At 37.4% G+C, this 72,089-nt stretch overlaps 2 protein-coding genes and 1 long non-coding RNA gene across 4 annotated transcripts; 1 reads left to right on the forward strand and 2 right to left on the reverse strand.

Annotated features, from left to right (window-relative positions):
• Positions 1-21,586: 21,586 nt before the first annotated feature.
• LOC125787058 (uncharacterized) lies at positions 21,587-26,178 on the forward strand. The gene is made up of 4 exons (XM_049470838.1): positions 21,587-21,669; positions 21,809-21,923; positions 24,865-25,116; positions 25,312-26,178. Exons 1-4 carry the CDS (start codon positions 21,587-21,589, stop codon positions 26,098-26,100), a joined length of 1,239 nt encoding a protein of 412 aa, XP_049326795.1. The 3' UTR covers positions 26,101-26,178.
• Positions 22,002-24,466, reverse strand: LOC125786760 (uncharacterized). Its single transcript, XR_007428808.1, has 2 exons — positions 23,842-24,466; positions 22,002-22,240 (listed from the first exon to the last, which is right to left on the reverse strand). It is a non-coding gene; the product is annotated as an uncharacterized LOC125786760 (long non-coding RNA).
• A 15,554-nt stretch (positions 26,179-41,732) lies between the features above and the next one.
• Positions 41,733-57,253, reverse strand: LOC111189644 (deoxynucleoside triphosphate triphosphohydrolase SAMHD1). Of its 2 annotated transcripts, XM_049470231.1 has the most exons (22): positions 57,153-57,211; positions 56,611-56,694; positions 54,855-55,015; positions 54,633-54,751; positions 54,421-54,482; positions 54,015-54,173; positions 51,675-51,775; positions 51,450-51,558; positions 51,274-51,365; positions 50,045-50,130; positions 49,268-49,434; positions 49,011-49,094; positions 48,010-48,114; positions 47,791-47,900; positions 47,623-47,684; positions 47,201-47,340; positions 46,699-46,782; positions 45,985-46,070; positions 43,146-43,177; positions 42,701-42,846; positions 42,186-42,269; positions 41,733-42,049 (listed from the first exon to the last, which is right to left on the reverse strand). In XM_049470231.1, exons 2-22 carry the CDS (start codon positions 56,671-56,673, stop codon positions 41,903-41,905), a joined length of 2,199 nt encoding a protein of 732 aa, XP_049326188.1. In that variant the 5' UTR covers positions 56,674-56,694; positions 57,153-57,211; the 3' UTR covers positions 41,733-41,902. The 2 variants fall into 2 exon arrangements, with proteins under 2 accessions (XP_049326188.1, XP_049326187.1); XM_049470230.1 differs by lacking the exon at positions 48,010-48,114 and having other exon boundaries at positions 41,734-42,049; positions 57,153-57,253.
• Positions 57,254-72,089: the final 14,836 nt, after the last annotated feature.

Consider the following 72,089-nt stretch of genomic DNA (forward strand, 5'->3'; position numbering starts at 1 on the left):
AGAGAAAGACTGTTTATTAAATCAAGAGGATGATTTAATATATTTAAGTAAACATATTAATTACAAGAATTTATTTATTACATTAAGTTAACAATATTTGAAATTATGGACAAATTAAGAGAATGATTTACTACATTAAGGAAAATAATGTATTATATTTAAATAAACCCATTTATTGTAATATGAAATAATTATGTTAAATAATTGTACTTAAAAATAGTTATAAAAGTTTTTAATGTTTAGGAATTGTGTAGAGAGGCTGAACCCTTGTTTCTGTATGTGCCGTATTTGCAAAACGCCCAGCAGCGACAGCTCGTTCTGAGTGAGACACGCCCCCAAGCGACTCATCGCCTGTTGGACAGGCGACACAGAGCGTTTTTTTCGCGTTCGGTGTGAACGTACAGTTACAAGTAAACTGACCTCCCAGCATAGTGGCTCAGACCGGTCGTATTTTACAGCCCAGCTGATCCAACTAATGAACTAATGCTGCTCCATCAGTGCTACCAGGGGTTAGCAACAAGCTACAGGCTGATAATACTCACCTTAGAACGGCTAAAGAGCTAATGCTGCTGTTAGTAGCTAATGCTAATGCTACTCCAGCCTCGGTGCAGCCTGGAGAACTTAACTAAAGGTACCGGGCAAAGGAAAGAAAAAAGAGTTGAGCTAAAGGGAAATAAATGCTGCAGTAAAATCAGTTTGAACTGGGATAGATACACCCTGCACTGAAAAAAATGATGAGAAAAAAAGCATTTGCTTTTTTAAAATAATTTAATTTCAGATAAAATTCAACTTCAACTCGGTTTCAAAACTTAAATGTTACATAGAGTAAATAAGTGAACTGAACTTCAGTCATTGCTTTCTTTTAGTAAACTTTACTTCATCATTTCTGCATTCAATATTACCTAATTACAATTACCTAATTTATACAGTATTACTCAAATAATGTATGATACATAATATATTATAATTCCTGAAATTTAAATATTTTTAGTTAAAACACACATTCAAATATTTACATAATCTTAAAGATTTATTACATGCTATCTATGTGTTGAGAGTGGTGAGACCTGGTCTGTTTACAAAATAAATATTTGAGATTTATTTAAATGAAAGGATTGATTCAGCAAAAATAAATGAAGTAAAGGTTACTAAAAGAAAGGATTGACTTAAGTTCAGTTCATTTATTTACATTTAAGTCTTGAAACTGAGTTGAAGTTATTTAAATTTATCTGAAATTAAAATTTACTTAAAAAAAACAAATGCAGAAAGTTGCGAAACTTTTTTAAAGTAAATTTTACTCATAATTTTTTTTCAGTGCCGTGGCAATAAAGTATATTTAATTGTTAAACACAAACAGACCTTGTGGACTATCCCTGCACACACCCAGAACCTGTACAGAATGATCACAATGTTTGATCAATGTGTCAGTGATGCATGCTGAATGGCTGGTAAGAATCCAGTATCAGCTGTGTTTTGAAATGTGTTTAACTGGTCGCTGAAGGTTAAACTGGTGTTTAAGGAGCACACACACAGCTAACCGCAAATACTTTAATAACGCAAAACCAAAAGTGAAATTACAGCACTTCGATGTGCTTTACTCTGCAAGTTCCCACTAGTATGCAAATAAAAAATATTTACAACACAAAGTAAAATAAAACAGAAAATATACAATTAACTTAAACAATGTACACTAGACAGCTGTATTGCACTGTGGATGGAACTGAACATATATAAATATATATATAATTTTATTTTAAAGAAATGGTTGACTGTATGTTCAAATAATTGATATTTATGACAATAAAATACCTTTATATGGATGCACATTTTTCTAAAATATGCAGTCATTTTTAATTTATCAAGAAAACCCAAAGCTGAAATTGATCAAAAATTATCATGTATTTGAACAAATTGATAAAAGATGAACCAAACAGAATTGGAAAAAATGTTTTACACTAACTAATATGCACACTAATTAATCAGTAAACCAGGGTACAATACCTGTTACTAGAACAGAAGATAGATTGTGGTGATGTATTTTAAATAATCAAAGAACTTTCACACAGATCTTTTTGATTATAAATGCACACATCCTTTATTTCATCACTAACAAAGCAACCTGTATAAAAGTATAACAATGCTGTTATGTTAGCTCTAATGCGTCAGTGCTTGTAAATGCAAATATTTTAAAGTGAAACTGGTTATTTAATGTGCGTTCCCTCGGTATGATTTTCTGAATCACTTTTTCTCTTTTTTAAATTACTTTTAATCAGTTAAATGTGATAGTGGGATCTGTTTGTTTATGCGCCATTATGCTTTAAACAAATCTCTTTTTTTAGTAAAATAAATGTCATGCTAATTTCCAGTTGAGACCTAAAAGATCTTCAGCTCTTGGGACCCAATCTCTATAGGTGAAAGATGCATCTATTCTTGAGTAATTACAGCTAATATGAACTAGTATAAACACTGCTTATAGGATTTTAAATATAGTTGATATTCAGTCAGTACTGCATGATCCACAATCAGCTCACCTTGTAGACTTGTTCCCTTCTGCTCCTCTGGTTTGATACTGGTAATTATAGTATTCTTTAGTTGTTGGCCTCCATGAGGATAATTGGTTCTGCCAGTATGAATCACAGTAATGTGTCACTCAATTGTCAAAGTAATTATATGTCATACAATTATGTATGTCAAACAGACATTATTTTTGTGTTGACTTTTTCAAATTTAGAAGCTGAAGAGTTTAGTTTTGTTTCTTTTTTAATTTTCTTTTGTAATTAACAGTCTATATGTGGCCACCCCAAAATCCAGTTAAATAATTTTCAATGTGCCATTGTCCCAATTTTAGGTTGATGTGTATGGAGTGAATTTTAAACAAAAAATTAAATACACAATCAAAATGTTAAGAATCAGGAAAATTGTATGTTGTAAATTTTACTTGGTTAATATATTATCCTTTGCAGTTATTTTAAATTTGTTTCAGTTTAGATTTTGCCAGTCTTTGCTTTTATTTGTGTGTTTTTGTAAATTTTCGGGGATTTTTTGGGGATTTTTCTGCTAAAGTCTTTTGCTTCTGAGTTTTGGCACAGTTTTTATGGGTGGGCGGGGCTTAGAAGAAGAATTTCTTCTTGAATCTCCATTGGTCAGCTGGTTCTGGACTGACTGCTGGGCTGTATTCGAAATGGCATACTTCTATACTGCATACTGCACTAGTATGTACTGCATACTACACACAGCCCAGTATGTAGTAAGCAGTACAGCAACACCTTTGAGCGTAGCACCCTACACGGTCACGTGATGTAACACACCACAGTCAGTGCTCCGTAGTACAATGCTGCAGTAAAACCAGTTTGAACTGGGATAGATACACCCTGGTGACAATTAAGGGTATTTAATTGTTAAACACAAACAGATCTTGTTGACTATCCCTGCACACACCCATCATTCCTCATCTTATTAAAGAACCTGTACAGAATGATCACAATGTTTGATCAATGTGTCAGTGATGCATGCTGAATGGCTGGTAAGAATCCAGTATCAGCTGTGTTTTGAAATGTGTTTAACTGGTCGCTGAAGGTTAAACTGGTGTTTAAGGAGCACACACACAGCTAACCGCAAATACTTTAATAAGGCGTAACCAAAAGTGAAATTACAGCACTTCGATGTGCTTTACTCTGCAAGTTCCCACTAGTATGCAAATAAAAAATATTTACAAAATATAGTAAAATAAAACATAAAATATACAATTAACTTAAACAATGTACACTAGACAGCTGTATTGCACTGTGGATGGAACTGAACATATATAAATATATATATAATTTTATTTTAAAGAAATGGTTGACTGTATGTTCAAATAATTGATATTTATGACAATAAAATACCTATATTTGCATGCACATTGTATTTTTCTAAAATATGCAAAGTCATTTTTAATTTATCAAGAAAACCCAAAGCTGAAATTGATCAAAAAATTATCATGTATTTGAACAAATGGATAAAAGATGAACCAAACAGAATTGGAAAAAATGTTTTACACTAACTAATATGCACACTTAATCAGTAAACCAGGGTACAATACCTGTTACTAGAACAGAAGATAGATTGTGGTGATGTATTTTAAATAATCAAAGAACTTTCACACAGATCTTTTTGATTATAAATGCACACATCCTTTATTTCATCACTAACAAAGCAACCTGTATAAAAGTATAACAATGCTGTTATGTTAGCTCTAATGCGTCAGTGCTTGTAAATGCAAATAGTTTAAAGTGAAACTGGTTATTTAATGTGCGTTCCCTCGGTATGATTTTCTGAACTGAAAGCTCCGCGTAGGTTCTAGCGGGAAACTCGAAATCACGCCACTTTTCTCAGCCAATCACCAACTCCCACCTGTCCTTAAAAGACCTCCCTCATACCTGTTCTCCCCTGCTTGCAGACGCTGACATACGTTTTCGGGCGCCGGTCGTTGCCGCGTGGCTTCATGGTGTTTCTGCCGTTTGTCATTGCCTGCTCTCCGTTTGCCGTTTTCGCCCGTCTGCGTGGCTGCTCGTTCGTAGTTGGCTCGATTTCCTGCTCGTAGGATCCATGTTGGTTTGTATTGCTCTCTGTTCTGTCGCTGGCGTTTTGGTTGGATCCTCGCTGTGTTTGCTGTTGGCGGTCTGGGTTCCTGTTTTGCTGGATCACGTGACCGTGTCGCGCTTGCCTTTGAGGCTTGCTGCTCCGATGCTTTGTCTCGGCTCGCAGCCCTGTGCTGAATCGTGCTGGTTGTTTCGGCTCAGTGTCGATTCTGTGGCGTTCTGGTCTAGTGTTGAGGCTTTTCTCGGCGGTGTTCGGATGGTTGCTTGGTGTTTCTGCGTTTTCCACGGCTCTGTCCGGTGCCTGTGGCTGAGTTTGTACGCTTCGCTCGAGAAGTCTGGGCTGGATGGCTGTTTTTAAACCCGCTCCTGCTGGCACCCGATAGTTTTAGCCCCGCGCCCGCCCTCCGTTTTTTTTTACGTTTCTGCCGCTCCGCACGCCTGCTTGTGTTGCTTACGTTTAATGCTCGAAATTAAATTGAACCAGCAATGTGGCGCTGATAGCCTGCTCCCTTCCTACTGTCCACACACACTCGCCCACGCCTCGGTGGGGCTGACCCTTCAGGCACTGCTTGCAAAGTGTTTCGTTCATGCAGCACCAAAACCTGATTTGATCGATGTTAAATAAACTTAGTGTACTTGGTTAATCCTCGTTCGCTGTGATCTCATTCTCGCGACGCTCCTATGGTTCGTTTATCGGTCTTGGGCTTTACTGGTGCTGAATGTTATTGATGTGTCGTTCGCGATCGATCCGGCTCTGGAGCCGACTCTTCGAAGTCACCTATTGGAACCGGCTCTATTATGGGTGCCGTTTTCTCCATTTTATATACCTTCGTATTTTACACATTAATTTTGAAGCACTGTATTTGATATTTGTATTGTGGCGTTTTTTTTGTTTGTTATGGAGCTGCTTTACTACTTTTTCGTATTGGGTGATTGTATTGACTGTTTCATTTGTTTTAAGTTATTTTGTCGAAGTGGCGCTATTTTGTAAATTTCATAATTGGTTGTAATACGTTTTTTGTTATACAGCATTGTTATGCAGCTGTTTTGCTCGTCGCAAGTGCCTATTGCGCTGCTTCTTATCTCGGACCGTACCCGTTCAATTGCTTTTCTGTACTCGCTTCCGTGCTGCTTATTGTCTCGGGCCGTGCCTGCTCTACTTACTGCTTTAATGTCTCGCTTTCTGCGCTGCCTATTATCTCGGGCCGTGCCCGCTCTAATGCTTTAATGACTCGCTGTCCGCGTTGTTTACCTCGGGCCGTGTCCGCTCTAATGCTTTAATGACTCGCTGTCCGCGTTGTTTACCTCGGGCCGTGTCCGCTCTAATGCTTTAATGACTCGCTGTCCGCGTTGTTTACCTCGGGCCGTGCCCGCTCTAATGCTTTAATGACTCGCTGTCCGCGTTGTTTACCTCGGGCCGTGCCCCCTCTAATGCTTTGCTGTACTCGCAGCCCGCGTTGTTTCTTATCTCGGGCCGTGCCCGCTCTAATGGTTTACTGTACTCGCAGTCCGCGTTGTTTATTATCTCGGGCCGTGCCCGCTCTCATGGTTTACTGTACTCGCAGTCAGCGTTGTTTACTATCTCGGGCCGCGCCCGCTCTAATGGTTTACTGTACTCGCAGTCCGCGTTGTTTACTATCTCGGGCTGTGCCCGCTCTAATGCTTTACTGGCTCGCAGTCCGCGTGGTTTATTATCTCGGGCCGTGCCCGCTTTAATGGTTTGCTATACTCGCAGTCCGCATCGTTTATAATCTCGGGCCGTGCCCGCTCTGATGCTTTACTGGCTCGCAGTCCGCGTGGTTTATTATCTCGGGCCGTGCCTGCTCTAATGCTTTACCGTACTCGCAGTCCGCGTGGTTTATTATCTCGGGCCGTGCCCGCTCTAATGCTTTACTGGCTCGCAGTCCGCGTGGTTTATTATCTCGGGCCGTGCCCGCTCTGATGCTTTACTGGCTCGCAGTCCGCGTGGTTTATTATCTCGGGCCGTGCCCGCTCTAATGCTTTACTGTACTCGCTGTCCGCGTTGTTTATTGTCTCAGGCCGTGCCCGCTCCGCTGCTTGATTGGACTCGTGTCCGATGCTGCCTTGTATGTACAGTACTGCACAGGTTCTCGATTACGTGATTCGTGGACTGCACTGACTCCGTACCTGGTCTAATTCTGGTGATTTGCTGCCTTTTATTAGGTTAATTTTGTGTTGCCTGTGCTATGTTTTGTTTCATGATTGGCATGTACATTTCTTGCAGAAATTCTACTTTTACGATTCCGTGGTTTCACATATTACTCAACGCCGTGGGCAGCGGCTGCTATTGCCTTGAAACTTTTTTAGTGGCCGAAGTTTTGCGCATTTACCGATCACGGGTTGCTTCGACGTACTGCTGTGCAAATTCCGTGCCTCAATGTTAAGTATCCGATCCGGTTTGTCGTTGCTTTTTGTCTTATGGTTTGTGCTGATGTTAATTTCCCTGGTCCTTTGGTTTTGGGGGTGTTCTCCAAGGACAGTCTGTCCTTGGTTCTGCATTTGGTGCTTCCTGACATTTGTTTTGACATTAATTTCGCTTCCCCTGTTATATTTGCTTTGTTCGCATCATGACTTATAAGGTGTCTAATAACAATCATCAGTAAAATGTTATAAGTCAATGATAATGGAAAGTTTAATTCTCGGGCCGTGCCCTCCCTAATACCCACTGGACTCGTAGTCCGCGCTGCTGCGATCACGGGCCGTGCTCGCTCTATTAACCCTGGACTCGTAGTCCGCGCTGCTGCGATCGCGGGCCGTGCCCGCTCTAAATACCCACTGGACTCGTAGTCCGCGCTGCTGCGATCACGGGCCGTGCCCGCTCTATTAACCCTGGACTCGTAGTCCGCGCTGCTGCGATCGCGGGCCGTGCCCGCTCTAAATACCCACTGGACTCGTAGTCCGCGCTGCTGCGATCACGGGCCGTGCCCGCTCTATTAACCCTGGACTCGTAGTCCGCGCTGCTGCGATCGCGGGCCGTGCCCGCTCTAAATACCCACTGGACTCGTAGTCCGCGCTGCTGCGATCGCGGGCCGTGCCCGCTCTAAATGCCCACTGGACTCGTAGTCCGCGCTGCTGCGATCGCGGGCCGTGCCCGCTCTATTAACCCTGGACTCGTAGTCCGCGCTGCTGCGATACCCTCACCCATCTTGTTCGGGATACCTGATGTTTGAGTAAGTAATTTATGTACATATATATCTATTTATTTATATATCTATTTAATATATCTATTTAATTGCAAACAACTGGAGGCGGTTGTAAGATTTTTATACAGACATCAAATGAATATACTGTTATAACGTACTGCCACGACAGCTCGCGCTCGCTCAAATATCCTACTCCTTATGCTCCTAGATATCAACACGGGCCGTGCCCGTTCCTATGCTCATAGACTCCTAGTCTGAGTTTTTTCTGCACAGCGGGCCGTGCCCGCTTTTATTCCCTTTGGACTCGTAGTCCGCGTTTTGCTACGACGGCGTCCAAAAGTTGTGCCCCTCAAAGGCTTAATGTATTGTTAGTCCGCAGTGTTTTCTCATGCTGATCACGTCAACGTTACGCTTATCATACGCTTCTAAAATAGCCTCAAGCAGTGTATACAAGTACTTTGTATACAACGAACCTAATAAATGTATGCTATCAAAACATGAGCCAACTACTGTAATACACACGTACTCAGCAAATAACACTTTAATCTTGAACGCCTTATTCAAGCTTGTTTATAACTGTTTTCCTTCCAGAATACGTGAACCAGGTAAAGGATCTTCTTGTGGGTAATTATATCTTTTTATATTTTTGGGGATAGGCTCCGCCCCCGCCGTACAAGTACGGCAGGATCTGCGAGGTTCCAGATGCTGCGGACCTGGGCTTCGACGGGGCTTTCGCCAAAGACTCTATATACACTATATTCACTATTACTAATTGTCATACGTGTTTATTGGGATTAAATCTTTCTTGCTGCACTTTGTTTCTAGAGTTTTCCTGCTAGAACTGAAAGCTCCGCGTAGGTTCTAGCGGGAAACTCGAAATCACGCCACTTTTCTCAGCCAATCACCAACTCCCACCTGTCCTTAAAAGACCTCCCTCATACCTGTTCTCCCCTGCTTGCAGACGCTGACATACGTTTTCACCCTCCTCCTTCCCCACCGCCTCCAGTTCGGTCCCGCCGGTTGCCCAGGGGATAGGCTCCGCCCCCGCCGTACAAGTACGGCAGGATCTGCGAGGTTCCAGACGCTGCGGACCTGGGCTTCGACGGGGCTTTCGCCAAAGACTCTATATACACTATTCACTATTACTAATTGTCATACGTGTTTATTGGGATTAAATCTTTCTTGCTGCACTTTGTTCCTAGAGTTTATCTGCTAGAACCATGAATTCTTCTCTCTACCACAAAATCTTTAAAAACACACACAAAAAAAAAACCTTAAGCAAAGCTTATAATATTAATTTAGGGGCAAATATTTTTTAACATAGGGCCAGGTTGGTTTGGATTGATTTTTTTTCCCTAATAAATGAAATGATCAGTTAAAAATTGCTTTTTATATATTTACTCAGTTATCTTTCTCTGATATTAATATGTTTGTTCATCTGATAAAAAAAAGCACAAGGAATCTGTAGGGGGAAATACTTTTTCACACTGTATATTATAAATTAAATTGAGCAAAAAAGTTTATCAGATAAAACACATGTAACACACCTTGTGCAAATGCTGTCTGCAATCAAATGAAAGTTAAAGTAAATGTAAAAAAACACTCGTTTGTATTTGCAATTTCCATACTGTCCCAACTTTTTTGCATTTGTGGTTTGTTGAAGATGCTATCAGGCATGCGAGCTTCAGCATTCAGGCTTTCAGGCCTAAGGGAGAAAAATTGCAATACCATTTGCATTTCCCTGCAGCCCTTTAAATGAAACCAGGGCTTTAGCTGTAGATTGATTTTCGTAATTTTTGATTTTCAAATGAGAGGCTGTCATCGTGTGGTTAATGTAATGTGTGGTTCTCATAACCACATGACTGTGAAAGGTCTGATAATGCGGTGAATTATTCAGATGTGTTATTAGCACAGCATGTTCCTGTTAGACTGTGTTTTAGGCTGTGAGGCTTCATTTTTTGCACTGGAAATGAAGAATGAAGGGAGATAGTACCTTTTTACACTATAAATAGGAATGTGTTAAGTGGAACTACAAATTTAAAGTGGCCAGTTAGTGGAACTACAAATTTAAAATGGCCAGTAAGTGGAAGTACAAATTTGGGTTTTCTAATAAAGTGGCCAGTGAGTGGAACTACAAATTTGGGGTTTCTAATAAAGTGACCAGTGAGTGGAACTACAAATTTGGAGTTTCTAATAAAGTGGCCAGTTGAGTGCAGGAAGCAGATGGCAGGTGTTTCTAATAAAGTGGCCAGTGAGTGCATGTTGCTTGTAATATCCAGTGTGTACTGTAGGAACTGGAGGAGTTGTCAGAACTGATGCAGTAAGCTGTTTTCTTAGCTCAGGGCTATCCTGGCATATAATCAATATCTCTGACTTGACATTTTCCCTAAATCAGCGTCTATTACGGCATTTTATCATCTAAATTGCAGCCAGTAATTGTTAGAAAGATCTGCATTAATTAATTTGGAATATTTAATGAGTGTCATTAACCCACATGTCACTGAAGCTCATTTGATGGTTTCTGTATTCACTTGTCATCTCTGCCCTCCAGTTCATTTCAGATGAAGTTTAGTGGTTTGTCTTTATCAGGAAGGGCAGATTCTTGAAACAAGCAGAACACAATGGCTGTATTAAACTTTTATAGGTTTTAAGTAGTGAGGATTACATGTAGCCTATACATTCACATTCAGATACCCCTCTGTTATGAGTGTGCACATCTAGAGCTAGGGTGTCCTGATTCTTGATAGGCTGGAGAGGAAGATTAGGGGAAATGTTGGGGCTTTTTGAACCTTTAAATTGAGATTTTTTGAAGAGGAACACTCAAAACAGAAGACTATGAGAATAACAGGCAAGATGGCACAGAAACAAACACAAGCGACCAATTAAACCCACAAATTTGAGTATTTTCCTTGTTCAAAAGTACAATAACCACTTTATTACCATAGGTTAATGTGCAGTTTCAATGTTTTATGGCCATTTCCTTCAGGACAAGCATAATAAATTGCTAGTAATGGTGCAAGAGATGATAGAGGCTGCAATATTTAAGGTGGAACTGATAAAGCAAATTTTTTACGTCACAGAGGAATTAAGAAATGGACAATAATAATCAATTGCTGCACCACCTTCCCCCTTTCTAAAGACATAAGATAAAGTCCTAAAGTTAACTAGTCAAGCAGCAGCAGTTAGGTTGCTGAACTTTAGCGGTCCACTGCTACAACTAGCTCTGTATTGACTTCTTGAAGGGTTTTTCAATTCTTAGAGGCAGGATTTCACCCCTTCCTTTTCTAACTCTGTTCCAAAAGAGAAATGAAATTGGGCTTTAGTGGTTCTCAGTTAAATGGGCAGGGCAGCATGCCTTCAGGACCTGGACTGAAGGCAGTTGTTAATATACACAGTCATAATGAATTACCCAGCTTTGCTTCCCTCTACTGGTGGGTCTCAACACCAACTTTGTGACAAACTAATGCTGCCATCCTGTTGAACTTGGGATGTTGGAATTTCTTAGCCCAAAGTAGGAAAATGTACCTGGAATATCCATCCCTGCAGGAACGTAACAGTATTAAACGTTATCCTGACGTAACATTTTTGACATCGGGCATCATGGCCAACATTCAACCTGAAATTAACGTTTTTTGACGTTGGTGGCCAGCTGCAAATCTGTAAACTTTCGGATTTAAAAATAAGATACATTTTAATTATTATATTATATTCAGTACAGGCCAAAAATTTGGACACAACTTCTCTTTTTCAATGTGTTTTCTTTATTTTCATGACTATTTACATTGTAGTTTCTCACTGAAGCATCAAAACTATGAATGAACACATGTGGAGTTTTATGTACTTTTTTAAGTTTACAGTGTGTCCAAACTTTATGCCTGTACTGTATTTATATATGGTATTTTTATTTTAATGTTATTTTGTTGTGATCAATGGTATTTTCTGCAGTCAGAAGAGGTAGGTATGATACTATACATATGTACATAGTATGTATGAGTGTGTATCTGTCACGTGCTGGCCTTGTCTCATGTCTCTGTGTGTTTTCCCCACGTGACCTGTGCTCCTCTGTGTCTCTTGTCTCAGTAGTTTTCCACCATGTGTCTCATTTGTAGCTCCGCCCCTTCCCCAGGTGTTTCCACTTCTAGTGTGTTTCCTGTTCATATATATATATATATTTCATCTTCGTATATATTCCCTGTTTATTTATTATCATTATCTCTAGTTGGTTTAGTTTATGTTCTCTGGTTGCTCTGGTTTGTTTTGGTTTTTAGTTATTTGTTTATCTAGTTTCAGTTATTTACTTCATTCCCTTGTTTCTTGTATGTATCTCCCTGTTTTATGTTTACGTGTTTACTTGTTCCTTGTTTCTTTGTTTATTTGTTATTTATTTATTAAATATTTCTTTCTTACCTGCATTTACGTCCGCCTCCACGTCTTCCCTGCACCTAACCGTGATGCCGTAATGCCATCTCTCTCTCTCCTTGCATCCATCTATGTTTCTGATTTGTTGTTCCAGGGCAGTTCTCGCAAAGTTAGTGAAATTTTAGGTTGGAGAGGTCCAGGTTGTACAGGAATGTTTTTATTTTATTGTAATATATGACAGAAAATGTACAGAAAAATCCTAATACAGAAGGATGGCAGGAAAAAGGGCTAAAATGAGCGACTTGCCATGTATCAGGTGTGATGGGTCAGATTTCGTTTAATCAATTTGAGAGAGTCTCTCCAAGTTCAGAATCCAATATGGCTGCCCTGCACATTACTACACCTGTAATAGCATTAGTGTTATACAGTTTATTATACATTTTACAATAAACTACTTGCAATACTTGAGTACAAAAACAGTTTAATATTTTGGTGCTTAAACCTAAAGAACACTGCAACTTCTACTTAAGTATGGTATGTTAGTAAATTATAAATGTCTGTGTACATGTATTGATTATTGATTAGTGACAATGGCTTAGTAAGACAGGTTATTACAGTAATCAGATTACCAGGTAAATGTAAAAGCAGTAATTACAAGACCACAAATGTCTTAACTCAGGCGTTATACATAAATAAGTTATTTAAAAAGTTTTTTTTTTAAGTCTTAACAACTGTTAATTGTAAAGTCCCATAGGACATTATAGATTTTTTGCAGTAAAGCATCTTTTAACCCTTGTGTGGTGTTCGGGTCTGTGGGACCCGTTTTCATTTTTCATCAAATGATACAAAAAATATTTTTTATAACACAAACTCATTGGCATTGGCTCATTTTTTGTGAGAAACATATATCAAAACACATTTTCAATAAATACACACTGTACACCCCCCCACACACACACATTTATATTACATACAGTATGTTTGGCCAAGGGCTAATAAACATTGCTTCATTTGTAAATTTGAAACTAAACAAATTTTCCACTCATATCTTGAGTTTAATTCATTTTCTTTTACATTTTATTAAAAAACTAATAAAAAAAGAGTAGCACTTTTTAAAAGAAATGTAACATAAGAAAGGTAAAGGGCAAATATTAACCATGTAAGCTGTTTATATTGCTTGCAATTTAGGTGAAGCAAGCATGTGTAAAGCATTTTAATGTAGAATTGCTTAATTTTGCTGAATTAAATACAAGTAACAAAGTAAACAAGTAACAAAAAAATATGAACACCACACAAGGGTTAATATTAAATACTTGTAAGATCTAAATGAGAAGTGTGACTTTTTGGAAGTGAGAAGTGTTTTAATTTAAAAAGAAAACAGAAATCATTAAAAGGACCAGTGCTTTAAAGGGATAAGTGACCGTTTTTTTTCCCTGATAATTTCAGGAAGTTTCAGCTTTCCAAACCCAGTCATGTCTGTTCCTCTCCTCGGTGTTTGCGACCTCGTCGTTCCATAAGTAAATGCAAATGAAGGTGCCGCGGCGCCTCGGAGGACGGCTGTGGAGCGGCGCGCGGAGTTATGATGAGAGCTGTGGATGTCATTAACACCGGGGTTATTTTCAGGGTGACTGTAACTAATTGCTGCGTTGGAAAGACCAGAGCCGGAGAGATTGAGCGGCTCCACGTTAGGGGCTGGCAGGTGACCCATTTCCCCAGAATACATAATTGGGTCTTTTAGAATGATTACAGCCGGCGACTCTTTACGGGACAGCTGGCCTACAAAAAAAATGGTCCTGGATACTCTGATGAACTTTTAAGTTTAATTTTTTCCGTAAGCGAGGATCGACACGCTCTTCTAGTCGGTGTTGACTCGTCCCCTCATGTTTTCTCCGTTCCAAGGAACTGAACCTTCTACTCGACTTCAGCGAGGCTCAACTTAGATAAATTGCTCTGAAAGAAGAATCCAGAGAGGAAGAAAAAAGCGAAGGCCCTCCCTGCAGCATGGCTGATAGACGATTTATCTTCCCTTGTTCATTGCAGCCCAGCAGATGCTTTTGGAAATGAGAAGCAGGAGAAGGAGGTGAGGAGAATCGCACTTCGTAAACTGTCACTTTGTCACTTTCATTGTGCCGTGTTTACTCGCGTGCGTTCCGCCGGCTGCGCGTTAGCAGCGGCAGATGCACAAACACTGAGGCGATGACAGGGGAATGACCCCTTAATGAAGACAAACGTCCCAAAATCATTTTCCAGATCAATAAAGATTCCGTCTGGGCCCATCATTTGACTCTCTTAATCAGACGTCCTCTGGGGCAATGATTCATTCTCCCTTCTAGGAGTAATGATCCCCTATTGATCTGTGAGTCGACTGTATAATGCGCTCGGTAATCTGTCCTCGTGTCAGTGTTTATAATTTCAGCCTGTGCAATCTGATCTTGTTGTCTGAGTAATAAACAATCTTTTTTTTATTTATTTCACATAAGGGTGGAGTCCTGGATTTCTACAGCCAATCACAATAAGTGCTCCTGCATTGCTGCAACAACTTAACTTTTGAAAAACGATTAAAGTTTTATTCATACATCAATCATAGGTAATTTTTCCCATACAATGCTCCCTTTTTTGGCACCATGTAGCTTGATCAGTGTATGTCAGTGTATCTTTGCTATCATAGCGATGGGAAAACTACACCTTGTCCATCTCGAAATGTGCAAAAGGATGTACTAATTCTCTTAATTGATCATGGATCTGTTTTGGGTGTCACTTGCCATTTCCTTTAAGAGCCAGGTGCCTTCTGACTTTGGCGGATTGCTATTTTAAGGGTGCAGCTACCTAGACGTGTGCAATGCTTCTTAGCAAAGAAAACTGACCTGCTTGTTCACGCTGTGAAGCAAATTTATGGGAACACCAATGTTATTATTTAGTCTTGTAAAAGTTGGGTTTGTGCACTGCTGTGTGTTTCATGGGGGTGTACATGCATTGGCACATCCTGTGCGCCTGTTGGCCAAGGTACATGATCGTGAGCAATGAACATCTGACTGTTGATGTATGACTGGGTTGTATTCAGTCAGTGGTGCACCTGTGTTTCCATTGCCAAGATAGCAATACGTCAGAAATGTACATATGGGCGTAGTTATATTCACAAGCACTGTTGCTATTGAAACTAATGAAATAGCCATTAATGATCAAGTTGCACAATCAATTCCAAGTCTAGGAATGAAACAACAAATTCAAAAACAATATGTATTACAGCACTACAATTAAGCTCACTGCACCTCCAAATAAACCACAGTCTCGACGGTTTTAGTGCACATTTCCACAACTTTCTCTCTGAGGAAATTAGGAAACGCTCACATACTCGACTCCCTATAATCTATAAATCATATAGATATACTTGTGTCTTTGATTAGCATAGGTTGCACACAGCAAGCGAGGGGAAGATAGACCTCTTCCTCCGGAGGACGGAGCTCCATTCTCTTTGATATGCAATATTCCGTTGCGATTTCCACTGGCGGCGATGTGGTGGATGTGCACTTTTGATCTTTTAAGATGAGATGTGACTCACCCAACAAAGTCAATTTCATGAAGAACTGGTCTGCCTTGACAATTACTCTTTACTCAACGTGATCTTACAAAGGTACAGCAGAGGAGTCCCACTGAGGAAGCTTCAGAATTTTAATGATGGGACTGCCAGACAAAGCATGGCGATGACCTGTTCCTGCTTTTTATATAAAAAACTGAAAAGCACAAGTATTATATCACTGAATATTACAGAACTGTACTGACCTACTTTACTCAATAACTACTTTACTAAGAGACTTGTTGACTCAACTTAACTCAGTCAAGTCATTATCATGTTTTGACTCAAATAAGCTGTAAAGACATGGTGTGTTAAGTTTATTTAACTTTATTTAACTAGGTTTGGTTCACACAGCAGGGTTTGGTTTAGTTTATTTGGTTTAACGAATGCGTGATATTGCAATACCTTTACATAAAATTGCTATTTTTTTTTAAACTTATTCAATAACTTATTCAAGGCTCAATTATATAAACAGTTTCAGTTTAGTTATAGAAATAACTGGACTTTTTTATAAAACTATGAAATGTCATTGGTGTGGTGCAGTGGATAACACCACCGCCTGCCAATGAGCTACAATCTGGTAGACTGAATGCTGTGCTACACCAATAAGAAGCCTTGAGCAAGATTCCTGACACTACATTGGCCCAACTCTGCACTGAAAAAAAATAATTTGAGCGTTAGTAAATGTAACGTAATTAAATCTGTTTTATTAACAACAAAAAAATATGTTTCTACCTTTACATGAATATATTTTAATTACTCCACATTGTGTATTTTTTCCTTAATATAATTTATTTATGTAATCCCAACAAATCTTTTTAGGTACACAACAAATCTGCACAACAAACTAAAGTCTTGTTATATTTACTCGGGTTTTAGTTATACACTACCTGTGTCAATGCTCTTTCTACAGTGTTGGTTCATGCAGCTTTCCCATAGGCTCCTGGTACCATATATTTGCATATTGGGTGTGGCCTCTCCATTACTTACCATCTTTGTGTTGTCTGTTGCCCAAAGCTACCTTATCCTGGGCGTGCAGTAATTATAATATACATGTTGATTGGCAGGTCTCAGTGTTGTAGAGCTGTAAGAGCACATTAACGTTATTCTGTGTATTTAGTGATCACAGTATGCTGGCTTTGAGCTACAGAGTTCACTCTTTACCCAGTTTACTCCTGTATTGCTCCATTATTATACTGTCAGTATTGCTAGCTAAATAATATATACTAAATATGTTGAGGATACCCATGATTAACTTAAAATGATAAGTTATGTGAATATTACTAAAGTTTTATTAACCTGAAAGTGTGTGTTAAAATAAAAATGAATTGTTAGTTTATTTGACTAAACAGATCATTTTTAAAAAGGACAAATTAAACACTTAAGTTGAGTTAACTCAGCTTTTTAAGGCAGCAGTGTACAAGAGTAAATTAAGTTGACAATACTTAAATTTCCCATGTAGTGTTAATGAACTCTTTTAAGTTGACACTTCCTGAAAAAGTATGTTAGCCCTACTGGAGAAAATTAAGTAGTAAAATAATGAATTAGTGTCTCAAAATAACGACTCAGCATCTTAAAATAATGGCATAGTATCTCAAAATTAAGAGACATATCTCAGTATGATATCAAATTATGTCAAAATAACAATTTAGTTTCTCAAACTGATGACATACCAATTTATTTAGCAATAGGAAAAAAAATATGTGCTGGAATTTTACAGTGCACAAAAAGTCTTGGGTTTCGACATAAGGTGCTTGGATGCATCACTCTTCTATTAAAAAGAAAGCAGGATGGAGAGAGATTATCAACTCAAAGCGCTGTTTATTTTCTACTGCTTCAGGCACCTGCATTTAGCACTCCAATCTGATGCACTTCCTGTCAACCAACATGTGATTTCTCCCACCAATCACAAAGCAGAACAGATTTTTACAAAAATAAACAAAACGTATAGTTTTTTCCTTTTCTGCTGTACTACTAGGATTTTAACATTGCAACACTACATTATATAATTGTATTAAATTAAACTATTAAAACCTTTTTTACTTTTTAGTATATTATGTCAAATAGAAAGCTTACAGAAGCTGGTCTCTTTTAGTAGCATTGATTTCAGAGGCAGGTGTTCCAGCACTTTTGTCTATGAACAGTAAATGATGTATAGCATTATAATCCACTTACCTTAAAGTATTTAAGGTGCACAATTTTTAAAGCAAACTATAATTTAGATACTTGAAAATTTAAATAAATGTTTTGTTTTGCAGTATTAATTTTTGGGCCAAGTATATGAAGCTAGTGATGAATTTCATGTTTGTTAAAAGCAGTGTTTCATTTTGTTTCCTAGTTGTTTTAAATTATTGTCATCACGACAACAACAACAATCAAGAATGCAGAAGCTTTGTTCATTTCTAAATTCGTTATAATTTATTTACATAGCGAGGCAATACCCCTTGTAAAAATATTCAAATTCTAATATTGAGGTTTTTTTTTCACTTTATTTAACTCATGTATTTTAGTTGTTTTTAATTATTTTAAGTTAACACAATCAAAAAAAGTGAAAAGTACATATTATACAATAAATTGTAAAAATAAAAAATTGACAGACAACAAATAAGGAAATGTCACAAAAAATAAATTCTATGTTTTTATTTTCAGATGATGATTGTCACGCTTTAAGTCATTATGTTATGTCATTATATTGGATGAAGCAATTTATTTATTTTTTTTTATGTATATTTTGACCGCTTACCACTTGGGGGCGCTGTAAGGTGACTGTAAGGTCCTGGCAGGCAGAATGCCAAAGAGTGTAGAAGCCCTAGATGGGAAACTCTGGCTGCGTCCGAAACCGCGTACTTCCATACTAAACAGTATGCAAAAGCAGTATGCGAGATCGGGTAGTGTGTCCGAATGCGCAGTAGGCGAGTTTGAGTACGCGAAAAGTTCCCGGATGACGTACTGCACCGGGAGACATTTTTAAGTATACAAGCCCAGCACACTTCACCCGCTAATATTTCCCACAATCCACCGGGAGCCGCGTTGAGCTGAGTGACCCGTCAGTGAGCGGCAGAGCGGCGGAGGAGAGGAGTGGAGAGAGAGAGAAGTTTATGAGGTGAGGAGATTCAGATATATAAACTGTTTTGGTTGTTTGTGATATCAGGCTGTAAATGAGAGATTTATGAGGGTTAGTTTAAGTTAAAATAGTGAGTTATAGGGGTGTGGGTTTATTATTAATGCTGTTGCAGACAGAACATCTTTATTTTCGTATCTGAACTGCTTTACTGAGCAGTGTTAGCCCTGTGCTACTGAGATCAGTTAGCTTAGATAAGAGTTATCAAACTTATCACAACTCTTTATTAATCTTCTGTTCTACAACACCAGCGTTTACTAACTCACTACAGCCCTGTATGCTGCTGCAGTGCTGAGGAGCTGGGGCAGTTTTAACTTAATACTGATCAGTCTGTATAAACTCATCTGAGGAAAAAGGCTGCTGATATCAGACAGGCTTTTCAACAGACAGACAGACTGGTTGCCAAAAATCACATTAATAAATTATAACCCAAATCTGACCATTTTATTTAGTTTTATTAAATAGCTAGCTAACCAGCCAGGATGGTTAGACTTTTATGTTGTTCAGAATTTATATTATATTTGTTTAATGCCCAAGCTAAACTGTTTTAATCTGTGTGTTTTTCAGATTCAACTATCCTTCCTACTGGAGAGGATGAAGATGAAGAGAGGGAGAAAAATGAACAACGAATAAAAAAAATAAATAAAGCTACTTTAAAGACTTGTCATTCTTGTATTTTGTGGGAAATGTATTTGTGTAAATATGCAAGTGAGGGAAAATTATTAAATAAAATAACTAAAATATTTTTTTAATTTACATTTTATTGCCAAATATGATCCCCAGTTTTCCCGAAACTGACTGGTTCTAGCATATTTTATTTACATCAGTAATGCATATATGTTGCCTTTATGTTTAATGCAGTCAGTAAAAGATAATGTATAACAATAAGGATCATGTGTTTAAATATTTATGCTAGAAAAGGAAATTCTGAGGTGAAATGGAAAGGCAGGAATTAATTAACATTTTGGTATTTATCTTTGAAACTTTTTGATCATTGTTTTGTTGCATAAGCAAGTATTATTAATATACTTCATGAATATTAAACAGTCTGTTCATATTTATTATTAAATATTTCATATTTGAGGAAATATTAATTTTAAGTTTTATTTACAGTCAGTGTTTATTAAATAGGACAGTTTGGGGGTTTATTTATTAATAAGAGCTGATTAATGAGGGGATTTTAATGAAATTAATTAGGGTAAAGCTCTGTAAAGTGTGCCGCTGGTTAGGAGGGGTGAGAGGTGAAAGGGCGTCAGAGGTAAGATGGTGGATGTAGTGCGTCCGAGGCTGCGTGCGTACTGCGGTCTGGCGTACTGAAAAAGCGTACTGCTTTGCTCGACGAGCAGTGCGTACTCACCCCAATCCAGTACGTACTGCTTAAGTACGCGATTTCGGACGCAGCCTCTGTGATGTGAGTAACGGCCTGTAGGAGGCGCTGCGGAGGCGTCCACCTGCACAGCTGATCAATTAATACATTATTAGTGGGGAGGAAAGTTTAATCAGTAGAACTTTTTATTTTGGGAATACTGGGAGTGAAATTTTAGACACATAAAATTAAATAAAATGTGATAATATATGTCACATATATATGTTTTGTTAACTTCTTTAAGAGAACATTGTCACTCACTTGCATAGTTACACATTGTATTTTCCACAGTATCCAAGAAATACAATAAATAAATGTATTTAATTTAATTTTGTTTGTTTCTTCCTTTCTTGTCCTTTTTTTAGCCATCTTCTTGTCCTTTTTGTACTGTGTATTTTCTTTTTTTTTTAACGTGAAAAAGTGGTGAGCACCAGATACCATATTCACTGGTCTGTACATGACTTCACAGACTGCTAAGCTGTGCACATGCTCAATGCTCAATAAATCCTCCATCCAGTTATCAAAATCATATTTATTTAGCTGCCATTTGTGATCTAATGTAGGCTGCTTTTGCAAAGATCTAGCTAGCTAACCTAACGTTAGCTAAGTTAGCTTAGCTTAGAAGGCTTACATTGCTCTGTGTACAATATTAGGTAGGCTTGGGTGAAATTAGCTGCTGTGTGTGTGTGTGTGTGTGTGTGTGTGTGTGTGTGTATGTGTGTGTGTGTGTGTGTGTGTGTGTGTGTGTGTGTGTGTGTGTGTGTCTTAAAAGCTTTTCCCACAAAATGATATCTCCTGACTTGTGCACTTCTAATAAGAGTTAGCTGGCTATCATTATCTCTGGGCTTATAGTTACCTAGCTAAAACATCCCCCACTGAAATAAAATAGTTAACATTGGGTAACCTAGCTAACATTAGCTAAAACATTCTCCACTAATATAAAGTAGTTAACATTAGCTAATGTTAGCTAAAACATTCCCCACTGAAATAAAGTACTTAACATTAGCTAACCTAGCTAACATTAGTTAAAACATTTCACACTTAAATAAAGTTAACATTAGCTAACCTAGCTACCTAAAACTTTCACCACTGAAATAAAGTACTTAACATTAGCTAACCTAGCTAACCTTAGCTAAAACATTCCCCATTGAAATAAAGTAATTAACATTAGCTAACCTAGCTAACATTAGCTAAAACATTTCACACTTAAATAAAGTTAACATTAGCTAACCTAGCTACCTAAAACTTTCACCACTGAAATAAAGTACTTAACATTAGCTAACCTAGCTAACGTTAGCTAAGTGTGTTATCCGCTACAGACGTGCACGTCTGTAGCGGTTTGTGCAAGGACTCTTTGACTCTTTGATCAGCAAATTTTAGTCTTTCAATTTCAAATCAAACAGTAAAACTTAAGATTTGACAATGTGCTTCCAAATTCCTACTCTCATCTCCTGCAACACCCGTAGACACCGGCATCAGGGCAGAAACCGCAATCCTAGCAACCTGTTTTACCCACCTAGTTCATTAAGTTCTCAGGTGTTGGTGCATGGGGGACTCTGGAATTGCCATTCTGCAGTTCTGAAGGCTGACTTCATCACAGCTTTTGCCTCTGCTCAATCTCTGGACTTCCTGGCTCTGACTGAGACTTGGATCACTCCAGAGAACTCTGCAACTCCAGCTGCCCTGTCATCTGCTTTTGCCTTCTCCCACTCTCCACGGCCAACCGGCAGGGGTGGTGGAACTGGCCTGCTTCTGTCTCGTAAGTGGTCCTTCACTGTACTCTCTTTTCTGCATCTTGACATCTCTTCTTTTGAATTTCATGCTGTCACTATCTCTTTTCCTGTTAAACTCCATATCATTGTTCTCTATCGTCCTCCTGGCCCACTGGGCAACTTCATTGATGAACTGGACACTCTCCTGAGTGGGTTACCGGTTGAATCCTCACTTATCCTCCTTGGTGACTTCAACCTCCCCTCAGAGAAACTACAGTCATCCTGTCTTCTTCCACTTCTGTCTTCTTTTTCTCTCTCCCTCAATCTGTCTGCTCCAACTCACAGAGCAGGAAACACTCTAGACCTTGTTAGGGTTGCAACGGTATGAGATTTTCACGGTATGATAACCGTCTCGGAAAATACCGCGGTATCACGGTTATCACGGTATCACAGTTTGTTACATATATTATTTTTTTTTTGTTCAATTAACTATTTATTGTAGAAACTACACCATCAGGTGAAGGAAACCATGTTTTTCCACTACTCTTAAGGGCATTAAGAGTGTATATATAAAAAAAAGTTGGTATATAACCAGATACTGCAGAAAGAGGGGATTTATTTCTGACATGATCCTCACAATAGAGATTTCTATTTTAAGGCTTTCACTACTTAAAACCTTCAACATATGAAAAACAGGCACGTCAGAATTTGAAAATGAACGCATGTAAATGAATGGCGTCTTTCACGTCCAGTCCGGCGAGCACCTTTACACGGACACGTGAATCCATCGTAGCACGCACTTCACGCCTGTACCTGCGTGCCCGAATTTCGGATAACTCAGCGCTTTTGCGGGCGCTTACCGCATGGGTTATGCACGACTACAAAGAGGTTTTATTTAGGTTCAGATTAAAATTATAAACTAAACACATACTTAGCGCTGCACAGCGGGGTGGTGTTCTCGAAGATGGGAGAACAGGTTTGATGTATTTCCTCCTTTAGCTGTGACTTTACGGCCACATTGATTACAAGCTTGTTGATTACAAGATTACAAGTCTGTTTTCAGGCTGTTTGAATGAGCGAAATATGATCAGAATTATGTAAATTAACACTAACATAGAAGCATAGAACTATTATTTAATTAAAATTATTTTTAAGAACAGCTAAACACAGTGCGGAGAAGTTCACGTGCGAGAGAGAGAGAGAGAGAGAGAGAGAGAGAGATTTGCGTGTTCTGATATGAGCTACTCACAGGTAAAGGTTCTCTTTTATCTCCTCGTGCTCATTTTAGTCCAATACATAATTCTGCAGTTTCTCAGTGTTTTCTGTCGTATTTTGCGGCTATCGCGAGCGCTTACAACTAACACCGCGGGCCGCGAGGTGCAGCCGTGCTGCCGCTGTTATGCCGATTCCGACTCCCTGCTCAATCCGACTCCCGCTGCGCGGACAGAATCGGCACAACACCCCCCGCTGTAGAACTGCGGGAGTGAAAACAGCGCTTATAATTAAGTTAGTTAAGTTTCGGTTTTCGTTATTTGGTTCGTTTTCATTAACAATAATAATTGGTTACTTAGCATTAACATAGTGATTATCACACCAGAGCTTTATTTAAAAATAAAATATATAATTAAAAAACAGATGCCTACATCTCAGACTATTTTCTAGAGCCCAACCCGACCCGGCCCGAGGAATGTGGTGGGAAATCTCGGCCCGAACGGACCCGATCTCGGGTCGGGCCTCGGGTCAGGTCTGGTTCGGGCAGAGAATCTAAGCTCTAGTCTGATGCACTTTCTGCCGTTCTCACCGCTGTGTGCTGAGTAGCTGAAGCGGAGCAGAGTTGCGCATGCGCGGGTGACTTTCTCCGCTGGCTTGCGTTTTACCGGTAATAAGCAAACACACACGGTATGATAACCGTGCATTTTAATACCACGGTATACCGTGAAACCGGTTACCGCTGCAACCCTAGACCTTGTCTTTAGCAGACCTGCTCCAGCTCTGGATCTAACTGTGACTCCTCTAGATTTCTCTGACCATCACTTCCTATCCTTCACTCTCTCTCTTCCTGCTCTTCCTACAAACACAACCTCTTCAACTTCCACTACTCATCGCAATCTTCGTGCTATATCTCCCTCCTCTCTTGCCTCAACTATCTTGACCACTCTTCCGAATCCTGACTCCTTCTCTTCCCTCCCTCTGGAAACAGCTACCAACACCTTCCTCTCATCTATCACCTCTTCCATCAACACTCTCTCTCCTCTTACTTCAAGGCCAGCAAAATCCTCTCCAGCCACCCCATGGCTGTCGGATGTTCTACGCAACAACCGTAGAGAGCTAAGGCTAGCCGAGAGGAAGTGGAAAAAATCTCAACAATACTCAGACCTCTGCTCTTACCAATCTCTCCTATCCCGATTTTCAACAGAGGTAACTGCTGCAAAATCCTCTTTCTACAAAAGGAAACTGGAAGAATCAGCATCTGACCCTCGCAAACTCTTCACCATCTTCTCATCTCTTCTAAACCCTCCCACTCCTCAACCTCCCACAACCCTCTCCCCGGATGATTTTGTCAACTCCTTTGAGGAGAAAGTAGCAAATATCCGTCAATCCTTTCCTCCTGCCTCTACCCTTCCCACCAAGCTCTATCTTCCACATTCTACCTCTCTGTCTCAATTCTCTCTGCTTTCCACAGATGAAATCCTTCATCTTCTACATTCTAACAATCCAACCACTTGCCCACTTGACCCTTTACCATCTTCCCTCTTTCAGACAATTGCTCCTGACCTCCTTCCGTTCATCACTCACATCATTAACACATCTCTATCATCTGGTCATGTTCCATCACTTTTTAAGACTGCCAGAGTGGTTCCTATCTTGAAGAAACCAACTCTAGACAGCTTGGACGTTGGCAACTACAGGCCAGTTTCTCTCCTCTCTTTCCTTTCCAAAGTCCTTGAGCGTGCTGTCTACAACCAACTTTCTCTCTTTCTCACTCAGAACAATCTTCAGGATCCAAACCAGTCTGGCTTCAAACCTGCACATTCTACTGAAACTGCCCTCATTGCAGTTACAGAGAAGCTTCATGCAGCAAAAGCTACTAACCTGTCATCTGTTCTGATTCTGCTTGATCTCTCTGCTGCTTTCGACATGGTCAACCACAGCATTCTCCTTTCCATCCTCACCAGCCTTGGAATCACTGGCTCTGCATGGCAGTGGTTTGCATCGTACCTGGAGGACCGTTCCTACCAGGTAACTTGGCAAGGGGCAACATCTGCTCCATGCAGACTCTCCACTGGGGTTCCACAAGGCTCGGTGCTTGGTCCTCTTCTTTTCTCACTCTATACTCGCTCTCTGGGTGAAATAATATCTTCTCATGGTTTCTCATACCACTGCTATGCTGATGACACCCAACTAATCCTTTCATTTCCTCCTTCCGACACTCAGGTTTCATCCCGCATCTCAGCATGTCTCAATGATGTCTCGATGTGGATGAGTTCTCATCACCTAAAACTCAACCCCAGCAAGACTGACCTTCTGTTCATCCCAGGAACTACAAGCCCTCACAACAATCTCTCCATCTCTTTCGAGAACTCACTGGTCACTCCATCGGCAGAAGCAAGAAGCCTCGGTGTAGTAATGGATGACCAGTTATCGTTCTCGAGCCATATTGCAAATCTGACTCGGACATGCAGATTTCTCCTGTACAACATCCGAAGAATTCGACCGTTTCTGTCTCAGGATGCCACTCAGGTGCTTGTGCAGTCTCTTGTCATCTCAAGACTTGACTACTGCAACTCTCTACTGGCTGGTCTTCCACTGCGAGCCACCAAACCACTACAATTAATTCAGAACGCGGCAGCACGACTCGTCTTCAATCTTCCGAAGTTCTGCCATGTGACTCCTTTGCTGCGTTCCCTCCACTGGCTTCCTGTTGCCGCCCGCATCCGATTCAAAACCCTGACGCTGGCCTACAAGGCAAAAAACGGACCAGCACCTTCATACCTGATGGCGATGGTCAAAGCCAGATCTGCACCAAGAGCTCTTAGAGCTTCCAGTACGGCTCGGCTCGAACCTCCATCACTCAAAACACACAGAAAACAGACATCCAGACTCTTCTCTGCGCTGGCACCAAGGTGGTGGAATGAACTTCCACTGGATGTCAGAACAGCAGAGTCACTCACGGTCTTCAAACGTCGACTGAAGACACATCTTTTCAAAGAGTTCCTAAACTAATAATAAAAAAATTAAAAAAAAAGGTTCCTAGGGTTCTTAACATGATTAAGCTCTATGTATCTCTTGATCCTAGTCTACAAACTAGCTTGGATATCTTAAGTAACTTTGAAGCACTGTTGTAAGTCGCTCTGGATAAGGGCGTCTGCTAAATACCATAAATGTAAATGTAAATGTAAAACATTCCCCACTGAAATAAAGTAGTTAACATTAGCTAACCTAGCTAACGTTAGCTAAAACATTCCCCACTGAAATAAAGTACTTAACATTAGCTAACCTAGCTAACGTTAGCTAAAACATTCCCCACTGAAATAAAGTACTTAACATTAGCTAATCTAGCTAATGTTAGCTAAAACATTCCCCACTGAAATAAAGTTTACATTAGCTAACCTAGCTAATGTTAGCTAAAATATTCCGCACTGAAATAAAGTAGTTAATGATAGCTAACTAGCTATCTAACAACCTTATTTCATTCTGAAACATCTGTTATTTTAAACCATAGCTTGCTAGCTACCATTATCTGGTGCTCACCACTTAGTATGTGATGCTGACCACTTACTATCTGGTGCTCACCACTTAGCATGTGGTGCTCACCATTTTGTACGTAAAAAAATACACCATGTCCATAAAGGCCATATAAAAACTTGTGTTTTATTCATATTTTGATTATATAAAGGTTATGTTTGTGGAACTGTATGTATAACATAACTAATGTTAATGCATAATTTGGGATAAAATATACAGGCAAATATGTTTAACTGCCTTACAGTCAAATTGTGAGTATTTTCTAATGACTTACATTGAATTAATTAATACTTGATTGTGATCATTACATTATAATGGTCCTATAAAATATACTTTAATATCTTTTCAGATCATACTCATACAGGGGACAACTTGTCTGTGATGCTGTATAACACAAAACAGCTTTCAGTTAAAGAAATGCCTAATTATGATTGGGGATTAATGAATTTTTTCTTCAAAAAATATGACTCAGAAGACACCCATCCCAGAGAACAAGACCCACGTCTCACCTCCCCCGGTATATCAGAAAATAAGAGGGAGCCTGCGACTGAGTCATCAATGAATGGAGGTGAATGGAGCTAACCAGCTAAAAACTCTCATTTAAAATAGTGTTGAACGACTTGTCTGAGATTTTCCTTTAACTGTACAAAGTAGATCAAAGTTCTTTACTAAAAACAGGAAATAGCTCTCTCTATTATAGCAGCCTCCATTAAGGACGTTGCACTGTCAGATCACTACTGTGTTTTCTTTGAAATGTTGACTTCAATACACAGCGAAGCCAGACAGATTAGGTACAAGTGTGCTCTGCACCATGCAAACCATCAGACTCTGTAGATACTCTGCTGGATAGTTTAAATTCAAAACCTGCTAGAGTTTTAGATGTGATTGCACCAGTTAAAACCATGCCATGCAAGCAGAACGCTCCATGGAGAAATGATGCTGCAGTTCAGCTCCAAAAGAGAGAATGCAGAAAGGCTGAGTGCAGATGGCGTAAAACCAAGCTTCACATTCACAAAGAAATTTTTAAAGATAGATTGCGAGATTACAATAAAATAATATGCACATCTAGACAGTCCTACTTCTCCAGCACTATTAACAATAATATTATCTATAGCAAAATTCTTTTCACTGTTTGACAGACTAACTAACTCACCTACATATATGACCCCTGAGCTAGTTTCAACTGAGAGATGTAATGAGTTTGCAATTTTTTTTAATACTAAAATCCACAATATCAGACACATCTATATCCACCAACGAGCCCATGTGCTCTCCAAAACCATGCAAAAGCATCATAGTCAACATGTCCCAATTTAGCACTATTAATGAAGAAGTTTTAATTGATACAGTGAGTCACCTAAAATCATCCACTTGCAGTCTTGATACATTACCAACCAAGTTTTTAAAGAATGTTTTTTACTCAATATCAGCAGACATTCTTCAAATAGTAAATACCTCACTCATGTTGGGTGTTTTTCCAAATGCATCTCTACCATTCATTGGAAAAATAATTGAAAACATTTTCTTCAAGCAAGTTATGCACTTTCTGTCCATAAATAACTGTCTATACCAATTTCAGTCAGGTTTCCGGCCCAATCATAGTACTGAGACTGTGCTTATTAAGGTTATCAGTGACATTCACTTAAATACAGACTCAGGAACAATGTCTATTCTACTACTGCTTGATCTCAGTGCTACCTTTGACACCATTGACCACAACATTCTCATAGATAGACTAGAGAACTGGATTGGACTTTCTGGAACTGTCCTAAAATGGTTCAGTTCATACCTTCAAGGAAGGAAATACTTTGTGGAAATGGAAAATAATGTTTCTGAGACTGTGCCAGTGACCTGTGGTGTACCCCAGGGTTCAATTCTTGGGCCACTCTTATTTAATTTATATATGATTCCTCTGGGTGAAATCATGCATGAATATGGGATATCTTACCACAGCTATGCAGATGACACTCAGATCTACATGGCCCTCTGCCCAAACAACTATGGTCCCATTGACTCACTGTGTAAATGCCTTGAGCAGATAAATAAATGGATGGGACAGAACTTTCTGCAGTTAAATAAAGATAAAACAGAGATTATTTTATTTGGGAATAGTAATGAGAGGCACAGACTAGCTGCCTATCTGGATTCAAAAAGCCTAAAATCTAAAGAACTAGTGCGTAATCTTGGTGTACAAATGGACTCTGATCTCACTTTAACAGTCACGTTAAAGCCGTCACCAAATCAGCATTTTATCACCTAAAGAACATAAAAAAGATCAGAGATTTTCTGTCTAAAGGAGACCTGGAGAAACTCATCCACGCCTTTATTTCTAGTAGGATTGATTACTGTAATGGACTCCTAACTGGACTCCCAAAGAAGACCATCAAACAGCTTCAGCTGATTCAGAATTCAGCAGCCAGAGTTCTGACTAGGAGTGAAAGAAGGGAGCACATCACCCCATCCTTAAATCCCTACACTGGATACCAGTATGTTACAGAATAGACTTTAAGGTACTGTGACTGGTCTATAAATGTCGTAATGGTGCTTAAAGGACCAGCATATTTATCTGATGTGCTCCAGCAGTATGAGCCGAGCAGAACTCTCAGATCATCAGGAACTGCTCAGTTAGAGCTGCCTAAAGTAAAAACTAAACATGGAGAGGGAGCGTTTAGCTACTACGCTGCTCTTAAATGGAATCAGTTAACAGAGAGCATTAGAAGAGCCCCAACAATAAACACTTTTAAATCCAGACTAAAAACCTACATGTTTGATCAGGCCTTCAGCTCAGCTTAAAACACTGCAGCTCCGCCCACTTTTATTCTGTTACGGCACTTTTGTATCATGTTTTATTCATGCTTTATTCTTATTTTATTTTTAATTCCCTGTTGTTCTTTTACGTGTTTTTAATTTTACTTTTCTTTGTTTTAATCATGTTTGAATCAATCATGCTTTATTTTTATTTTAGTTTTTATTTCCATTTTTACTGTTATTCTTTTACATGTTTTTTATTTGACTTCTCTGTGTATTTTCTAATTGTAAAGCACTTTGAATGACCGTTGTGTATGAAAGGTGCTATATAAATAAACTTGCCTTGCCTTAATAAACCTATAATAATCACAACTCCACCAATTTTTACCCGGTTTTCACACGGTTTGATTTGTTACAAACAGCAGAGATGTAGTTATGATACAGGATGCTTTGACACATTACAAATACGTGCTTTCATGCTGAAATAATTTATATTATGCTCTTTAACAAAAACAGACATATGGTATAGCATATTAATAAGTGCATAAATAAATCAATTTAATATATATTGTGGCAGCTCTGGGTTGTGTGTGTGGCTGCCTGTAGGCATGTTTCTGTTCTCCTGTGTGCGAGGATGACAGGGGTGGGGCATCTCCCTTGGGAGGGGTTATGCAGAGAGGGTGGGCACCACTCTGGATCTGCCACCTGGGAGACACACAGCTGGGTTGGTGGCCTTTGGGCTGTTTGAGTTCTGTGGGTAATGGTTTTAGCTCTCCTAGTCTTGTTAAAGACTGTAAGCGAGTGGCAAGCCTGTTCAATAAAGGAGCTGTTGAGCATTCAGCGTGAGTCTCACGGGTCTTCCTTCCTCTTCCACGCCACAATATATTATGTGTGTATGTGTCTATGTACATAGAAATATAAAATTAATTAATTTATACACTTATTAATATGCCATACCATATGTCTTTAAATTCTAATATTGGCCATTATTGAGAAAACTGTAAGAAAATAATCAAATAGAAATTAAAACTGTCAGTCAGGCTACGTTCCATATTTTAAATCAGTGAAGGGATAAAGATTCACTCTGAATCTGTAAATTAGACAAAAATATTTGTAATATTAAATTGATAAAATGTATCGATCCTGTTTGGAATTAATAGCTGAACATGTTACCTCTCAATAAAAGACGCAGTCATGAGAGGGGGAAGCGATGAAAAGTTGAGCCGAGCTGAACTTTATGCAAATGAGTCCGTCCAACGCAGTGCGCCTATCCAATCACAGAGCAGGTGTTTGCCTGAAACGCGTCCTCAGCGCAGTGTATGAAAACATTTTAGTTCCGCTTTCAAACATTCCAGAAAACCATGGAAGAAAAGCTAATCATTGCGGTTTCAGGCTTCCCTGTGCTTTATGATCAGTCTCTGCCGATTTACAGGGACTCTGATTGGCGCAATGCAGCGTGGAGAAAGGTTGCGGAGATAGTTGGGGTCTCTGGTTGGTTATATTAACATAATATAACTTAATTGAAAACATTTGCTTTTGTTAGCCTATAAGTTGCTCAATAAACATTGTTATGAAGCTCAATAGAACCTTTATATTCATAAATATACATATAAATATATTTATATTTGTTAGTTTATAAGAAATAAAGCTTGTATAAAACCATTTTCCATTTATTAATACCTCCTTTAAGTTTCTATTTACAACTAATAGAATTTATGATTAATGAATCATATTTGCAAAAAAATAGTTTAATTAAATTTATTGGAGTATTTTATTCAAAATAAAGATTTGGTTTAAGATTTCAGTGTATGTTCACAATTGTCCATTTTGTTCATTTAAAAAAAAAAAAAAGAACTGTATGGGGAGATAAATAAAATATATATTTCTCTTATTCTGTTTTAGAGGTTATCTGCCGTGCACGGTGGAGAAGCCTCAGAGATGTATACTAAAAGAAAAAAAACAAAGAAAAGGAAAGGAACAGGAGTGGGGCTGGGGCCTCATCCCATAGGCCATAGAAATATAGTGCAGTGATGGGGTTCCTGGCCCCTTTTGTGGAAGACAGGCTCACCAGTGGCAACTTGCCACGCCAAGCTTCTCAGGCCAGGCCAGCTATGTCCAGTGACCAGCCAGCAGCAGCTCAGGAACAGCCAGCAGCAGCTCAGGAACAGACAGCAGCAGCTCAGGAGCAGACAGGAGCAGCTCAGGAACAGACAGCAGCAGCTCAGGAGCAGTTGGAGGCATTAAACCCCAGCCAGCCAGAAACAGCCCCTGAACCTCAACAGTACCCTGTTGAGTACCCTGTAACCGTTGAGGTAGCAGCAGTGGGAGAACCTGCGTCTGACACCCCAGGGTTTAGAGCAGGGAGAAGGAAGCGTCAGACAATGAGCCCCTTTGAGCGAGAGCTTCTGGCACCTCTTGGGGATCCATCTGTTCCAGCAGCCCCTCCACCTCCACCAAGCACAGATGAGGATGAGCTTTTTTCCCTAAGTTTAATTCCGTCACTAAAAAGGCTGTATGTAGCGAAAAAAGCAGAGGTAAAGTTCAAGATACACAAACTAATTTTTGAGGCTGGGCAGGAGAGTGAATGACTTCCTGAGGTAGAAAAAGATTAAGGGTTTATAGTTTTTAACTGAATACCTGACACAAAAAAGTCAAAAGTGTAAATAGTTTTTTAACTGAATACCTGACACAAAAAAGTCAAAAGTGTAAATAGTTTTTAGTATTTTATAAATGGTTCATACGAGTTCAATTAAATATTTGTTTAAAAAAAAAAACATTTGGAGTGAATGGTCCTCTTTATTGTATAATAAATCAAATTGCAAATGTAAAAATAACTAACAGTGTAATTGAATGAAATATTTAAAAAACTTACACAAGTTTCCTAGTCCATATACTTTGTAAATGATAGAGTATTATACATTTGAGAATCAATTGTATCTACAGAAAAATTAAATGTAGCTGTCAACATTACATATTTATAAATGAATATATATGTTGTACACTAAATCATATTTTCACAATGATGTTATAGCTGTAAAATGAAATGTTATTTTCAGGTTTATACTGGTGTTTGTGCTTGTGCAGACTGGAATTTTGCCCTTGAATTTGAATTTGTGGGTGGCTCTTAAAAGAGCCTTTGAGTTGCACTGACTAAATGCGGTCTTGCAAGGATACAGCACCCTCTTGATTGAAGAAAGAGGTGAAAGTTCCCCTGATGGTTATGGCCTCTCTTGTGGCATTGTTTGTTTTTTATTTATATGTTCATTATTATTATTATCATTATTATCATAATTTTTTTAATTGTTTATTTCTTTATATTTTCATTTGTTTATTTCTTTTTTTCTTTATTTGTTTTCAGCAGCCCCCTTAACCTCCAGAAGAGTTGGGTTTCTCTAATAAATATGTTTTAATGAGCTCTCTCCTTTTTTTCTGTAAAGCCATCTATTCTTATCTGGGAGCATTAATAGGCATTTTTATGCACTGGAGTGATTTTGAGGTGAATTAATCTGTGTGTATTGATGTAGAGGTGGTCTAGTAGTAGATTTATTTTATTCTAACAGGAATATTTTTCTTAGTGCTTTCAGTTTTTCGGTATTAACACTAAATGGCCATTGGGTAAATTTCACCGAACACTAAAAAAGTAAGGGTGTGCGTCTCTCACTGTGCTCTACTGTTCTGGGGTGGGTTTCCTGAAAACGATTAATCTTAGCGAATAACGAAAGAACTAACGAATGATGTGTGTAAAGAACGAGCCAGTTCTGTGAGTGTTTCCCAAAGAGCTTCTCAAAGCGAAAATTGAAGAACAAGATTAAAGAACGTCTTTGTTGACTCCTCCCCCAAAACAGTGCACTCAATCGATCCACAAACCGATTCAACACTGACAATATGCAGTATTTATTCACTATTACACCCTAAAAACGTGAAAATGTGTTGTAATAATCAACATTATATATATTCTGATATTTAAATTACAAAAGGATGTACTTTAGCATTGATAAAATACTCCTAAAGATACATATGTCTAAATAATCAAAAATGTAATCTATTTTAAAACAAACTTTTTTAAACAAATTGTTTAATGTTTTAAAATAGAATGTAGCATTAATATAGTTAATTTTGTTTATTAATTTAGCCATATGTGTTGTATGTTCCTTTATGTCTATATATATATATATATATATATTTGTAGTACTTTAGTTACGCACCAGTTTGGGAAACACTCTTTAATTAACGATCAATCTTAAGTATGCGTTAACGAAGTTCTTAGCGTTACGAAGCTGATTACCCACCCCTCATTATGTAAGTATCTGCTGAATATTATCCTCCATTAAAAAGTTAGAGCTAAAAAGTCGAATATCAAAAATAAAATTACTTTACATTGGTCTGTCATTAGGGAGCAGACGCCAATGTGTGCGGGAGACGTACAGACATATTTCACTCAGGCACACTGACAGGCTCCTCCGGAGTAGGTTCTCAACCGCATACCACGCCTCTTTCCTATGATGCCAGGCCCTTACGCAAGATCAGGGCCAAAAATCTGAAACCTAAAAACTGTGATCTGAAAAACCATTAAAAATAAAATTTGAAACTGTGAAAAAAAAACCTGATTGCAAAAAAAAAGATCTTAAATATCAAAATACACAAGAAAGTGAAAATTAAAAAAACTAAAATTGTTTAAAACAATTTCTGAATTGAATAAAAATTATATATAAGCTGAAAAATTGCAGTCACTCATTTCAATCACGCACTGTGCAGCTTGAGTTAGGGCGTGTCAGTTTGTCTTTGCTATCGTAATGACAGAAAAGGTATGCCTTGTTCAGCTCTAAGCGCACAAAAGGCATGGACTAATTCTCGTTATTAATCAGGGATATGTCTTGGATGTAACTTGTAATAAACCAACCATTCCCTTCAAGAGCTAAGTGCACTTTGAGTTTGGTGGATTGTTAATTTAACAGCGCAGCACTACTGAGCTTCTCAGCAGAGAAAATTGACTTGCGCATTCACACTGCAACGTTTTCACATCTAAAAGTTTACCTGCCACACCTGCTATTTTGGTTTGAAGCAAACTGAAGTCTGAAGGTCTTGACCAAAAAACGTACACGAGAAATCATTCTGGGGGCCACATTCTGATGCACAACTGAGTCACAACATCTCCAAAATGGAGATCTGCTGCTACCACAAGACACTGTTTTGAAAACAAGACATCTATACATATAATTATAATACAAAATACATCTGTTTTTGTGTACCATTAAAATTACAACCATATTTACATCACCTTCCACTCAGATGATTCATCCATGATCAAACTTGGTCTGAGCCTGAACTCTTTTGAAAGAAAGCACAAAAGCATCAGTATTGAATGCATATTGGCTTACCTTTGGATAAATATCCAAGGTAAATATTTGTAATTACAGTAACTAATATATTATTCTTTTTATTAAGTAAACTTTAGTTTAGCTGAACAACATAAAATTAAATCAGCAAACAGTGCATTCGGAAAGTATTCAGAGCGCTTCACTTTTTCCACATTTTGTTACGTTACAGCATTATCTCAAATTGTTAAGATTTGTTAAAAATAAAAAACGAAGAAATCATATGTACACAAGTATTCACAGCCTTTGCTTAATACTTTGTAGAACCATTAAAATTACAACCATATTTACATCACCTTCCACTCAGATGATTCATCCATGATCAAACTTGGTCTGAGCCTGAACTCTTTTGAAAGAAAGCACAAAAGCATCAGTATTGAATGCATATTGGCTTACCTTTGGATAAATATCCAAGGTAAATATTTGTAATTACAACTAATATATTATTCTAATATTACAATAAACAATATTATTGTTCTTTTAAGCCTGTTTTGCAAATGATAACATAATACACCATAATAGATACTAATTAACTTTAATAATTGTGACAATTGAGACATTGATCCATTTTTAAGAGAGGTTTTTACAGGTCAACGTTCTTTCTGCTTCAGGCGAGCACCATCCCTACGGGACCGGTTTCCCATAGTCACTTCACAGCCCCAGTGGAAAAACAATGGCTCCAGGCATAGCAGAGGCAACCGTTGTAAAAACATTGTTAGAACTACTATTATTATTATTATTACTATTATTATTATATTTATTGAGACATTCTCAATGAGACATGGTATTTTCTTGCTAAGCAGTAAAAATAATGGAGGTCATGTTTTTTCCATCTATGATATCCCATTCAGGATTTTCTGCTGATGTCGGATGATTCCAAAATCATCTCTACACTAGTTGTTCTGTTTGTTCTCTGACATGAAAACACCTGTGCTACCTAAAGTGTATTTTATTAAGTAAACTTTAGTTTAGCTGAACAACATAAAATTAAATCAGCATACAGTGCATCCGGAAAGTATTCACAGCGCTTCACTTTTTCCACATTTTGTTACGTTACAGCCTTATCCCAAATTGTTAAGATTTGTTAAAAATAAAAAACGAAGAAATCATATTTACACAAGTATTCACAGCCTTTGCTTAATACTTTGTAGAACCACCCTTGGCAGCAACTACAGCCTCAAGTAACCAGACCTCAAATAATGCAAATAAAACAAGTTCATATTTATAAAGTTTTAAAAGATCAGAAATCAATATTTGGTGGAATAACCCTGGTTTTTAATCACAGTTTTCATGCATCTGGATAACTGTATGCCACTCCTGGTGCAAAAATTCAAGCAGTTCAGCTTGGTTTGATCTTAGTTTACCTTAGCATACCTGAGTGGAGTTTTTTTGTGAGGATACCTCTCTCTGCTTAAGTAAAACCCCGAGATTTAAACAGCAATAGAAAAGAAAAGAGTATTTCTGGCTATCTCCCAAGAATGTTTGACAGCCTCCCACCAGCCTGAAGAATGAAATCCAACAACAAGCCCTTCTAAAACAAGCTCTTACCCAACAATCACACCACACCCTGTCTTTTTTATGGTATTATAGCCACAGCTGCCCAGACTCTGTGATGTGATGGGTAAACCCCTATTCCACATGTTCCACATCAACACAACTCAGAGAAGAAGAGAGAATGAAAGTAAATCAACACTACACACATAGCTAGTAAACTCTAAATAATCTGATTATATCTGTTTTTAAACCATCAGTGTGTCATTAAATAAAGTATGTTCAATAATGGCTCACAAAACGTTCATGACACAGAAAATAATCAGTGAATCAGTTCATTTTACTGAGCTGTTGTTGGCACTACTTTTTTCAGGGGAGGATTTAAATTGGAGTTGTTCGGTTCTGTGGTTCTCATGCCAGCGACGTTGCGCAGAAGAAAACGTTATCTTCCCACCTGTTTTCGCGTACAGTGCTAGGATTGGCTGATGGATTCCTTGTTCTGCCCTGCGATTGGCTAGAAAGCCTGTGATAGGCGGGATTGTCGCAAAACGGGTGGAAAAACAAATATCGCTGCTATACAGTGTATAAAATGCTTTCAGATAGCCCACTAGCTTAGCTAACTAACTAAAAGCTGCAATATGTGTCGTTTTAGACTGTCCCTGTTACTTTATTACCGTTAAATGTTTAGTTTTGTGTGTCAAATGGACGAAGAAGAGTTTAGTAAAGGGAGTTTTTGGCCAAGAAGTGCGTTAAAGTTCAGGTGAGGCTGTGGACTCTTATTTAGGACATTTAGCTAGTTAGTTAGCGGTTAGCTGCATATCCACAGCTTGAAAAAAACTTATTTTAAGGTTAGAAAACGTCTCTAAAATGTGCTATATCTAGAGTTATAAACTTACTATGCACGTTATTACACGCTAAAACCGGTTTTAAGCGAGTTTACTGATATTTTTACCTCAGTGTTGGATGGTTTATTAAAGTTAGCTAAGCAAGCTAAAGGGGTAACTAAAGGGGTAATTAATTTTCCCGCCTTTGGTAAGCACAGTGCAAGCACTGACTCAGCAGTTTTCGTTAAGTAAAAAGCCTTAAAAGTTAATGTTATATTTTTAATTAGTAATATGAATAAAAATCTATAAACTTTAAAGAGTTTTAGGTGTAAATGTTATGAGAAGGGTCAGATCTTATCCGTTACAAGATACCTTGTTCTAGAATTTTAGCCTTTATTACCCCACATTTTGTGTGTCAAAAGCAGGGTTGCCAACTTTTCCAAAAACCTTGGAGTAAGATTTCAGCAGGTAGGTTCACCACAAGCATCTCAAAAGTTGTTCCACAGTACAGATATAATTATATATCTGTGTAGATATGAGCTAGATCGTGTAAACATTTTATGAACATGCAGAAGGGCAGAGTGTGGGTACTTCCTCTAGAAAATTTTGCATTTCTTAAATGCAATTTCTTATTTGTAGTCTTAGTTTTAGGGTGACTAGTTAGACATGGCAAATCCTAAATCCCCATCTCATTCATAGCCTACATCCTCAGCTGCCCTTCAAAAGACAATGTTGTTTAACAGAGAGAAACTAAGTTAGTCTAGGCTGGTTCAACAAATTTCAAGGCAAAGGTTAGGTTTTATGCTATACAGAATTTAACAGAAAATTTACAAAATGACAATGTACACGGTCCCTCTTAAAAATGACTTAATATATACAATATTATATGTATAAACTGTCAAAAAGAATGTATTTTAATGCCAGAAAATATTAATAATATTAATATAAACCGTAACATTCTGTAACAATTGTGACCATAAAAAATAACCATTCTTCAGGGTTGCTAATCTATTTTTTTTTTTTTTTGCCTTTTCTTGGTCTCTTTTTTTTTTCTTTTTGCCTTTTTTGTCTCTTTTTTGGCCGCTAATGCTAATATAATAAACTGTCTGAGTGAGGAAGCAAATAAATAAATAAATACAAGGAAATTAACAAAACTAACATTTTAACAGCCACTAAATATGTACTTATCTCAAAGCAGCAGCTTAACAGCCAGAATATGCAGCTTCACATTAAAGACATACCAGCTATGAGCGATCCACCGATAGCAGAGAGGGAGCTAAAATACAGAGAAGAGCCCAAAGGAGCTGCTAATGCGAATTTTATTATAACAGAAAAATAAATGTAAAATTGGAAAAATCACCAACTAAACTAACCCCAAAATAATAACAAAAATATAATCTAACGAATGTTAACAGATAAAAACGAAATAGTCAACACAACAGTAGAAAATCAATAAACTAATATTATAAAAAAATGCTAATGCTGCACCTTTGTGACGAAAACAAGCAAATAAATAAAATCAAAGAAACTGAGCACTGCGCAGGCCAGAGCTACGTGATTATAACATTCTAAGTTGTGCAACTTTTTTAATCACAGTTTGATGTGTTACTTTTCTATATTTTGATTATCACGCCATAACTTTATATAAAATAAAAATAGCATTAGCACGTCGTTTTTTAGCCCGAGCCCGACCCGGCTGACAAGAGTGGGGATGGTAATGCGTCAGTCTTGTGTCAGTTAGCTATTTGTTTTTGACAACAACGTATTGGTCCAAGACAGAATAAAGTAGTGAATTACAGATTATGAATTAACCCCACTTCGTTATTTGGACATGCAAACTATATCGGGAAGAGCTGAACCCCCGCCTCCCCTCTTGCTTTTAGTTTCCATTTTGCGTCTTTGTCTCACCTGCTTCTGTCTCTGTACAGCCTACTAGTATCTCAAAATATTGAGATAGTATCTCAAAATATTGAGATAGTATCTCAAAATATTGACTTAGTCTCTCAAAATATTGAGATAGTATCTCAAAATATTGAGATAGTATCTCAAAATATTGACTTAGTCTCTCAAAATATTGAGATAGTATCTCAAAATATTGAGATAGTATCTCAAAATATTGACTTAGTCTCTCAAAATATTGAGATAGCAGTTTACTTAATAATAATTAAACAAAAAAAATGCTGGATTATTTATTTTTTTTAGGTGGCGGGAATGGGCTTCCATAGGTTTCCACTGCCTGCTGTACAGTCCATAAAGAAATTGATTTTTACGTTAGAAAACATTTTAAAATGTGCTATATCTAGAGTTGTCACTAGCAGTTTTTTTTCATTAGTTGGCAGTACAGGGTGCCCACAGACAGAATACCATAAGTGGAACTTTTTAGAATCATATATTTAATTACTAATACAAAACCAAATGAATAAAACTTTTAGGTCTCAAATTATGAGAAGGGCCAGAGCTTATCTGGACAGATGGAATTTTATGTTAGATGTTGAGTGATGAACAGTGTTAGTTATCTAGCTAGATGAACATTTTGTTATCTTATAGATGTTAGGCTGTGGACTCTCAATGGTTTTCCACTAAAACCATGTACTGATCTTTTTCCCCTCAGTGTCGGAGGTCCTTGCAACGGCTAAGCTCATGGCTCGAGAAGACACCGCTCAGCGGCTTTTAATCAGGCAGCAGTGGGGGGTGCTGATAGACAGTAATTTGTGAGTAAATGGACTTTATTATTTATACACACAACTCTGGAAAATAATATATATGTTTGAGTAATATGAACATTGTTTTTTTTTATCTAAAATACTGACATTTCTCCCAAATTCCTAAAACACACTGGCACTGCCAGGCTATGGAAACCTATAGTGTTCTGTTGCTTCTGCTAGGCTTTTAAATGCAGTGAACTGTCGGAAGCTAACTGTAAAAAACATCCATCAGTAACAAACGCTATAAGTAATTTATATCTCTCACAACACTACACCAGTTTATTATTGCTGCACTTTTATTCACCTCAACATTACAGAACTATAATAGACACTCACACATGCTAGAAGAGTATTTTCTGATGGTCAAAGGTTACTCAAGTCAACTCATGTCTTAAAGAGTAAGTACACCCTAAAACATTTTTTTCATAATAGGTGAAATATGTTGTTTAAAATACATCAAATATTAAGAGAATTTAGATATTTTATCATATTTTGTTATCATAAGTTTACTTAGTAAAGACCAAATAAAATAAAATAGTAATAAAAACTGATGTTCTTTATTGTTCTTGGTATACAAGCATAAGTATACAAGCTGCCCTAAAGACTTTTATTATGAAGCATATAATGAAGCAATATTGGATTAGCCACAGTGGCTAACAACGAATAGCTGGTGATGCTAACTGTTTTTCCGAGCTGAATTATTCGCTGTGTGACTGTGAAATTATGAGCAGGTGGATTATGGGAAATATATTGTGACAGCATGAGAAACAACTCAGTAGCAGAAGTAGATAGTACAAAGTTTCATTTGTTTAATCACAAAAAGACATTTCACACAGTTATTTTAGGTACATAGCTAAGCAAACCCATTACTACATATGAATATACCCAGCTCCCACTATTATTATGATAAATGATAAACATGTTAAAAGTAATGAATTTACTTTCCTGTTACAAATAAGCACTTCAAATTTCACCCTGAATATTATAATATTTCACACTGAATGATTTTGATTATTACATAAATATTATGATCAAAAAAAGAAGATAAAGAATCAAACACAAAAAATAAAAATAAGATATGGTTGCGAAGCCTAAAACATTCTGAGATCTATAATCTCTGAAAGGCACTTTGCAGTTGCTTCTGATGCTAAACTTGATTAATCAAATGGAAACAAGAAATAACATGAACTTGATTAAATTGAGATCAAATTCATAAGAAATAAATTATATAGTCCCAGAAAAACATGATGCAGGTTTCCATCTAATGAGGGCTGAAATCTCCATGCCAGCTAGTTGATGATGTCCCCCATACATCTGGGAGCACAAACGTATTAGACAGTTCTGGGAGAGCAGGGCAGAGTCATTTTACCCCCTATAGCAGTGGTTCTCAAATGTTGTACGTGTAACACTGGTGGTATGTGAAGCACACAAAGGTGGTACACCTCCAAATAAATGTTTTTGATGATTATATGAGAATGTGGGTACCAGAGAATGTCCAAATCCCTGGGTTTTAAGAATTTCCCAGATTTCATTTGGAGACTAAATTGTCACTGTCGATAAAAACTTAATTTTCTCCAAATGTCAAGAACTTCATGGGAAAGTCTTTTTGCAGCATTTCTGTTAAAAATATACATTTTAATGTCATTAATTTATTGTGTTTCACATTGACATCAGGATAATGATATCTGAAAGTGTAATTACAATGCACATTTTTTAGGTGGAACTTTGGCTTTGTAGTTTGATTGTGGGTGGTAAATAGTCTAAAATGTTAGACTATTACTACAATGAGAACCACTGCTGTATAGGGTCAGTCGTTTTCAATCACTGATGAGAATCTCCCTTACTTTGTACAAGCTGGAAACTTGTGTGGAGTTTAGTTTTGTTGGAAAAAATTGGCATTAGCTTTACAAATGTATATATGCTATATGCCTATTGGCTATATGCCAATAAGAATAAAACTAATGAAAAAGTAAATTTAATTGTAATTTAAATGTAAAGTAAATGTTACGATAATGTGTCATTGTTTATATGAAATAAAGGTAGATAAAAATAGTTGTACAACCCAAGCCTTGAGATTTCTTGTAAGATTTTTTATATTTGTATATTGTGTATATTTCTGTATTTCCTCTCAGTTTTTTTATGAGCGCTTTGCCTTTTTGGCAGGTGGAGCTTCTCGCACTTTTCGCACTTGCTCCCACAATTTTTCGACATCATCTTCAGTGAGTCCCTTGTAGAAAAGCATGACTTTACTGATTTCAGTTTGGCAAGGCAGATGGTACGATACCTACAAAGAAATGCATTTTTTAAGGTTATAAACAAATTTATGAACAAAAACTATATTAAGGTTATGTGCTGCAGTACCAAATTCAGCTACATCAAATGGTATAAATGATTTTGTGTGTGTGTGTTACTGCACTTACCACTTTGAAGTTATTTGCAGTAAACCTGAACTGCTGGCGTTGCGCTTGTTTCTGGATGTCTTTCAACCAGTTCTCCAGCAGTGTCTAGAAGTAAAAAGGTAATAAGAAAAATGTTTTGTGGACACTTATGTACATTTAATTTTAAAGAAACCCTGCTAAAACCACCACAGTTCTATACAGATACATAGCTTTTTATTTTGTCTGAAGTGCATGTAAATTCCATTTAAAATATTATTTTAAAAAATCAGGCTGTAAGGAGGAAATGTGCACGATTGGGTGTGAGTACAGCCTTTAATATAAGAAGTAAAAGGAAAAGATATATGGCCTCCTAACATATTTGTTAAAAACAGCGCACCCATCATGAAAAAGACTTGAAAAATCGTCTTTTAGCTTTCTCTTTTAACTAAAAGTGAACATTTAGCATATTTTTAACAACATAGAGCATTTGTCTAGAGAGAAGAAAGCTGAAAAGGCTGACGCTTTATCACAATCAAGTAGAAAATAGGTTGACTTACCGTCCATTTCCTATCGTCCAAACGTGTCAGTTTATCAGTCTCCAGTGCTTTCTCATCAATGAGGAAGTAGCCTTGTCTTAAAAGTCTCACAGTCACTTCCTTTGCTATTACGAGGTATAAGCATAGGAATTCCCTGAAACTGTAATCTGTAAAACAGAAATATAGAACTGTTATCAATAAATTTTAAATAATATGGTTTGGTAATAAGCCAGGTTTGAATGTATTTCAGGCTTTTCAGGGTGAAGAATATTTAATTCGTGTATACGTCTGGATAAAGTTTTGCTTGTATTTATGTGGCTTTAATTTTTGCAGTTGCTATTTAATGTCAGGCTGATAACCGGGATAACTTTTCCAGAGAGCCCAGTGTACTGTATGTTCTTTTTGAAAGAGAGATTAAGGAAGAATCTGTAAGATCCACAAAAGCACACAAAAGATTCTTTTTTACCTGAAGCAGAGGGTCCAAGGCCCACAATTTGCCTGGAAACATCAAAGAACAAAAACATTTTTAAATGATGGAGACAAAAAGTAGATAATGATATTTTAACATTCATAATGTTTAGTACAGTTTCAGATAAAAAAAATATTATGCACAAGAAAACATTTGTTCTTTGTTTGTATTATTTACTACATTGTAGTTTATTATTAAATACTTAAAAGCTATGAAGGAACACGTACGCTGCTATGTAGTAGAACCAAACCGCTGAGTTGGAGCGCACAGTGGGGGGAAAAAGTTACCAAGAGCTCAGCATCTTGAGAACTTATTTAAGGAGTTGGAGAATCTTCCAGGTTAAGGGTAGGTTAACAGTGAGAGATAAAACATCAACAAAAAAAATCCAGAAAATATAATTGTATAAATTATATAAATGTATTTGTATTTTGCAGAGGGAAATAAGTATTTGATCCATCTGACAAACAAGACTCAATCCTCTTTGCAGATCATCTCTAAATCTTTACAAACCCCCCATTAGAGACCGACCGATATGGGTTTTTCTAAGGCCGATGCCGATACCGATCATTAGTGGTCAGAGTCAGCCGATGGCCGATGTGACCTGCCGATTTTTAGGGCCGATATGCTATCGTATTATACTTATTTGGCATGCTTAAAATCATACTAGTAAGAGGAGGCACAACAGTTGTAAACTTCACACAATTTATTGAAAATAAGGTTAGCATTTTATAGTGACTTTAATGTTACTATATCACTATATGTTAATAAAAAAAATATAAATTTTATTTAGATTGTATTATCCATAACATTTTATTTTATTCATTATATAACATATGTTCTATATACACTATATATTCATGTTTATAGTAGAAATATTATGTTGGCTATTATATAAAATTTACTGTAGGGGCCTACTAATTAACAAATGTATGACTTGTTGCAGTCTGTTAGTCTATTAATTATTCATTTTAATATGTTTAACAGAGTGCAAGAAGACTTCCATAATGTGACAACTTTAGATAGTTACTCCAAAACGGCAAAGCTCATTTCTTCTTCAACTCCATGCAGTTGAAAACGAATGGACATGGGAGGACAATGTTATAAAATGTTCACATTAGGGCTGCAGCTATTATTTTACAAAAATGGGTGACGTTTAAATTAAGAATAAACTTATAAATAATGCAAAAACAGACAGGTGCTGTAATTTAAATATAGCTTTATCTGTTTTTTTTTTCTTCTTCAAATGAGCTCCTTAGCCAGAGAAACGCGTCTCATCAGATGTACTGGAGGTTCGGTGCGTGAGCGGAAAATGAGTTGAGAAAGCTGAAGAGCGCGGACTTTATAGGTTCAGGATAAAATGAGCTTTTATCAGAAAAGTCTGGAGGGGGTTCTAAAGTAGAACCCGACAAAACAGAAAATTCTGCTTATCGTTTCATTTAATATCTAACAGCGCAAACCGCTTTAAACGGGTGAGTTTTACAGCAGAACAGCAGGAGGCGGCATGATTTAATGTCTGTTTGTAGTGAAGGAAAAAGAGATGTTTTATTTTAACTCCATTATTTTAGAAACTATTTGTTTTATTAATTCGTTTACAATAAAGCTTATTTATATATAAGGAGAAGTACAGTCCTCTAATAATCCTGACTAACCAGTAATTATTATTTCAGCGCAGCTGATGCTGCGAATATCCTTAAACAGTTTTAGTCCTGCCCTTTTTCATTTCGTCTAAAAATAATTTAAATACTGAAAATATCAAGTGTTAATTTGATTTTATTTACTTAGATTTTCGTTTCTGAAGAAGAGACGTCAGTTATTTTATACTAGAGCTTATAGATAGGGCTTGCCTTGCATAGTCAGGGCGCATTCCAAATGCACTCCTGCCATCAACGCTAAGCATAGTTTCGTTTGGAGAGAAATGCTACAACACCGATGCAGTTGAAATTCTATTCTTTTTCAGTAAATGAAGCAACATCACAGATTACTAATCATGAGAGAAAATATAGACTTTGGGACACTGGATTGTAAAAATGGATGCCTTACCCGTTGAAAGTCTTGCTCCTTGCGCTGCGTTCCAAGTAGCTGCCCGCAGATGTGCCGGATTAAAATCGGCGCGGCCAAATAAGAAAATCGGCCGATGCCGCTTGATAAAAAAATAACAAAAATCGGCCGATTAAATCGGCTGGCCGATCGATCGGTCGGCCTCTACCCCCCATGTAATTTTAGGCTGATCTTTCACCTTCCTAATGATCAAGGATACACCATGAGGTGAAGCCCCAGATCGATGTTGATTGACAGTCATTTTGTCTTTCTTTTATTTTCTTACTATTGCCCAACAGTTGTCTCCTTCTCACCCAGTGTCTTACTTATGGGTTTGTAGCCAATTCCAGCTGTGTGCAGGTCTATGATTTTGTCCCTGACATCCTGAGAAAGCTCTTAGGTCTTGCCCATGTTGTAGCGGCTAGAGTCTGACTGATTAATTGAGTCTGTGGACAGGAGTTTTTTACAGGTGATAATTTAAGACAGCGGTCTTTAATGCAGGTAACAAGTTGATTAGGAACGTCTAACTGGCCTGGAGCCAGAACTCTTAATGGTTGGTAGGGGATTAAATACGTATTTCTCTCTGCAAAATGCTAAATCTCTCACTGTTAAAATTACCCTACCCTTAAAATTGTAGACTGTTCATGTCAGTGGGCAAACTTACAAAATCAGCATAAGATGGATTTAAATTGTTATTTACCATGACCTCCACTACATGAAATTCAGTCTAAGAAGAATCATTTTTTTTTGCAGATGAAGGCCTAGAATATCTTCTCGTAACCTCATCAGTTCAGTTTACCAGAATTTGTCGAGATCCTCTCTGAACAGTCCCTTGTACTTCAGATAGAGATTAGAGGAGTCAGATTCGGGAGGTGTGTACGGGACCTATAGAGACAGAATTTAAATATGTCAGTAAAATAGATAGTGATATGTGCACATGGGTAATAAATAAGTCCTTCACTTCAAAATAATATCAAATACAGCACCACTCATCAGCATCTCTTTTATTTCAGAAGTCATAGTGAATATTTTTTATCTTTACACATTAACTTCAATGTTTAAAACAAAAGTACCCTTTACATGGTGTCACACTTGCACTTCCATATAATGTTTGGAAAAATGTTTTCTTTTTTGCAGCATTTTGTTTTATAATCTATTTGGATGTAAATTACCTTCAGTTTTTTTTCACCTGTATTTTTATTTGCATTATTGAATTCAATAATATGAAGACATAAAACTGGTTCATTTAGAAGTATGTTCTTTGTTTGAACTTGCAAATTGTAAAGTTATTTATATATAAATGTAGTAATTTATTTGCTTGTTGTACTAAAATGTAGAAAGTTTTGATTTTGTAGATTCTGTACTCGATATGGTACTATTAGAAACTCTGGTGCTGTGCTGTAACCAACAAAACAGACTTTTATAGCTGTTCACAGCTGCAGAGCCAAATTCAGTCACAAAAGGATGTAAATGATTCCTCCTTCTGTACAAGTATATATATTACTAAACGCACCAATTCAAAATCCTTTGCACTTTGAACAATCTTCTGACGACCAGCTTGTTGCTCGAGTTCTTCCAACCATGCCTCCAGAGCTTTCTGGGAATACAAAATTGTGGGAAAATAATCTTATGTCATGTTATATACAAATTTTGATTAAGAGAACTGAATTTTCAGTTATAAAATCATGTAGGACCATATGTAAGACAACATTTTCAAATTCTCTTCAGCTGAACAGTCATAAAACAATGTAAAAATATGCCAATGCAAATGATGTGCATTACTGTTTCTTCTGATTAAAATATAGTTGTAGTTTATTAATGATTTGCCACTAATATTAAAGTGTTTTGCTTTTGTAAACCTGTAAAATCTGTGGGTTTTATCATTTCTTTGCTATGAACTATCTTTCCAGCAACCAAACAGTTAATACTAATGTCTCTATTAGATGTCCTGTTGATTGGATCCAGACAAAAACAACGAAACACAAAAAGCTGTCACGTTATTATAAGTGACTAACCTGCAACTCAGAGTTGTCCACAAGTTCCAGTTTTGGCTTGAATGTTTCCTCCGCAATGAATCTGTAGAAGCCCTGGTTTGAAAATACTTCACAGATTTCCTGCGCGGTCACCATCTTTTTCTCCAACAGTTTTGAAAAGTCTTGTAAAACAGAAAAATACTAAATATAAAATCTACAAAACATTACAGGTATAAGAAAAACCTGAGAGCAAGCTGGTTCTATTACGGGTTAAATTAGAAAAACATTATCAAATTGTTTATCTAAAAATGTGTCAATAAGAAGTAAATTAATTATATTCATATCACATTTTGAGTGTAAAATTATTGCAGTTGGTATTTGTGCTTGTGGTAGTAATGGATAACTTTTTTAATACAACCCAGGGTAACATATATTCTGATTTCAGAGAGACAGAGAGAGTGAACCTGTGAAATCCATGTAGGTCCTTGAGTTCTTTATGGCAGAGGAGAAGATGTCCAAGTCATTCCTGGATAGATTAAAGCATTTGTGTTCAGGTGAAGGGGTTGGGGGTATTAAATTAAAGGATAAACTAAAATATTTAATTAATCTGTTGGCTCTGTTGTAGATCTTACCAGAAGTATTTGATTTCCCTTTTGGCCAGTTTCTCAACATCTTTGTCTTCACCCTTGTAGAAAAGCATGACTTTGGTTTCAGCAAATTTCTCAGGAAGGAGGTGCGAGACCTGCCAAGAGATAACATTCAGATGCAAAAAGTTTATTCAGAAAGGGTTTGAAAATATACCGCAGTGATTCTATGACGTATTAGAATCGTTATTAAAACTTTTCCTGTACCTCATGTTTGGAGAGTTTTATTGGTGTGTTTGGATCGTATTTCCTGTAGAATCTGAGAGAATCAATTGGATTCTTGTCCTTCATCCCGTAATTAAATTTGATTTGCTGTAATGAGACACTGTTATTAATGATTTAGTAATCAATAGGTAAAGTTAAATTCAAGTACCAGTGATTCAAGTGCTACTGTCATTGTGTTTCCATTTTGGTCACATAATTTACATGCTCATTGTATTTCAAGTGATTTGGCATTTGATTATGTATCATTTGTGATTTTCATCATTTGTTTTTGAATTACACTTAAGAAATGCTGCCTGTATAACTTGACCTTCCTTGACCTTAACTTGAGTCTAGTATTTTATAGTGCATGGTATGTGAATGGTTACGTGTCCACTAGCAGTAAAACTTCAGCCGAATGGGCTGACCCACACGTTGAAAACACTGTCTAAAATCAGTAGGCTATTAACATTAAACAAATTACACAATCTTCACATAGGCATGATTGAAAACCCTTACGCTTGATAATAAACTTTAAAGAGATAATAACTTGATAATAACTTCAAAGAGATGCTTAAAAGTGGACAGAAATAATTAAGCTGCTCATGTGAAGAAAAAAAAAACTTTTTCAAAGAGCGCTTATTATTTTAAGGTGATTTTGTTGTGATTTGATTTAAATTATGAGATTGATGTGATGCCAAGCGGAACTTTTAGAAAACGTATTTTACTTATTTTAGAGATTTAGTGTTTTGGAATTCTTTTAATACTGGTCGGCTAGTCATATAAAGCAATATTATTGTTATTCATTTTCAAGATTTTAAGACGTTTAACATTTAGCATTGCAACATTTTGCAAGAGATTATTACTTGTTATTTCTAAATAATCTACTTATTCCACAGTTAACACTTACGGCTAACACGTATTGAAATGTAGTAACTGTAGTTTCTGTTTCATATGTAACTGCTTAAAGACTTCTGCGGTGGAAGTGTGTGTTTTATTGAACTTACCACCTCCTTAAAGTACTCGAGCTTGAGTCTCTGAGAACCAACTTCTGGTGTCTGGATCTTTCCTAGCCAGGTCTTCAGCACTTTCTAATTGCAAAACAGTGATGATATCAGTTTCATTTCAGGTAGTTTAACATTTTGTAAAACAAAATATGAAAGGAAATAAAATTGCGATGAAAGACACTGCTAGTGTTTTTTTTTTTTTAACAAATTTCTGACAAAAATGTATGTAAAACAAAATTAGTAACAGAAAAAAGTACCTTCCTCTCTTCATCACTGGTTAAGTGTTTCAGCTCCTGAGGCTGAAATGTTTTTGCACCAAGGAACTTGTACAAGTCACGTTTTAATAATCTTTTAATGATTTTCTGGGCTTTTTCAACTTTTGTGCTTTTTTCTGGAGTGTGCAGAATTTTCTGAAGAATGTCATCTATAAACAGAATACAGAACAGAATTTTTTACTGCAGTACATACAAATTACAAATTTTGCAGGAACGTGTCTCTAATATATAGTGATATAATAACGGTTGGGCGCCCCTGATTATGTTCATGATTTTCCTCCATAGATCATTGGTTGTTTGGATCAGCAATTTCAATTAAATATATCGTATAGCAGACGAACCTAGAGATATTTGAGAAATTAAATGCACAGAAAGTGTGCAATAATTCTTTACTCAACATTAGGCCCATCTTTGTTTCTGAGATACTCTGCTTCTCTAACATACTCTTTTTATACAAATTTTCCTTAGTTGTAAAATTCTTCTGTTGCAGCCGATTTTTGTAAGTAACACTAACTTTTTCATGATACATCTAAAACGTTTCACTTTTAACATCCACGTTCTATTGTGAGAAAAGAGATAAGTGATATTGGGTCATGGGTTCTAAATATTTTTTTTTTTTTATGATTTGATCAGCCCTAGCTACAGCTCCTGTTTTACATTGTAATGTGGTTGTGCTTTTTTTTTTAATGTGAAACATTTGCATCTTCCTGGTGACATGACATAAATCCTTGATACAAGTAGAAAAAATTTAGCAAAAACCTGTGAGATCCACAAATCTTTTAGGATCCATTGCTGCTTTTTTGAACTCGAAGTGATCATTGGCTTCTTTGAGAGCATCCATTATCCTGAAAAGAGAATTAACCTGGTTTTATAGTCATGCAGTAATACAACATAAAGATTGACACATATTTCCGTGACTGTTTGTTGTGAGATCTTAGGTTTGCAGATTCCAGCCTTATGCAAACATCTAATAATCTCAAACTCAGTAGAGTATAGTAGAGTGAAGTAGAGTGAGACAGAACATGGTAGAGTGAAAGAGTGCAGTACAGTGTGTAAGATTGAAGCAGAATGAGGCAGAGCGAGGAAGAATAAAGAAAAATAAGATAAAGCAAAGAAGAGTGAGACAGAACATGGTAGAGAAAAAGAGTGCAATAGAGTATAGTGAAAAAGAGTGAGGCAGAACATGGTAGAGAAAAAAAAAGCATAGAACCGCGGTCCGGGTCCGAACCCAAACGTTGTCGGATGCGGACCCAAACCTACTAAGAAGGATTTAATTGTATACGTGCTTTGCAGCGCAGTGAACTCACAGACCAATCACGTGTGGGGTAAGTTCACCAAACGCTCTCTTCAGTCAATCAGATCGGTGCAGAGGCGGTAAGTAAAAATAAATAAATAAACACACCGCTCCTCACGCGAGATCGAACCCGTGTTGTCAGGGTCGCGGTCCCGTTGCTCCAGCTGTTGATTTGGGACGCAGCCTTGGAAAAACGCCCTTATAAGGAGATGGGGAGCTCGAGAACAGGCGGAAAAACGAGAACGGGCGTCAACTAAAGTCACGCCGAGCGCGACAGAGAGAGACACAGAGGAGGAATGTTACAAAATCTGGCCAGAGGTAACTATGCAGGTAGGCTCAGCCTGGCCCGCCCACTCAGTGCTTTCCTCGAGTCGACACGTCACAGTACGGAGAGAGACACCCCCAGAGTGCACAATGTTTGGCAAAATTCTATCCTAGGTCTTTTGGATTCTTTATCTCTTTGACGCTATCGCCCACCTCTACACCTATAGTTTGGATTAATTCTAATTTCCTCTCTAAACAGCTGCCCATTGCAGACTCTCAGGGGCTTCTCTATTGGGGATGCAATCAGAAACAGGAGTTTACACAAATATGATTTTATTGCGCCTGTAAATGTACCTGAATAAAAAGTCATTTTCAAATAACAATTATTATTAATATTATTTTTATTATTACTATGTTATCATAAACTTACATAAGTTCGACTGCCTTTACGACCCTGTGCTGGCAGGCATTGTGGTGAAGGAGGTTGCGAACATGAAAGAGCTCGTACATGTTCATCGCTTCCTGATGAAGATAGAAAATAGAAATTGTAAAATAAATGTTTTCCCGTGTCACTGTAAACCACATTTTCCATGCAATAAAGATTACCTTGTCTCTCATGCAGATCTGTGTTTCTCCATTTTCTTCACAAACTCGTGCAAACGTTATAAAACGTTCATGAGAGAAGTTACATTTCATGCCCAGGTGGTGGCAGTCTCTGTATAAGAATAAACATAAAAGATATATATATTTTTTATTTATATTGGTAGTCAGTCTTAAATTTTGATAAAATTAAAAGCCAGTTTTACACAAAGTAAAAAAAATTTAACTCACCTGGTGAAATAGTCCATTTTGTCAACGTCAATTCCGTTTCTGTGATTGGCCACAATGTCATACAAGAAAGCCTTCTTCTTCTCCCTTCCTTTATATGGCCACTAAATAAGGCATATAATGGCTTTATTTTTTGCTGTTTATGTTTTATGCTATTTTTCTTATTTTATTATATGTTTTAATAAATTAAAAAAAACAAATGCAGTAATGTCATGAACTGGCCTGCCTGTGTTAAAGTGTGCAGTATGTCTGTGTTGTGTAGCTCCATATTACTTCCAGAGAAAAGACGCTCAATTTGAAACATCTACCCAAAATTCCATATGTTTGCTTTTACCATTTTCTGGAGGAAAACCAGCACCAGGATGGTCTTATCCAGAGAAATGGCTCAAATATGAAGCTCCAGTGTAGCTGAGTCTTCCCTCAGCTTTCCTGACAGCTTGCAGCACCCAACATGTATTCTTCACTGGAGCTTCAAGGCTGAGTTTCCCTCCACAAAAGGATAAGAGGAGATATATGGATGTTCGGGTGGTGGATGCAAGTTTGTGGTTCCCTACACTACAGGGCCATCTCAAAAAATTTGAGTATATTTAAAAATATACTTTATTTCAGTAATTTAGTTCAAAATGTGAAATATATATATTATATAGAGTCATATGAAAAAGTTTGGGCACCCCTAGTAATCTTAACCATTTTTAGTTCTAAATATTTGGGTGTTTGCAACAGCCTTTTCAGTTTGATATATCTAATAACTGATGGACACAGTAATATTTCAGGATTGAAATGAGGTTTATTGTACTAACAGAAAATGTGCAATATGCATTAAACCAAAATTTGACCGGTGCAAAAGTATGGGCACTCTTATATATTTTTTTATTTGAATAGTGTCACTGTGCATCAGTCAACAATACAGCGCACTTTGCACAAGGAGAAGCTGTATGGGAGAGTGATGTGAAAGAAGAGTCGCCTGAGGTGTTTTTGCATAAATTAAATGAATGAATGAATGAAATGAAATGGCTTCTTTCGCATCACTCTCCCATACAGCTTCTCCTTGTGTAAAGTGTGCTGTATTGTTGTCCGATGCACAGTGACACCATCTGCAGCAAGATGATGCTGCAGCTCTTTGGAGGTGGTCTGTGGATTGTCCTTGACTGTTCTCACCATTCTTCTTCTCTGCCTTTCTGATATTTTTCTTGGCCTGCCACTTCTGGGCTTAACAAGAACTGTCCCTGTGCTCTTCCATTTCCTTACTATGTTCCTCACAGTGGAAACTGACAGGTTAAATCTCTGAGACAACTCTGATGGTTTGGAGAGACATGTCATCTGCTGGTGTTGATCCACTGTGTTTTATTATCAAGTCTAAAGTCAGTGCAGTTTTGTTTTTCCACAAAATCTTACAGCACTTCATGCTTCCCTCTGCTACTGACAACTTTTATGGAGATGTAGATTTTATTTTCCAGCAGGACTTAGCACACTGCAGAAAGTACCAATTGATCTTATATAATATTCAAAATTTCTAATACACTGATTTTATTGGTTGTAAGAAATAATCTTTAATAATAAAATAAATAAACACCTTGCCGTTAAAATAGCATCAGAATTTAGGAATATATTTATGCCGTTGGTCGTGGTGGTCTGAAAATGCAATATATTCAGGTAAATTTCTTTCATGTTGCCATTTTGGCGGCGGAAAACATCAATGCACCACTAACTGAAACTGAACGGTTAAGATATTAATGTGCCAAAGTCGGAGTGCACCCGGCACACTGAAGGGTTTATTTTACATTACACTCAAAACACATCCATGATTTAATAAAAAGAGAATTAGTTAATGTGTTTTGCCGTTTTGAGCTGTGCAAGGTGTATTTTTTGCACCCTCACTATATCAAAGACACACTGACACACTCTAAATCCAGCTGCACAATTAAAAGTTTGCCTATAGATATCTAAACTAGGACCCTCAGAATGCACAACAGAAGCTACCTTAGACTGCATGATACGCCAAGAACCATTAAATAGGGAAATGACCGGATATTCTACTTAAAAGCTGAAGACTTTTAAAACTTATGAAGGTTGCATTTAAAGCTTTACCAGAATGTCTTATTAGTTATTAGTCTATAATTATTCCCTAATTAAGTAATATCTTTTCTGCTCTTAATTATAAACCCAACTATACATAACTATGAAAACTCATTAACAAAACAAAGGCAATACACTTTGCATTAAAAGGTCTTAAATGGTCATTAAAGAGTAAATCATGCAATTAATACTTGTCAGACTATTATTGATATACAAGTACCAATGTAAAGGATAATAATAATAATAATAATAAGATAACACTAATACCTCAGAAGCAGAATTACTCGGCCCTTGAATAAGCTCTGTGATGAACATGAAATCCTCTTCAGAAAATGCGTCCCAATTTTCATTTTCTTTTCCCATGATTTCTTTAATGCCATTTTCTTCAATAAGATGTTTAAACATCTTGACTGATACATCTTCATGCTATTCCATTAAAACAAGCAAAGATCATGCTGTGTACTCATGTTATTATTCAGGTACATAAAGATTAGGAGGAAAATATACACAGAACAGAACGTATAGGGTTCTGAGCATATGTATTTATCACAGAATGCAGAATAGGACACAACTTTAGTGGTCCATAGATGAAGAAAATAAATTGTAAACTGAATACTATAATTCTATTGATGTTTAATATTTGTAAAATGTGATAGGAAGTTTAACACCATACCTTCCAACTTGAGTCAAAGTCCTTCATGAATATGTCGAATGCATGAGAGAACGGCCCGTGTCCTTTATTTCACAAATATAAAACATGGTGTGCATGTGACTGGACTGGCATTTCTTTCACATTAATTGAATCCACAAAAATATTTGATATAAATGGTTTTATATAAATGGGCTTGCCATTACAGTCTGTATACAGAATAATGCAAGTCTCACCCAGGTCATGACACAGTGCAGCAATCTGAACACAGAGTTCATCATTGGGTGTTATCTCTAATCCCTCTGGCAGATTCTTTTTCAGACTCTGTAGAAGCTTCCCTGCCAGATGAGCCACACTAATAAAAATAAGAAACATGTTGTTATTATTACCCAGATATATGTAAAGTTCACATTTCTCATACACATATGAATTGGGCCAGTCAGGTATCTGAACTTTACCCTAAGGAATGCTCAAAGCGATTGTGAGACGCTCCAGGATAGACATAATAGCCTCCTCCAAGTTGTTTGATGTTCTTCAAGCGCTGAAACTCAGGAGTGTCTATTATCTTCACCAGCAGAGGGTGCATCTCAATGTGGCCATGAACAGAGTCATTAAAGACCTGCAATCAAAACAAATCTCCAATATCCGATTATGCTAATAATGTATCTCTTACAAACACATCTAAAACATTATTCAGCATGAATTTATTCAGTAATTTCATTACAACTAGTTAGTATTAAAATGTTAAGCATCATACATGGTTCATGTTTCAGTCAGTTACAGCTGTATTCAAAGAGAATCCTTCTATTCTACAAAGGACAGTCGTGTAGAAGAGATTTATTTTAGCATGCTGAGGTGTTTCCTTCACAGATTATCTCGTGTCATGACCACTCTGATTTCCATATAAACAATTTCTCATTTATCCAGTTACAGTTTATATTTAAGCATGATTCATTTTCTGAAGTTAGACCATAATTTAATATGTTGTAAAGTGCAGTAGTGCCTTGCTGAAGTTATCGGTAAAATATATCTGCAGATTCTCCAGGTTGCCTTAGTGAAAACTATATTTGGCTGACCATAGAAAGTAACAGACTACTGAAGTCGTGTTGTCATTTTGTTTCGTGTCTAAGAGGTTCTGGTCTATGGAAAAATAAATGAGCTTTTCAAAAACTGGCCTCTATCACATTCTGTGGTAAATAAATATGTTCAGACCCCTGTAAGTTTTATTCTGTGTACATTTTGCTCCTAAAAATCAATAGATCCTCTTAAAAAGGCTATTATAAGGACAAATCTTAATGTGGCTTAATGTACTAAAAAGTCCAAACATCGCTAATTTATTTCACTGCATAATAAACCTAATCAGAATCTTAATAAGATAAACAAACCCCTGCACTGTAACCCACATTACTAACCTGCTGTGAAAAAATGAACAGGCTGGACGAGGAGCTCCAGCAGCAGTAAATGATGCATTTTAAGTTTGCTGTTGTAGCTGGTCTGTCAGTATATCCAGCGTGGTGTTGGACCAGTATAATTAAAGCTCATACTGATAGAGTAGCGTGTAGAACAGCCAACACACCACTATCACTCATCTCAGCTATACTGGTAAAACGTGCTTCAGCGTTTAAAGCTGGTTCTGGGGTAATTCTTTGCTGCTGGGTTAGGGATGTCCTGCTATAACACACTCAGCTCTCCTCAGAGCAGGCAGTTAGTTTATTAGTTGAATCAGCTGGGTATAATATGCCGTAAACATATGAAAACATACAGCTGGCATCGGCTGGTGTTGCGCTGAAAAGAGTCCTCTTAAAGGAACTTGAAATTAGTAAAGTAAAATGTACACAGAATAAAACATACAAGGTTCTAAACATATTTATTTACTACAGAGTGTAATAGAGGCCAGTTTTTGAAAAGTCCATTCATTTTCCCCAATAGGGGAAAAAACACTTAGACACAGAAGCCATACGAGGACTACAGAATGATGCACAACTTCAGTGGTCTATTAACTCCACACAGACCTGTGGCATGATTTCCAATCATATACAGTGTGTATCTTACAACTGTAGCTACAAGTCCTGCAGTTCTAGTCTGTGTATATAAATGATGAATTTAAAGCTTTATTTACCATGAATTATGAGAAATGACATTATGAGATGTTAATTAATTAATTATTAAATATTTTAATATTTATTACTATTATCTGGTGCACAGTTCTCTCACCTTGTAGATTGCTTTCTCCTTCTTTGTTGTAGATTGTTCATCTTGTGATTTGCTCTGCGCCATTGTCTTAATGCTGTAAATGTTCTGTTAATAAGATAAAGAAATAGTTTGATGTTTTCTTAACTGTTTTTTACACAGCAGGCATTGTCATAATTTGCAGTGTTTTGAGGTCACATGACCAGTTTTGTTATGCAAATGTTGCACAAATGTTTATATACCCTTCTGAGATGTTGAGTTGGGTGGAGTATTTGTCTAGTTTTTTTTTATTGTAGGCTCTGTATTTAAAGAGAATCATTCTGTGGTACAGATTGCACCACATAAATTTATTAGATATGAACCTAAATCTTTTCATAGTTTCATTGGTCTGCAGTATTAAAGCTACTATTAAAGCTACTAAAAAATGCAGTACCAATAGTAATAACTCATCGTAATAACTTACTCACTGTGCATCCACATTACTACTACACTGCACATTACTACATTATATTATACAATATTGGAATATCAAAGCAAAAATGAAATCATATTTAAAATGATCTCACCTTGATCGTTGATTCCTTCTGCTCTTCTGTCTTCTGACCAAGTGCCCTGACCACAAGATAAATAAATAGTGTGTGGAACAATGCTGGTAATTATATGACTGTATGGCATTAACTGGTTCTGCCAGTTTAAATCAAGATCATGTGCCACTCAATTATCATAGTCATTATGTACCATTGTCTTCCCATCTTAAATAGAAAGTATTTTCTGTTGACACTAAGCTGAGTTTTTGCTGATATCTTATATCCTAGGCAATGTATGAAAAAATATATAAAGCAATTTTTACAATTTGTACAATAAAAATACAGACATTGCTGTTTAAAGCAAGAGTAGACTGCATAAGCTAATTAAAATCTGCACACTGTTTATTTCTTTTGATAGAGTTTTATACTGTATTGCAGAGTGAGCTCTGGAATTGTTCATTATTAGTAACTGTCACATTCAATATGAACATTTCTTTAATTAAAGGGGAGTGGCTTATTGTAATTAATGGTGCACAGATAAATATGTAGAGGGTCAAATTTCTTTTTAACTGGGATAGATACATCCTGGTGACAATTAAGTGTATTTGAATGTTAAAGACAAACAGGTCTTGTTGAGTATTCCTGCACACACACATCATTTCATTTCTCTAGACCACTTCAGGTGTACATTATTCTGTGGTCCTCGTATGTCCATATTTGGGTTCTGTGTCTAAGCTGATTTCTGTATGGCCAGAATGAATGAGCTTTTCAAAATCTCGCCTCGATCACATTCTGTAGATGAAAATGAATATGTTCATGACCCTGTGTGTTTTATTCTGTGTACATTTTCCTCCTGAACAACACTGGATTCTTTAAATTACAAGCTTGTGTAAGAGTCATACTTAGAAAAAGGCTAGCTTTAAGCTAATGTTACAGCGCAGTAGTGTGACGTGGTAGCTCATCTGAAGGTGGATTTTAACCACCAACCTTATGGGTGGGGGACTAGAGTAAACTAAGTGAGCTACCAACTGAATTATTTATAGAGAGACCCAAGTGCAGAGTAGAACAGAAATAAGGAACAAATGTAATAACTAAGTAAATAATAAATAAGTAAATAAATAATTAAGCAACTGCAGAAAGTGCCAATGGAACTGGGAAGGGTAAACAAGGGATATATGTATTTAAAATAGAAACTTGAAAAGTTGCTTTACAGAGGAATAATACCCCAACCTCTGCTTTGTAAAACAAATGAAAATGCACTGCACTGCTGGATCAGTTAAATAAGTGATTTGGACCAAAGGGACAACTTAGACTGCCAGGGGAAGACTGGCCAGCTCAAATATCACAGAGCAAAGAAAACCAAGACTAAACTTCCCAAACAAATAAACATACTCAAAATGCTTAGAGGGAAGTCTATTTCTTTCCCTTTTACTTTTTTTTTTTTTTAACTTGAAAATGAGAGTTTCCAGAGAAACCCTGAGAGGAAACTTAGAAGAGTAGATCTGGGATACACAATAGCAAAGAGAAAAGAGATTCAAGAGAACACTCGAGAGAGACTTGTGCGTGTCAGGCAAACTCAAGACTGAGCACAGGGCTAGGGGTTGGCTCCCCTTAAAAAAGAGAGGACCAGGTGTTGCTAATTGCCTGTAATCAGGGTGCAGTGGTTCTGGGTTTCCCTCTGGTGGCTGGGGGTGGCATAGCAGAGCGATGAATGAGAGCGAGCGACACTGGGCGACTCCACTACACCAGCGGCTACCCCACTATAGTACTATCCTTACAGAATTACCTTATTTAATAGAAAACTATATATTAAACTGAGGAAATTATTTATAAATTAACAGAACGATTTATGACAACTAAGGGAATATTTTTTTAATTAACAGAACCTTTTATTGAAACAAAGGGAATTATTTATAATAAGTTAACATAATGATTTATTACAACTGAAGAAAGTAATTAATACATTTAACGTAACAATTTGTTCAAACTGAGGTATGGAATTTGAAACTATTTAGGTAAAACTGAGGGAATTATTCATTACATTTTACAGAAAGATTTATTAAAACTGAGGGAATTATTTATTAAATTAAGAGAAAGACTGTTTATTAAATCAAGAGGATGATTTAATATATTTAAGTAAACATATTAATTACAAGAATTTATTTATTACATTAAGTTAACAATATTTGAAATTATGGACAAATTAAGAGAATGATTTACTACATTAAGGAAAATAATGTATTATATTTAAATAAACCCATTTATTGTAATATGAAATAATTATGTTAAATAATTGTACTTAAAAATAGTTATAAAAGTTTTTAATGTTTAGGAATTGTGTAGAGAGGCTGAACCCTTGTTTCTGTATGTGCCGTATTTGCAAAACGCCCAGCAGCGACAGCTCGTTCTGAGTGAGACACGCCCCCAAGCGACTCATCGCCTGTTGGACAGGCGACACAGAGCGTTTTTTTCGCGTTCGGTGTGAACGTACAGTTACAAGTAAACTGACCTCCCAGCATAGTGGCTCAGACCGGTCGTATTTTACAGCCCAGCTGATCCAACTAATGAACTAATGCTGCTCCATCAGTGCTACCAGGGGTTAGCAACAAGCTACAGGCTGATAATACTCACCTTAGAACGGCTAAAGAGCTAATGCTGCTGTTAGTAGCTAATGCTAATGCTACTCCAGCCTCGGTGCAGCCTGGAGAACTTAACTAAAGGTACCGGGCAAAGGAAAGAAAAAAGAGTTGAGCTAAAGGGAAATAAATGCTGCAGTAAAATCAGTTTGAACTGGGATAGATACACCCTGCACTGAAAAAAATGATGAGAAAAAAAGCATTTGCTTTTTTAAAATAATTTAATTTCAGATAAAATTCAACTTCAACTCGGTTTCAAAACTTAAATGTTACATAGAGTAAATAAGTGAACTGAACTTCAGTCATTGCTTTCTTTTAGTAAACTTTACTTCATCATTTCTGCATTCAATATTACCTAATTACAATTACCTAATTTATACAGTATTACTCAAATAATGTATGATACATAATATATTATAATTCCTGAAATTTAAATATTTTTAGTTAAAACACACATTCAAATATTTACATAATCTTAAAGATTTATTACATGCTATCTATGTGTTGAGAGTGGTGAGACCTGGTCTGTTTACAAAATAAATATTTGAGATTTATTTAAATGAAAGGATTGATTCAGCAAAAATAAATGAAGTAAAGGTTACTAAAAGAAAGGATTGACTTAAGTTCAGTTCATTTATTTACATTTAAGTCTTGAAACTGAGTTGAAGTTATTTAAATTTATCTGAAATTAAAATTTACTTAAAAAAAACAAATGCAGAAAGTTGCGAAACTTTTTTAAAGTAAATTTTACTCATAATTTTTTTTCAGTGCCGTGGCAATAAAGTATATTTAATTGTTAAACACAAACAGACCTTGTGGACTATCCCTGCACACACCCAGAACCTGTACAGAATGATCACAATGTTTGATCAATGTGTCAGTGATGCATGCTGAATGGCTGGTAAGAATCCAGTATCAGCTGTGTTTTGAAATGTGTTTAACTGGTCGCTGAAGGTTAAACTGGTGTTTAAGGAGCACACACACAGCTAACCGCAAATACTTTAATAACGCAAAACCAAAAGTGAAATTACAGCACTTCGATGTGCTTTACTCTGCAAGTTCCCACTAGTATGCAAATAAAAAATATTTACAACACAAAGTAAAATAAAACAGAAAATATACAATTAACTTAAACAATGTACACTAGACAGCTGTATTGCACTGTGGATGGAACTGAACATATATAAATATATATATAATTTTATTTTAAAGAAATGGTTGACTGTATGTTCAAATAATTGATATTTATGACAATAAAATACCTTTATATGGATGCACATTTTTCTAAAATATGCAGTCATTTTTAATTTATCAAGAAAACCCAAAGCTGAAATTGATCAAAAATTATCATGTATTTGAACAAATTGATAAAAGATGAACCAAACAGAATTGGAAAAAATGTTTTACACTAACTAATATGCACACTAATTAATCAGTAAACCAGGGTACAATACCTGTTACTAGAACAGAAGATAGATTGTGGTGATGTATTTTAAATAATCAAAGAACTTTCACACAGATCTTTTTGATTATAAATGCACACATCCTTTATTTCATCACTAACAAAGCAACCTGTATAAAAGTATAACAATGCTGTTATGTTAGCTCTAATGCGTCAGTGCTTGTAAATGCAAATATTTTAAAGTGAAACTGGTTATTTAATGTGCGTTCCCTCAGTATGATTTTCTGAATCACTTTTTCTCTTTTTTAAATGACTTTTAATCAGTTAAATGTGATAGTGGGATCTGTTTGTTTATGCGCCATTATGCTTTAAACAAATCTCTTTTTTTAGTAAAATAAATGTCATGCTAATTTCCAGTTGAGACCTAAAAGATCTTCAGCTCTTGGGACCCAATCTCTATAGGTGAAAGATGCATCTATTCTTGAGTAATTACAGCTAATATGAACTAGTAAAAACACTGCTTATAGGATTTTAAATAAAGTTGATATTCAGTCAGTACTGCATGATCCACAATCAGCTCACCTTGTAGACTTGTTCCCTTCTGCTCCTCTGCTTTGATACTGGTAATTTTAGTATTTTTATTTGTTCCAGTTAAATAATTTTCATGGAATTTTACAATGTGCCGTTGTCCCAATTTTAGTTTGATGTGTATGGAGTGAATTTTAAACAAAAAAAATAAATACACAATCAAAATGTTAAGAATCAGAAAAAATGTATGTTGGAAATAAAAGAAAAAAATATATTATTAAAAAGAAATTTAAATGTACTCCAGTTATTTGAAATACATTCCAGTTATTTGAAAATTATTTCAGTTAGGATTTTGTGAGTCTTTGCTTTTATTTGTGTGTTTTTGTGAATTTTCTGTGGCTAATGTCTTTTGCTTCTGGAATCTCTTGTTTGCTTCTACTTCAGTTTTTTTCAGTTTTGGCACAGTTTTTATGGGTGGGCAGGGCTTAGCAGAAGGTGTTCTTCTTGAATCTCCATTGGTCAGCTGGTTCTGGACTGACTGCTGGGCTGTATTCGAAATGGCATACTACTATACTGCATACTGCACTAGTATGTACTGCATACTACACACAGCCCAGTATGTAGTAAGCAGTACAGCAACACCTTTGAGCGTAGCACCCTACACGGTCACGTGACACACCACAGTCAGTGCTCCGTAGTACAATGCTGCAGTAAAACCAGTTTGAACTGGGATAGATACACCCTGGTGACAATTAAGGGTATTTAATTGTTAAACACAAACAGATCTTGTTGACTATCCCTGCACACACCCATCATTCCTCATCTTATTAAAGAACCTGTACAGAATGATCACAATGTTTGATCAATGTGTCAGTGATGCATGCTGAATTGCTGGTAAGAATCCAGTATCAGCTGTGTTTTGAAATGTGTTTAACTGGTCGCTGAAGGTTAAACTGGTGTTTAAGGAGCACACACACAGCTAACCGCAAATACTTTAATAAGGCGTAACCAAAAGTGAAATTACAGCACTTCGATGTGCTTTACTCTGCAAGTTCCCACTAGTATGCAAATAAAAAATATTTACAAAATATAGTAAAATAAAACAGAAAATATACAATTAACTTAAACAAAGTACACTATAGACAGCGGTATTGCACTGTGGATGGAACTGAACATATATATATATATATATATATATATATAATTTTATTTTAAATAAATGATTGACTGTATGTTCAAATAATTGATATTTATGACAATAAAATACCTATATTTGCATGCACATTGTATTTTCCTAAAATATGCAAAGTCATTTTTAATTTATCAAGAAAACCCAAAGCTGAAATTGATCAAAAAATTATCATGTATTTGAACAAATTGATAAAAGATGAATCAAACAGAATTGGAAAAAATGTTTTACACTAACTAATATGCACACTAATTAATCAGTAAACCAGGGTACAATACCTGTTACTAGAACAGAAGATAGATTGTGGTGATGTATTTTAAATAATCAAAGAACTTTCACACAGATCTTTTTGATTATAAATGCACACATCCTTTATTTCATCACTAACAAAGCAACCTGTATAAAAGTATAACAATGCTGTTATGTTAGCTCTAATGCGTCAGTGCTTGTAAATGCAAATATTTTAAAGTGAAACTGGTTATTTAATGTGCGTTCCCTCGGTATGATTTTCTGAATCACTTTTTCTCTTTTTTAAATTACTTTTAATCAGTTAAATGTGATAGTGGGATCTGTTTGTTTATGCGCCATTATGCTTTAAACAAATCTCTTTTTTTAGTAAAATAAATGTCATGCTAATTTCCAGTTGAGACCTAAAAGATCTTCAGCTCTTGGGACCCAATCTCTATAGGTGAAAGATGCATCTATTCTTGAGTAATTACAGCTAATATGAACTAGTATAAACACTGCTTATAGGATTTTAAATATAGTTGATATTCAGTCAGTATTGCATGATCCACAATCAGCTCACCTTGTAGACTTGTTCCCTTCTGCTCCTCTGGTTTGATACTGGTAATTTTAGTATTCTTTAGTTGTTGGCCTCCATGAGGATAATTGGTTCTGCCAGTATGAATCACAGTAATGTGTCACTCAATTGTCAAAGTAATTATATGTCATACAATTATGTATGTCAAACAGACATTATTTTTGTGTTGACTTTTTCAAATTTAGAAGCTGAAGAGTTTAGTTTTGTTTCTTTTTTAATTTTCTTTTGTAATTAACAGTCTATATGTGGCCACCCCAAAATCCAGTTAAATAATTTTCAATGTGCCGTTGTCCCAATTTTAGGTTGATGTGTATGGAGTGAATTTTAAACAAAAAAATTAAATACACAATCAAAATGTTAAGAATCAGGAAAATTGTATGTTGTAAATTTTACTTGGTTAATATATTATCCTTTGCAGTTATTTGAAATTTGTTTCAGTTTAGATTTTGCCAGTCTTTGCTTTTATTTGTGTGTTTTTGTAAATTTTCGGGGATTTTTTGGGAATTTTTCTGCTAAAGTCTTTTGCTTCTGAGTTTTGGCACAGTTTTTATGGGTGGGCGGGGCTTAGAAGAAGAATTTCTTCTTGAATCTCCATTGGTCAGCTGGTTCTGGACTGACTGCTGGGCTGTATTCGAAATGGCATACTACTATACTGCATAAATAAATAAATGAAACGACTACTATACAATTAAAATGCAAAATAATTAATAAATGTTAAATTTTAGGTGTTTATCTGTAAAAAGAAGAGGCATAAATAGTTGTATGCAATCACTTTTTATTTATTTCATATGTTTGATTAATAATTAACTATTAAAATGTATTTTTATTTATTTACTTTATTTATGTTTATACAGAATATGGAGTCTCTGTTTAAGGAAATTTTTCATTTTAAATGTGCTGTGAAACGAAGCCCCCCCCCCCCCCCCCCCCCCCCCCCTGCTGGACTATTTGCAACATAACACTTCGTTATCTACCTGTATTGAGATTCTCCATCTGCTTTGTGATTGGCTAATCATTTTTTATTTAGCACGCTGATTAAACAGTAAATAAATGTGTTCTGAAAAAAAAAAAAATCAAATAGTCATTTTTACTTCGATTATTATTATTATTTATTATTATTATTATTATTATTATTATTATTATTATTACTAACAACAACAACAATTATGATAATAATAATAATAATAATAATAATAGTAATATTTCTTTTTCCTTTTTTTCTACAGTCCCTAGTAAATTTTAATTTTCCCCAGGGTCTCACCCAGTACTACCTGTACAACTACATGAATGTGATAATGTAACCTAGCTGTTCTATAGTCATTTAATGTGAGTATAATTTATCTTTTGTAATTAAGCACTGCCCCTTTAAGAAAACCGTGCAGTTTTCACCCGCATCCAGCACATTCTCTTACAGTTCTATCTGATTTATTTATGCTTTTAAACATTTTCTAATCTTAAAAAAAAACACTTTTATTGTTATAATTTCCACCTCTGCAGCTCCCTCACAGTTTCAACTGGGCTATAGACAAAGATGATGTTTCCGTTTACTTTGGTACGCAGACACATCACAATGCAGGTCAGTCAAGCAATAATACCGCCCCCCTTGGTGGCGTCCAGCCATCTGGATCTCACTGCTATCAGAGGCACACATGTCAGCCAATCAGCTCTCCCTCCAGCTCTGCCCCTAAACCCAGTGCCCAAACAGCCCCTCCCATTTTTTTTATTTGAGCTGTTTGTGAAGTCAGTTAAAAACGAATGTTTGCATTTCATTGTTCTCTTCACTTTTAAATGTGGTGCTTTGTTTCAGAATAATAGGGAAAAATGATCAGAGCTAACCAGTGGCGGACTTAGCAATTTGGGGGCTCAAGGCGAATTTAGCCAGGGGGCCCATCAACATTAATATGCGAGAAATAAGTTTCAGATATAACACCATTGTATGTCAAAATGGAAAATATTTATTTAAATAAGAATAGTTAAAAAAGAAAATTAAGGCTTTCAATGCTAATTGTACTTTTTACATGTGCAATCAATAAACATAAGACAAGCTGTAACCTAGATATACATAATAATATCTTAATAATAATAGAATAATAATAAATAATATAATAATATGTCAATTAGGCATATTTGTAGCAGTAGGGTATTTTATTTTTCATCCCTGACTCTAATTCATTTAAGTTATATACCTGATTTGATCTTTTTCTGTACAATCCCTGCTGAAATTTTTAGGTGAAGGACACCTAAAGAAGGTCAGTGCATGTTTCTGGAAAAACAAAAAAGTGGGCGTGGCATCGCAATGGTTACCATCCATCGCGATGTTGGGTCATAAATGACACAACCCTAGTATGGCACCTCCTCGTCCTCGTCCTGACACACTAAAAAAGCTTAGCAGTTTTGGAAGAGCATCTGTTTTTAGTTTAGCCTCTTCCTTCTTTTTTCTTTTTGTAGCACCACTTGGGTAGTGGCGCTGCATGGCTTCGCTCACAACCCACTTGTACACTTAATTTCACCTTAATTCCGTCTTTCAGAAGCAGCGCGTTCGGGGTTCACCGGCATGGCATGGATGGAATATTCCATTTTAACGGGAAAGAGAGGGGGTGTGGACGGAATCTGTATTCTTTGTAATTTATTGTGTTGTCTTTGTTTCCATTTTAAACATACAAGAATCACCATTTATGAACGCACTATCTGTGACCTACTGTCTAAAGGGCCCCAATTACCAGCTGTAGGCCTATGGAAAGTTTGCAGCTAGTCAAGGGGCCCCTACAGTGGGCTGGAGTGGGAGGGGCCCAAGGCAGTTGCCTAGCAATGCCTCTATGCAAAGACCGCCTCTGGAGCTAACATCTGTTGTTTGCAAGGATTGTGATCTCAACAACTCAACCTCAGGTGATACCAAATCCCTCTTGGCCAATTATATCACCCCGTCTCCCTTGGAGACTGGAAGCTAAACAATGCAAGCTCAGTTTAGTTTCGCTTTATAGACAAAGCAGGTCGGGTCAGTGCTGCTTGGTAAGTTAAAATAACCGTTTATATGATAAAAGATGAATTGTGAGTGTTTCTAAGATTCTAACTAATATAATCTCTAGCTTTTTGTTATTGAAAATCAAACGTATAATAAATATGTAGCTGAAAATGGAGCATAGGTCTGTCTGTCTGTCTGTTTCCAAAAGCATAGAGCATAAAGTATGCAGTTTAATACCGTTGACTGGAGGACTGCATTTATCAAACAATGTAATCACAGTATAAGCCTTCAATAACTTCAGCCTAAAAAAGCATATAAAGGGGTTGGACAATGAAACTGAAACACCTGGTTTTAGAGCACAATAATTGATTGTGGTGACGGACAGTTCTGGTGGAAACAGGAGAGTTGAGGTGCACATTGAATTCTGCCGTGATTTGATCAGCTGTGGTTTTATGTTTTTTGGACACAATCCGTGTTAGCACCCGAACATCCCTTTCAGACAGCTTCCTCTTACAGCGTCCACAGTTAATCCTGTTGGATGTGGTTGGTCCTTCTTGGTGGTATGCTGACATTACCCTGGATACTGTGGCTCTTCATGCATCATAAAGACTTGCTGTCTTGGTCACAGATGCTCCAGCAAGACGTGCACCAACAATTTGTCCTCTTTTGAACTCTGGTATGTCTCCCATAATGTAGTGTGCATTGTGTACAATATTTAGAGCAGAACTGTGCTCTTACCCTGCTAATTGAACCTTCACACTCTGCTCTTACTGGTGCAATGTGCAATTAATGAAGATTGGCCACCAGGCTGCTCCAATTTAGCCATGAAACCTCCCACACTGAAATGACAGGTTGTCAGGGCCAGACAGGAATGAGACTGGTGCAGATACAATAAAATAACTTTTATTAAAGTTATAAGGCAGACAGGGGTAGTCAGCAGAAACAGGGCCAGTACCAAAAATGCACAGTGTAGAGAAACCATACCATAACCAGAGGACAGTCCAGAGTTCATACACGGGTAGGCAGTATCACAGGGTAGGCAAATATCCAAAGTACAATAAACAGTCCAGGTCATACACGGTAATCCAACACAAGGGAGCAGGCAAAAATCAAAGTCGGTAGAAAACAAAAACAAGATCATACACGGATAAAGGCAAGGGCAAGAGAAACGCTTTGTATTGTAGGATATACCAAACAGATACTTGGCGAGGTGTGAGCGTGAGCATGGTCCTTAAATACACTGAGTAATCAGTACTCGGGGCTTCCTGGTGGCGTCATGTGACGCGTCATGTGATCGGGAGTGTGTGTTGTGTCATGGAGTGGTGCGTTCTGGGTATTGTAGTTGTTACTGTGGGAATCGCAGATAGAGCTGGATGTGGGAGACACAGCCGTGCTTTCAGCACCAGACATGACAGTACCCTCCCCCTGAGGGCCCGAAGCGGAGGCAGAACGGGGCCGACCCCGGCAACGACCACCCGGCGGACAGGGAGTACCGGCGGGAGGTGCAGGTGTCGGAGCGGAGGTGCCAGACAGACGGGGCTCACCAGAGCGAGAAACCCGACGAGTTGGAGCAGAGGAGGCCGGAGGACGCTTGGGACGTCCACGGGACCTAGGAGCAGGCTTACCAGGAAAACGAGCATGAAACTCCACGAGCAAGGCAGGGTCCAGCACGTCCTTGGCAGCCACCCAACAACGCTCCTCCGGACCATACCCCTCCCAATCGATAAGGTATTGGAGTACACCCCCACGTCTGCGTGAATCCAGCACCTCCCGGACAGCATACGTGGACGACCGCTCCTCCTCCACAGCCGCGGGTGGAACATCAGCCGGTGCAGCGTCAGCAAGCGGACCCGGGACCATAGGCTTGAGGAGAGATACATGAAAAGAATTATTAATACGGTACTGAGGGGGCAACTCCACCTTGTAAGTAACTTAATTAATACGTGACAATATCTTAAGAGGACCAATAAACTTAGGCAGGAGTTTTCTACAACTACCCTCAAACCTAAAGTCCCGGGTAGAAAGTGTTGTAGAAATGAAAATGAAAGGTGGGTCTGCACCCACCTCTCGCCTGGGGTACAACTCCCCTACGAGTTCGTTGAATAGAGAGTCAAGACAGATGGAGTGAAGTTGAAAGCAAGCACAGCATTTATTACAAAGTACTGGATCCAGGAGAACATACAAGTACGGTTCTTCACCGTCCACCATACGCTCTGACCCCCCTAATGATCTGACTCCATGTTTATACCAAAAATGACGTGATATCTGCCGATGAGGCGTTGCTAAAATCATCTTATGTCAGCATGCATGGTGTTACGTGTTAGTGCTCAAGATCCGCTAGTCTTGGCCTTGAGTGTGTGCAGCCAGACAGTACGGCATTGTTCAGTAATTAGACAGTGTTGCACTCCCTGTGCGCATGTCCTCCTTAATTTGACAGGTGAAGGACTTTACGCGCACAGAGAGAGAAAGACTGCACTGTTTGCCCAAAAGCCTCCTTTGTATTAAGTCAGGTCATGCAGAATGCACTATCTGATGATTTGTAGCTGTTAGTGAGAAAAACATGCAATCACACAATGAGTTTCAGTGAGGTGTCAGTGGCGCGTGATTCGTCCGCCATACAATAGGTCTATACGTTAGTAAACCCCCTTATGTATCATGTGGGTTAGTTTGTCAGACTAAGGCCTGTGTTAGTCACATGCTCGTACAAAACAATGTTTCACTATGTCTTCTAAATAAATGTGTGTAAAATATACTGTGAGTAATAAAATGATCAAATATGGTGTAAGTATTGGTTAATGCATATAAAATACAAGGTTTCACAGATGATTATGTAATTTTAGATACCAAGATAAGTAATCATGATTGTGAGATACTTGTCAATATATTCAAGGTAAAACAAGGTTTTCCCCGATCTCCTGGTTGGTAGTCTGGGCTGTCACCACGGTGCCTGTCAGCACGCTCCTTGTACACACGCAGTACCTCAGAGACTTTACGATGCGTGTCCTCCCACACCTGCTCACTGCGCTTCATCCATTCATCCACAGCTGGCACATCAGTGGACACCGCTGTCCAAGGAGCTAGAGGAGGCTGAAAACCCAGAACACACTGAAAGGGGGTGAGGCCAGAGGTAGTGTTGACTAGTGAGTTTTGTGCTATTTCAGCCCAGACGAGGTATTGTGACCAATCTGTGGGATGTTTGAAGCAGTATGTGCGGAGGAATTTCCCGAGTTCCTGATTAACCCTCTCACACTGACCATTACATGTAGGGTGGAACCCAGAGGTGAGACTGACATGTACACCTAGGTGTTCAAAAAATGCCTTCCACACACGAGAGGTAAATTGAGGACCACGGTCAGACAGAATATCTTCGGGGATACCAAATTGTCTAAATACATGCATATAAATAGCCTGAGCAGTTTGGAAGGCAGTAGGCAGAGCTGGGAATGGAATAAATTTAACCCCTCTAGAAAAACGATCAACAACAGTGAGAACTGTAATATAACCCTCAGATACAGGCAGATCAGTAACAAAATCAACAGCAATATGCGACCAAGGTCTCTCAGGTACAGGGAGAGGTAGTAGCTTACCGGCTGGAAGGGTTTTAGGCGTTTTACATTGCGCACAGACAGAGCAGGAGGTAACGAACGAGTGAACATCAGCTCGCATAGAAGCCCACCAGTAACGGGCAGAGAGTAGCTGTAACGTGCGTGTGACACCAGGATGACCGGAGGTTAAAGCAGAATGAGCCCAGGTGATGAGCCTGTCTCGAAACTGGACGGGTACGAACGTTTTACCCTGAGGACAATCCTCAGAATTGGGTTGATTAGCGTTACTTTGGCGAATCTGATCATCTAACTCCCATTGGATGACTGCTATCTGTACAGAGGGAGGAAGAATGCGTTCAGCCTCCTGGGGCTGGGATGTGCTGTCCACAGTGTTGTAAACCCTGGACAGCGCATCAGCTTTAGTATTACGGTTTCCCGGACGGAACGAGATCGAGAAATTAAATCGGGAGAAAAAAAGAGACCAACGTGCTTGTCTCGGATTAAGTCGTTTAGCCGTGCGGAGGTATTCCAAATTCTTGTGATCAGTATACACAGTAAACGGATGAACGGACCCCTCCAGCCAGTGACGCCATTCTTCTAGAGCTAATTTCACAGCAAGAAGTTCCCTATCCCCTATCCCATAGTTACGCTCCGCAGGGGAAAGCTTGCGTGAGAAGAAGGCTACAGGAAACAATTTGGGTGGCGACCCACTACGCTGAGAGAGAACCGCGCCAACACCTGATTCGGAAGCGTCCACTTCCACTACGAAGGGAAACTCTGGATTAGGGTGCTTAAGTACAGGAGCTGAAGTGAACGCAGCTTTCAGCTCACAGAAAGCGTGATCCGCTTCGGTTGACCACTTCAGGATTTTAGCAGCCCCCTTAGTGAGGGCAGTAAGGGGCTCAGCAATGGAGCTAAAGTTACGGATGAACCGCCTATAAAAATTAGCGAAGCCAAGGAATCGCTGGAGTTCTTTAATGGTCTGGGGCACAGGCCAATTAGTAACGGCAGTTACTTTCTCATCGTCCATAAGGACACCGGAGGAACTGATAACGTAGCCGAGAAATGTGACCCTTTGCGTGTGGAACTCACATTTCTCGGCTTTGGCAAACAGGCTATGTTCTCTCAGGCGTTGGAGAACTTGGCGGACATGCTGTATGTGTGTGGGGAGATCTGGTGAATAGATAAGGATATCGTCTATAAAAAGAACAACAGAGTGATTAATTAGGTCGCGAAATATGTCATTCATAAACGACTGGAATATGGCTGGGGCGTTAGCGAGACCGTAGCTCATGACCAGGTATTCATAGTGGCCGTTGGTGGTGGAAAACGCTGTTTTCCATTCGTCACCTTCCCTGATGCGAATGAGGTTATAAGCACTACGGAGATCGAGTTTGGTGAAGTACATGGCATTACGTAACTGTTCTAGAGCTGGGCGAATGAAACCCTGCGCAAGAGCTTCACTAACATACTCTTCCATAGCCTTCTCCTCATCACGAGACAGTGGGTACACACGAGCTTTGGGCAGTACAGAACCCTCTATTAAATCAATAGAGCAATCATAGGGGCGATGCGGAGGTAACTGGGTAGCTTTAGCTTTACTAAAAACATCAGAAAAATCATAGTACTCGGAGGGAATAGCAGGGAAATCTACAGAATTAGGGCTTTCAACAGAGGTAGATTGCAGAGAGAGTGAATTCAAAGATAAACAGTTCTCACGACAGAAAGGAGACCAGGCAGTGATGTCTCCCAGGCTCCATGAAATGACGGGGTCGTGTGTCTTTAGCCATGGTGCTCCCAAAACCAATGGATGTTCTGTACGTGGGAGAACATAGAGAGAGAGCTGTTCCACATGTAGAGCGCTGGCTTGAAGGGTGAGAGGAAGAGTCTG

Source organism: Astyanax mexicanus, chromosome 22 (genome assembly GCF_023375975.1).
Source record: "Astyanax mexicanus isolate ESR-SI-001 chromosome 22, AstMex3_surface, whole genome shotgun sequence".
NCBI classification, from domain to species: domain Eukaryota; kingdom Metazoa; phylum Chordata; class Actinopteri; order Characiformes; family Acestrorhamphidae; genus Astyanax; species Astyanax mexicanus.

Bases quoted from the DNA above. Each gene is read 5' to 3' on its own strand.
- LOC111189644 (XM_049470231.1), bottom strand. From the start codon at position 56,673: ATGGCGCAGAGCAAATCACAAGATGAACAATCTACAACAAAGAAGGAG. The intron at 54,752-54,854 runs GTAAAGTTCAGA...TATTTTTATTAG, and splicing joins CGCTTTGAGCATTCCTTAGG to TGTGGCTCATCTGGCAGGGA. The intron at 51,366-51,449 runs GTAATCTTTATT...TATCTTCATCAG, and splicing joins AGATCTGCATGAGAGACAAG to GAAGCGATGAACATGTACGA.
- LOC125787058 (XM_049470838.1), top strand. From the start codon at position 21,587: ATGTGCTTCCAAATTCCTACTCTCATCTCCTGCAACACCCGTAGACAC. The intron at 21,924-24,864 runs GTAAGTGGTCCT...TTTCTCACTCAG, and splicing joins AACTGGCCTGCTTCTGTCTC to AACAATCTTCAGGATCCAAA. The intron at 25,117-25,311 runs GTAACTTGGCAA...TCCGACACTCAG, and splicing joins TGGAGGACCGTTCCTACCAG to GTTTCATCCCGCATCTCAGC.